This window comes from Lineus longissimus, chromosome 7 (genome assembly GCF_910592395.1).
Source record: "Lineus longissimus chromosome 7, tnLinLong1.2, whole genome shotgun sequence".
Classification (NCBI taxonomy): Eukaryota; Metazoa; Nemertea; class Pilidiophora; order Heteronemertea; family Lineidae; genus Lineus; species Lineus longissimus.
The window spans coordinates 17,351,826-17,412,773 of record NC_088314.1 but is presented as its reverse complement, the minus strand read 5'-3'; the positions used below and the strand labels follow the sequence as shown (position 1 = coordinate 17,412,773).

The following is a 60,948-nucleotide window of genomic DNA, read 5'->3' as shown; positions in this document are numbered from 1 at the left end:
TCTAATACTGAATGGTTAGGGTAGGCTTTCAAGGTATTCTATTGAGTGATCCGCAAAAAGGGCAATCGCAACCGACTATATATACAGTATGTATGCGATTTCAAAAGACACAATAAAATTGAGTAAACTTCGTAGATCTGAAATCTACGAAAATATACTTGATAGATTTGAGATCTACGAAGATATACTTGATAGAATGTAGCATATGTGATATACATGTCCACTGTTCATGTAAATTGGAAGTCATGTAACTGTGTGTATCGTGCGCTGACTCTAAAATGCACTCCTTGAATGTATGGGGACGGATGAGGGTATGGTTCAATAGAGACCCATGGCTTCCTTAGAAGGTGTAGATGTCACAGATACCATTGTTATTATATTTCAATAGTTGTTATTATTTACAGTGTAATTAGTATATACATTTACAATGAAGTTATACAAAAAAAAGAACTGAAACCATTACACAAATGAACGAGCTATTTACAACAAGCATCATAATTAGCACACTCATGTCTGATTTGACGAAAATCGTTATTTTACTTGTAAAAAAACATAATGCCATCGAAACTGTCTTTCAGAATCTTCTTGGATCCTGGAATCATGTTGCTGACATAATGTTCAATTCATGTGATATCACTCTGAGCGCACTATTCATTCAATGGGTTTCTTGTTTTCGCTTATTGGTCAACAGATGTCGGTGTTTTGCCTCGACCAACCAGTGCATTGTGTTGATGGGCTGACTTCCACAACCACCACGATAAACTTTAAAATCTGCCATTCTAATCTTGTCTTCCATCAATGTCAACATAGCGCTGCTCAGCCATGAAACTCGAAGCTTCCGAAAACGTGCACAAAAATCATCAAGCAAGCAGAGCGGGGTGGGGCGAAAAACAGACATTTTTTTAATTATTGAAGTCACTTTTGCGCGCTCAATGTGATATCATATGATATAACTTTATATTATGCTACCAAATGTTCTTGGCCAATAGCGTAACTCGATTCACATCATGTGATTTCAAGTCATCACATCGTATCGGATCCAAAAAAGCAATAACGGATCCAAAAAAATGTCGTAACGGATCCTAAAAGGTTTTAATCCAATCAAAATGAAGTTTACAAATGATCTTGGATGTATATTTCATTAAAAACAAATTGTTTCATTATTTGCCTTTGGATTGATTTCTTTGTCAAGACATTTGGTTGCATAATATAGCAAATAGTGGATGTTTAAGGTCGTCCAATATGGAATTTTGCTGGACTCATAAATGTCGACTCGCAAAGCCTCGTCCGCCATGACATTTCTTCGTCCATCAAAATTCCATATCGGACTCCCAAACATCCACTATTTGTTTATTATCACACCTCATTAGTATGTAAGCCAATCACGTCGCGTCATTCGCGTCACGTGGCCGTTGAATATTAAGTGAATATTGGATTCCTGGCCGTCGAATATGGAAAAATATTCAACGGTTAAAACCATTATTTCAGAAAAATAGTCTTGATGTTATTTAATGTGTATCATGATTTTGTGAGCTAGTACATTTTGCGAACATCTGATGGAGCGCGTACAACGAAAGACAACATGGAAATATCTAACTCATAAAATTTACCATTCTAAAATTTGTGTTAGAATTTGATGTTTTATTTGAGAGACAAAAAACCACCATGTCGAATTATGTTGTTTTGATGATATGCGGATGACATAAAATTGGTATTGTCAAAATGTGTGTAAATTCATTTGCCTTTGTATATACCGCGAGAAAACGCAACCCGGTGTAGAAGTTTAAAATGTCCTAGGATAAAATGTCCGGGAACAAAGGATTCAATTATGCGCTTCAATCTCTGAGCTATTGACTGTCAGGGTCTCTATAGAACCATATTGCAGAATACAATAGGGCCGGACACTTTTTCCAGGGGGGACACTTTTTACTTTTACACCGGCACTGACAAGTGCTTACCCCCATAGCAGAAGTCTCCAGCTAGCTTAGGACGACATGGCGTCTATCAAACCAACACAATAGCCGACAATACTATGCAGTGTAGATTTAGAAATCTTTTATAATGATCCCCGATCCTGCTTTTTCCAATGCTATAAATCTCCACCTTGTTAATTTCGATATCGAAAGTCACAATTTCAACAATATTTCAAATATATATCGTCTACATAAATGTCGTAACTTGTAGGCAGATTGGCTTGATGTCATTACGTTGCTTTACCAACTTTTAACTTCGCTTTTTCTTGTCACCATATATCGCAATCATTGTGGCTCCGTAAGGGAGAATCGTAGGGACATTTGAAGACGTCGCCTATCTGTGACACCTGCGATACGAGGCCAAGCACCCTGGAAGTAGACGAATATACGAGTTCCAATCAATGACATACGATCGACATGATACCATCAAGCTTTGAAAACATTATGCGACAACGCAAAAACACATCCCTGGAGTGAATACTTCAGCTACCAGACAACGCGGCGCGTCAGTATGAGCGGGGCCTACGGAAGCAATACCGCTGGAAGTTCAGTGTGCTCATTCAGGGCTACGACCTGAGCATTCCCGCTTGGTTTCCTGTTCATACACCCGGGTGGTGTATCGCATATTAGGCAGAGAGGCTTGACTTAGTCTGGCACCGACAGTGGGAATCGAACCAGTGACATCATGACTGCTATACAGAGACCCGCGGCTGCCAAATTGTGAACCTAGTGGCAACAGAACGGATCCGGAGTTGTCAACATCAGATTATTGCAACTCTAACCCTTAGTCCGATTAGTTGGCGATGACTGATGAACACAATAGCCTACCTTGCGACGCTGAAGTCTAAATTCTTTGAGCGGAGTTTGGTATAAGACCGTGAACACATTCCCTGAACGGCGTTGATGAAGAAGAGTTGTGATTGCGTGTAGTCTAGTCCAGGGAGCCGTTTCTCTGCTGGCGAATGTACGGCTACATTCTGAAGATATGCCTGCAAAATAAGAGGTACATGTATATGGGCCTACAATGTAAGTCATTCAAGTGTTAATCATTTTTAAAAAGCACAATAGATACAAAATTAGCAGGACTGAGTTCCGATATTGTTCCGATTAAAGTCATCAGTCTTTTCCCCAACCAAAAAAAAGTTTCTCCGGATATGCCAGGCCGATGTTAGGATTATGAGCTTTCCCCTAATTGTCTGGGAACGCTGAAAGACAGATTGACATGTTTTTCTCTGTTTCGGCCTTTTGCAAAGCCGTGGGGTTTCCGTGCAGCTTGCTGAATTCCTATATATAGTTTTTCGAATACATTCTTTTGGGGTTTTCTTTTCGAGAAATGTTGTTGTTTTCGAATCTGCGACAAAAAAAACGCATGCGAAAGTTTCGCTGTTTATGATGAATACGACTTTACCTGATACGCCCACTTCAGGCCTGAAATATCCGCTGTCATTTGCCCAGACATCTCTTCAACAGTTTTGTTTAAAACCTGAAAAGAGGGTTGGAGAAGGGATAGATGGGTTCGAGGTGATGGACGAATTCACCAAATCGGGAATGTACTCTTCCATTGATCTCTGGGACGCTGATTATTCTAAATCGAACTACATGTACATGTATTGCAGTTCTTTCACTATCGCACTGATAATTTGATCAAATTTTGAACAGAAAAACGGCTTTAATTCACGACTCGAACGGTCAAGTTGAAAATGACGTTGCCTGAGAAAGCACCATCTTAATCCTACCTTTAAACCTTTGTATTGAACACTTCTGTACGCTCTCTTCATACAGGACAGTCGGCTATGGAGGGGTTCCACCCTTGACCGCTTGGCGACTGTAAAAGTAAAATGTGAATTTTCATTTTCTTCTTCAGCGTACGCTCTGCACTGAGGATTTATATTTTCCAGGGGCTGTTCTTCTCCAAGGCAATACGGGCGTTAGTTGGGTGCCACCACGGTTAGGTGCCAATTGAGTTTTGGCGCAGTGACTTGGTCTTCAATTCGGTCATCGCAAGCTACTCATATTTCCAACTTGGTGGCGTATTTTGTTTCCCCTGGAAGGTAGACACCAGATACAAGGAACCCCGGTTTTAAGTCTCATTCGTAGGACTATCAGGAGCCTGGGACTTTAGTGCTAACCTTGAAAGCCACGCCGTTGTAAAAGTTCAAAATGTCCTAGGATAGAATGTCCGGGTAACAAAGAAGTCCATTGACCATATTATATAGAACCACATACCGTTATCCGTCAGATAGGACCAGACACCTCTTTCAGGGGGCATTTTTGCTACTACATAAACCAGTTTATTCAGAGATACTTGGTTCTCCTTAACCCTGGCCCTATTGCGCGGTACCCAACAACGGTTGTAACCACGATAGCATTACTTGGGGGCTACTAAATTTGAAAATGTATTCATTTTACGGTACTTGGACGTCCTAATGCAATAACACGTAGCTAAGAATTTCGATAGCATCGAAATGACAATGTAGTCAGGAATCGATAACCTAATCACAGATGTATTGATTTATGATAATCATGCACTAGCTTCGCTCTTCGACGATATATTTGTAACATGTTTGTCATTAAAGCAAAATTCGATTTCAAATTTCCTCAGGGCGCCACTTACTCATTCGCCTGAATTCGAAGTCATGCCCAAATTCGTGACCGACGACAAAGCCCACGCCACCATAGTTGAGATAGCTGAATAAGAAAATAACTTGAAGTTGTCAAAATTATCAGGTTAGAGTATTGGGCACACTGTGTCGATGTGTATAAGCCGGTTCAGGGGCGTCGGTTACACATCGGCCTATCACAGGTAAATTAGGCTGTCAGGGCCATATCTAACAGGAGGGGGAGGCAAAATGTGCAAGATAAAATGTTGTTCTGCCCCTTCGCATAGGATCGGCTATCCTTCCATATGAAAAAATAGTACGACCCTGGCTCAGGCGACCTTATCAAGTGGCTCAGATTTAAAAGTCGACACATTAATTTTCTCAGTTGTGTTATTGCAACAGAAAAGTACATGTATTGGAAAAAATGTGTGATTCAGTTCAGCAAGAATTAGAAGTATACTGAAAAATAATACGTGACTAGCGCCCCAATAGATTTCAATGGAGATGTTTATATTTACTAACGGATGATTTTTCATCAGACATTTCGATACCTGTGTAGAACTTCGATTTGAATTATGCAAGTGGGAGAGTAGGTTCTGTATAAAAAAATTTCTCACCCGGGGGAATCGTGGCTGTAGAATGGGTCCTGTAGCAGGGTGGCAAATATTGCTGAAATGAAAATAAAAGTATATGCTGCTGAAAAATGATACCTTTCTCCGTAATGGTAAATGGGGAACGTACAGTCCTTCCAGAAAGTAAATGTCCACAGGTTTTTTTAATATCACAGAGATAGAATAAATAATTGAATGCGGTTTTCAGCAGAGAATGGTGGATTTAGTTGGTCATGTATCTGTTGTATTTGGACCCAACTGATCCAATCCTGTCTCTTCATTATGTAACAGGCAATTTTTAAAATGTCCAAAAGGTAACTTTTTTATATTATTTTTCTTTCGTTCTTTTTCACAATGTATATGGGTGAACTATGATGCAACAAAGGTTTTTTTGCTTTCATTACTAGAAAATTCCTGCTAAATTATTTCATTTTGAAGATCAGTTTTAGCTCGCTACAGGTGATTGTTTTTTTGAGACAGCTGGTGACCTTTGAGAACATCCCTCATAGTCAGCAATGCAGTCAGTTACGGTCTTTATGGCCAACTCGGCTCATACATGAAGGATTGGGGTCTTTATCAAAAGTTATGGGAGTAATTAACTGAATCTACAAAGTTTGGCCTTATGGGAGTAATTAACTGAATCTACAAAGTTTGGCCTGGTGTCGGACGCAGGAAGCTCATGGAGTAGGTGAGAGTCAGTCTGAGATCAGATTCCGCGATGGCACACACTGATTGCTTAAGCCTTTTTTGAAGTAAATGCGATTAGATGCAAAGCTAATTGTTCGTATCATAAGAGACATAGATAACAAGGGGAGACAAAATATCATGTAAAATCAAGTCGACACGAACAAATGTTGATAATTTGAAAGTGATAATGTGAATTATTGGCTGATAGAGAGAGTTTAGAGAATATTTACTAATGACAGTACACCAGGATTGCAAGGCGGTAGCTGAGGTTACTTGTCCATGTGGAATGGAGTCTGAGAATGAAACAACGTCAAGAAGGTATGACATGACAAAGGAGGAAGAGAAAAGCCAACCGACCACCAAGCTGAAGGAGTTTGAAGCGCCCAGGTACAGTTGCACGGAACCCCCTCCCCCTCCCCACTCATCTCATTCCAACCCGATGTTCATATTTCCCCCATCCAACAAACATTCTCTATAAATGCTATTCCTGAAGTATTCACTTAGTTAACCGCTAGACTAGTACATATTTTGCATTTCTCCCGTCTATTAAATGGTCTACCCCTGACCATTGCCACTTATGTGAACGAGGGACCAAGTAGACATGATTTCACAGAGAAATGTTGGTGGTACACTCTTTAAAATAAAGGTTTTGAGATATCGAAAAAGCTTGAAATGTGTTTCAGCCAACACAAATTCGATATGCACCATGTAGAAGTTTTTCAGCAAAGAACATTATAATACGTGTAATCTTATCAAGGTTTTGACCTGCGTTGTATTTTGCCCTTCTCTAAATTTCAAACGGTCCCTCTCGTCCACATAACGTTCCCTCCATTCTTGTTTGAACCCACCTTTGTGCAACCGGACCCAGGTTTGAAATGGGGATATTTCGTCCATCCTCACGTCGCCCTTACCTATGGCCCCAGTACCAAGGAGGCTCTCAGCGCTGGCGAATATGGCCTCCACGTTCCTGAAAATATGATTTCAAGTATCGATTAAAAAAAGAGCGCTAATGCTCAGCTCTAGACTAAATGTGTACTTAACGTGATTGTATTTTTTCTTTCCTTTTTTTTTGTTCACAGCGCCATGCCATGGAGTATAATAAGATTCCCATAAGTGGCGACTGTGACAGACAGCGTCCGTCACATTGATGAACCTTTCTAATCAACAAGTTTTACTTTCGTTAGGATGTGAAATTGATTTTAATCAACATAAATCAGCAGGTCAGATCAACGAAACATCACATCCCAAGCATAATCATGGGGTTTTGCATAGTTTTTCTGATCCAGTTAGGTTTAATGATAGATCGATGTCTAACAGAAAGAACCTTCGGCAGTATTTTTGGAACATTTTTTTTCAATTAATGGTTACTGCAGGGATAAATATGTGGTAGGTGGTGGTTGTGGTTGTGGGGAGGGGGGGGGGGGGGGCGATCGGTGTGCCGTTGATGACCAATGAATTGAAATACCGCTGGCAATTCTGCCCTGTTCGTAGCCAAGTTTTTACATGCCTAACAAGAGTGCTGATTATTTTGGCAACGAAGGCAAATTGTGCATTCTTTCAACATGGTTATACACAGTTCCCATTTAAACAAAAAATTATTTCATCCGTGCGCATGTCATTCATGCATAGCAAATTGCGCTTGCGTACGACTTTAATTTTTATTTCGAATGGGAACCGTGTAAAATACGTCGATATAGGAAAACTTGTTGCTAAATCGTTAGTACATATAAAACTGGCTGCTGCATCATTAGTGTATTGATAATGCATGAGGTCACGCACGTTACTGCGCATGTTCCTACTTGTCAATTGTCCAATCATCGTACCACGTGTATATAAAGTAATCGAGACCTGAATGGCGAGAAAGTCTCTCCACAGACATCCGGCCGGAGAAGGCGTTCACATTCACGATGTTTTCAAGGTAGGTCCGGTTACGAAAAACCGTAAGCTGAAACAAGAAACAACATAAGATCAGTGGTCTAAAGAGAATCCGAGGCCTGGTTGCGCAAAGCAAATTTTGTCACAAGCGCTGGCGTTAACTTAATTTGGCGTTATCATCCTTCGGTTAAGCCCTTACACGTAACATTAATTTAGTTAACGCCAGCGTTAGTGACAACACTTGTTTTGAACAACCTGGCCCTGGTCCCCAAAGTGTTACTATCGTGCCCATCTGGATATGCAGCAATACGGATAGAATATCACTGATATGGATTGTGCACAATGGATGTTGTGTTTTGACAAAACCCTGCAGATTACTATTTCCGAGCAACACAGCAAATACCTTTTTTGCTTGCTTGTTTCTAATTATAATCAGCAGCAGACTGCCAGAAAACTAGTGAATGGAACTAAAGGGACTCGAGCTCTCGCACGCGTTTATGATGCATTTTGTTTTGGTCTGGCAACAGATAAACCGTGCTAAAATATTACATCTTGATAGCATTTGATTGTGAAACTTGAAGATCCTTCGTTTCGCGAAGACAAAAAATAGTCCTTTTTTTATTACCTTGTCGTAGAATTCATCCAATTTCCTCTCAACTAATATCCAAGGCGGTCCTGCCATTAGAACAAGCTTATTTTCAACCTGTAACAATAAATATGACAACATTACCGCTTAATCACAGCGCAGACGAGCGATTCATATCGCTACGACATGCGATTATAAACGCTGGTATGCGGAACAAAGACGATCTGATCATCGATCATCGCTGATCATCGCTGGGCCTGATTTTCATTTAGTCGCCGGTACATGCGATGACCTACACAAACGAGCGAGTCTTGATCTATGCGATCACGGTCGCAGGTCGCAGTGACAAAAATAGCTCTTTTGCCAAGCGCTGCCACCTGCGACTCGTGAGAGCTTTTACTGTTTCGAAATTTCTTTTCCTTTGTCGAAGGAAAAAGATAATTATTTTTTGAAAAATCGGTTATTCGCGGAAAATCACAGAAATAAATCGTTCTCTGCGAAACTCAGCGGTTGATGTTACTTACCATGCGAGTTGCGTCGTTCCTCATATCTTCTGGTAACCAATCCAACGTGCCCGTGCGCTCCAAAACTGCTCGTCGAACATTCTTCACAATCACGTGTAACTGAAAAATGTCAATTAAAGCAACATACTTTTATCGTCACAATGCTTCTAACTACATGTATATATAGTATTACGGCTTGATATGTTTTGCATCTAAATAAAGAGCAAATATTGCCGAGGCCTGTATAGTGAAGGCCATGATGGCAAATTGCACTATTCATGAAATTATTGCGATATATGCGCTGTACACAAAATTGAATAATGGTTAATAAGGAGTGACGACTCGGATACCAAACCTAAAGAAGTCCACTAAGGCCATATTGAAATGTTCACCTCATGGGTTTTCGTGTGGTTCTCTGAAACCTTAAACACCGCGCTTCAGCCAGATAAGCCATCTTTATTAAGAATAAATTGTGCAGCTGAAGTCCGTAGGTCGCTGATTTAAATTTCTATAACATTTACTTAATTATTCAAGAATTTCAAATTTACTATTGTTTTACTTGGAAAACTTCGAAAGTCAAAATGTAAGGCTTCATTTTGACGTTTACCTTTTTATCATTGGTTGTAGGATATTTGTTGATTCTGTCTAATTCCGCTAGGAGCGCTAGCGAGAAAATTTTGTTGTGACGTAACTCTAGGCAGGCGTCCCACGTTCTCTCCTCCTTGTTCCATTCTGAAGTAAAATAATGCATCTGATTGCAGCATGTAATGATTATAAACGGATCGGTTAAAAGCTCGAAGTGTAGTTCTCAATGAAAAATCATATCTTGATATCGTTTCTTCAATAAATATTACAGAATATCGGAAGAAATTCTACCTCCAAGAAGCGTTTCAGTTTCACGATTAACGAGATAATTTTATAGTTAACAGAAGGAAGAACAAAGTGTATATGGGCACCTCAGAATCTACCTTTCTGCAGCAAAGCTTTGGAATACAATAAAAAAAGACCGTACCGGCAAAGACATGGGCAGATCATCGTGCGATTTTTGCGATTCCTAGAAGGGTTCAATCTCTCCTAATATGTCTTTTACTTACCTCCGCCGCTATAGTCCATGAAAATGTCTTGCAAAGGTTTTGGCATGGCAGACATATACTTCACCAAAAATCGGATAGCCATGTAGTCACGTAATGACCTGAAACCAGAAAAAAAGGGATGAGAGTAAACTATATATAGTGAGAGCAGTCTATTTTTAACTTTTATTAGTAAAAATATGGTGCTAGTCTCACGTAATAATCATGTAACCAATAGAAACCAGGCCCTATTTTTGTAGGATTTGAGAGGTATGATGCCACAGGAATCAGCCATGTGCGGCCGCACGCCCCTCAAACTGAACGAATGCAAAATTTTGTCTGCACGTAGTGTCGATCGTCATGTTCTTTATCATCATTATCATCATTACCGGCGTTGTAACCCTATTGGATTTTTGCCGGAGGTAGGGAGTCCACTATAGGCTACTGTCCACCTATGTGGGATCTTTTACTTGCCCTGGCATAGACACTCAGGTACAAGGGACCACGGCTTTTAGTCTCAATGTATGGATGTTGGTGGTTGTGATTGTCTTATGACAGTTTAGGCCTGTCACAAGGATAACATGAACACTGCGGCAAATTCGCAAAATCTAAGTGCAGGAGAAAGCAGCAAGTGATTGTATTGCGAGGTTTAAATTAGGGTCAAGTATAGGTTTGCAAAGAGGCAGGTCGTAGTAACCAGAAGATGACGTCATCTTGCTCGATATTTGCATGAAGCCACAGCTTACAGCATCCATTCCCAACAAGTGTTAACGTTTTCGCCCGGACTGCACATGCAAATGTAGCGGCCGCGTCTCTTAACCTAAGACATTCAATTGCCATAATAATTTGATTGGATATCGTATATTACAGGTCAGAGTAGTAATTAAAGTACAAAGGACGTATTGTGTTTTGTGCGATGAAAATTAAGTCAATGTTGTTCCCAAATGTCGACGAAATTTCATAGTACCCACTGCGTGTGACAAAATTACTTGAAAACTAACTGGTGGAATTGTAATACTAAATAATTACCTCGATTATGGCAATTTTTAGAACAAAGTGAACTTTAACGATTTTGATTGTTGCATGTACTATGAGGCAGTAACAAAGTGCAAATCTGGTCACTAGAAAACTGCAGGTTTTTTACTCTGCTTTGATTAATAAGTGGGGGTGGATAGTTTTCTTGATCAGTGCCTGATGAGGAAGGTTCCATTCTGGGCCATAAACTCTCTTAAAATAAAGGCTGTTTGAGCTCATGAATAAATATTTTGTGTCACTTGATTTCGATGTGTGATGCTATGATATGATGTCTCCTGATTGAAGCGTCGGGATGACTTAAGCTATAACCTACCGCTTGTTCATCCCGGCGATACCATCCAGATTCCTCAGCCTATCCGAGTCAGCATCGTTATATCTGATAATCGCATCCTCATCTAATTTGAAAATATCTTTGAACAGTCTGGTCCAAGGTATCTGAAATTCAAGGAACATTTAAAACACTTTTGTGTCGAAATGATTTTTCAATTGTGATCGTCGTCTGACAGTATGTCGATGGATAGAAATAAATTAGGGAGTGACTATTTGGCAAGCCCGGCTCACCAAACAGCGCCTTTTTTCTGCCCTAGATGGAGAGCCGAACTCATGCATATTCAACCATCCAGGAGCTCATTATCATTCGTGGCAACACGGTCAGCAACACTGGAGTTACAGTGAAACGCCTTTAGAAATGCACACTAATGCATTTAACATGCTTATCAGTTAAATCACGTTTATGACTTTTTTTGTAAATCCACACCGTCATGTACATGTACATGCTTCTTCATGGATTATTGACCAAAACCCGAGTTTAGTAACAGAAATTGAATCGAGAGCGGGAAGTCGGCCATTGTTAAATATGCGCATATAAATTCGAATATGACGTCACTGCTCTCTGATTGGCCAACATGTTGTAACCTCTCCGGCTCGCCAAAGAGGGTGGTATTTTTGCCATGTTTGGTAAGCCCGGCTTGCCGAACAGGGTGGCTTTTTAGTGCTGTTTGGCAAGCGGCTCTCCAAACTGGACAAAAAAAGATGCCTGTTTGGCGAGCGGCTTGCCAAATAGACCCGGCCAATAAATTATTGAATCTGGAAAGAATCTATTTTTTAGCAATATGTTACCATTATTCCAAAACGAGTTTTTACGCGTTTACTGAACAATCGTTTGTACATCTGTATCATCAAAACAAAATATATCTCCCAACATTCTGGGTTAACAACTGCTTCAGTATGCTAAGCGAAGAAGTTAACCACCATCTGAAGTGTTACAACAAAACTAATTACCACTTTTGTTACGTTTTAATTGCTGATATACATGTTATCATATACTGGTACCTACTTATGCTGTTTCGACCAGTACTGGCACTCAACTATTGGGTATGTCTGCTGTAGCAAAGGCAAAACATGATACGCTACAATGTAAAATAGTTATTTTGTTTGTTTTCAGTCCAGGTAATTTATGACACATAAGTAACCGTTGCTGTTCTTCAGAAATGTAGCAAACAATAAACAAATAAACACTGTGGTGTCGTTTCGCAACACACACACACACAAATGTTTTCGTTAAAATATACCAGAATAATGCCTTCAACTTACAGAACGTGGAAAGCGCAATGCAAATTCTTTCACCGTAATCGTGGTCAGGATGGGGTCCCTCCATTCATCAGTCGACTGCAAAACGTAATCAAAGGTTGTGCACTTTGATAACAACAAAATTGATTAAAGCATATTACGTTGTACATGTGATCTAAATTGCATGGTGTCATTAAATAGTAGTTGTAGTCGTAATATTATCAAGGTTCTTCTTAATGTTAAATCATCGAGAAGGGATGACATGCAGATTCTCCCTTGAATATGCTTGTTCTCATCCTGTTTCGACGTTTTTCCAATTTTGTTTCAAGTCAATTAAATAACTTAGACAGATTTGGGAACAAAAACAACTCTTGGTCGAGCGGTTCCTTGGACGAAAATAGCAAAATCTCACTGATGCCCTTAACGACTCCACTTGTTACTCACCTATATAATACGACCCTACAGTGTATCACCACAGAGTACCACAACTAGAATATGAAAATGTCTGAACTAAACTACAACCTTGCAAACTTTATCATAGACTTCCGTCACCCCATTGACGAACGTTGACGGATCATCTCGTGGGTTGAACGCCTCGGCCAACTTGCGGGAAAACTGCCTCGATCTGTCAGTTGTTGGTTGACATTCGAATGGGTCCAACCCCTCAATCTGCGTGACAAATGTATGGCGATAAACATGATAAAAGTTTAGTAATAGTCTTTGGGAGCCGTGTACTTCAAAGGTCGAGTGATTGATACCAAATGTAGGCACCAGGAAAAACACTGTGCACCAGTTACCTAAAGTATATATAATTGTGTATCTGAAACTGTGCACCTGGTATCAAGATGTGCGCACTGGAATTCAAACTTGCGCGCTAGATCCAACTACTTGAATCCGATAAGGCTGCACGCCATTTCGGTACAAAGGGTGCTCATAAGGTTGTTGAATCAAGGGAAAACGATGGTTGGGTCAGAGACGAAGCTTTGAGCTGAATTGTTTGAAATAAATGTGTCATAAAATCCGGATGTTTTTCCATACATGGAAATTGTCATATTTTGTGCTGTTATCCTCCAACAGTGTATGTCCTCTTATCTCATTAAACGATGAAACCTGCCGAGAAATCATCGACATACCGTCAAATACGCTCTGGTGGTTCCATTGCTGTTTTCAGCTTCGACGTACATTCTGAAGAAAGGGGATATTTGTAGATCTCGGTAGGCGACAAGCATCGAATTGTAGAAGTCCCAACCACCCGGTGACCAGTCTCCTAAATCTGAAGCGGATAAGATGCGATCCATTACAAACTGACAATCCGTTTGCGGAAAAAAAACCCGTAGCTAGCTTTTAGAGTTTCATTGACAAACCTCCATTCCGTGGAAAAAAGCACATTTTGGATTTTAAGGACAATATCTGTATGACGAGTTTCGGCATGAAAACATATAGATGTAGAGTGCCGCAGTTAGAGGACCGCCTGAAATGCTTGATTTTACATGGAATCGTCCAGACGTACGCCCAATCGAAGTTCAAACCACGTCAATTTCATTTAATGGCAATTGCAGCATGATAAAAAATTTTTCGTGACGTCTTTTTGGGAAATTTTTGTTCCAATTTCAAAGCCATCAACGTTTTAAGATCAGCGGTATAACTTGGCAGAGCGGTCGCGAGCATGCGCAGTGACAATTTTTCGGCCATTGTCTCGACGGCCAGATGTATTTTAAATGTCAACTGTTGTTCCGGTGATGTTCCAGTATTGCTATCGAAAGTCACATGGCGATGTTGTCGGTGCCACTACCATGGTACTCTCTGTTAAACAGTCAATCTTAACTACATGTATAAAAACCTTTTATCACACAATGAAAACGTAACTTTTGTCTAATATTTGTTCTTGTTTGTTCGTATCTTTTTACCGATAAGTTAAGGGTTCTAATGGGAACACTATGACTTAGGCATACATCCTTAAAATCCTTGAAAAGTGGCACACTACATATTCTCGCCTAAAAAAATTTTCATATCGATTACGGAATGTTGAGTATTTCGGCTTGAAGTGTTATTATTCGTTCCCGAGTCGAGTTTTTCAACATTATAATGCAGATTCACAGACGTCCTTAACCTAGATGCAGACATATAAAAAAGTGACTGCTCAGACAATATTTTCTTGGAGTAAGGTTACGCTTAAAGTAACTATTTTATGGAACCCAGTGTGCTTCTTTTGTCCGACACGATACGCAAGTCAATATGGATTTCCTTCAATTAGGGTGAACTTTCAGCGCTGCTGCTTCCTGGTTTCCACGTAGAGATATACACGTTGACTCAGTTTTAAATGGGTTTGGTACATACACTCTTAAGATATAAATGTGAGCTTCTGAAATGGTAAAAATGAAAACCCTCAAACGAGTTTTGAGATTGTGAAAAACGTCTAAAAGGGTTTCACACTTAGCTGATCGAAGAACATGTACGGGGTGCTGGCCGAAAAAAACACATAAAGGTTTTCAAAAGCAGAAAAACCTTTTTTTCTAAGAGTGTGCGACATGAATATTTTTGGAATATTTCCGTCCATGATGGTAGTTTTTCGATAGTTTTGTTTCTAGTGTGTCAAAAGTAGTATTCGCGAATCGGAAATCTGATTTTTAGAAAATATGTATTTCCATGCTGTCTTCCCGTGGCTAAGCAATCAATGCTTGAAACCAGGTTATTTTCTTTTGTTTGTAGGTAACCTTGTATTTCTGACAGTTGTCCTAGTTGTCCTAGTACCCCCCCCCCCCCCCCCCCCCCAAAGGTAAGCTAGAAACGCTCGTTTATAATCAATCAAAACAATCACGGAATCGATCAGACGAAAAATGTTATCAGTCAGTTTTTCTTCTTCAGCAACTCCGGAGTTATTTCCAGGTAGAAGTGTGCTTCTATTGCGTTAGGCAGTTTTCGCAAATCCCCGAAACGTCAACGTGAACGCCAATCTCATTGTTCAATCTCCTGATAACGATGTCGAACGATGGATGGTCGTTCACGTTGACGTTTCGTGGGCTCCGCGAAGACTCCCTGTTATATATCGCTATTATATAGCGCTCTAGGTTTTTGCTCCTTTAAAAAAAACGCCAATGCATACGTTTTTCATGCGATTCTCCATTCCCCAAAGCAGACATGATTTCTAGACAAGTTTATTCATAGTACATGTAGTATGACCGCCTCATCACACCACTATTACTGCGTTGGAGTATATAATAGCAACAATCGGATGAAGTATCTGGTCATCATTGGTACCTCTTATTTATCGTCAAATACGTTCAAACTGAACACTTATAAGCAAAGCTACTTACAAAAGTGTATTGCTTATTATAGCAACGAATGGTAGAGTAAGTGTACAGTGTTGTATTTCTTGAAGCATTTTTACGCATCTTTAATAAGTGAACCTACCTATTCGATTTATTGGCTTCCTCCAGCCTCCCAGCTTGCTAAGTAACCGCCGCGTTGCCGCCATCCGCTCAGTATCCGATAAATCATCTTTAAGACAGGAATGATAAAAATCCTTGAGCTTTCTCTCAGCCGATGTTGTGATGTCCCTTCTGATTGGTAACTCCAACAGCTGCCTGGCCTTCTCTTTTCTCCAGTATCCTATTGAGGCGATTATGTCTGGAAGTTCAATGGGAATGTCTGCGTCCTGTCTGTAACCGCCGCACGAAAAGTCATAGAAATTTTCGCACGGCTTCACGGACTCGTTCATGTTTCTCTTTAGCCTTGAGGCAATCCTGAGGCAGTGGGATGTAAGGCAGATTGGATTTTTGTCGGCCTTGGGCATGAGTCTTTCCCCCAAGAGGATACTCAGCACCAGGACTACTATCCCTAGTGTTACTACCACCACAAAGAGAAGGAGAAAAGCCACTTTTAGGCCGATCCGAGGACCTTTACTCATCTTGAATTTCGATAAGGCTCAGACCTTTTCCACACTGTTCATGTTTTAAGCCTGTGCTGGCATAACAGAAAGACTAATGAAGCAAAAAACAGAAACTCACTTTGAAAATATCCATCCAAATGATCTGCCTCATTCGGTCTCAAATGTGAGTGTATCCGTGGTTTCAAGCGCGCTACCGGTCGACAGCTGAGCTCCGCGGCAGTAAACCACAAAATGAGAGCAAGGCTCATTTCCGAATCCTTTCCATTGTGATCTATCACTTGTGGTATAATGTTGTTCATAGACCTAGCCGATGTAAAACGCTCTTAACAACAGCTTCAGAAAGGTAACGAGACGTAAACTAGATGTACTTGATGAAGGAGCATGACATGTGTTCCAGTATAACAAGAAAACTCTTGATACAATGATGCAGTGCTCATTGCACAAGGAATTCAGACCAAGTTCAGGTAAGATGCATGGCAGAGTGTGTACACATTCACCGCAGGTTCAACTTGAACTATTCACTGCTAAACAGCCTAGGTGATAAGGCTCAGCAACATTGCGAAGGGAGTGTTCGAAATGGTTTCTTTAACCTCACTGTTAACAAACGACGACCAGAGATATACCTCCCGATGCGAGTGGGGAACTTCATTCAAACAGGAATACCCCCAGTGGCATTAGAACGTACACTTCTCACCGTAGACAACAAAGAATTGAGCCTTTTGAATGTTCTTCCTGTCGGTACAGCAGAGTCTCCTTATGAAGCTTGATTGTTCGACACTCTATCAAGCGTTAAGGGGATCTATGGGAAGGAGCTTGGTGTTTGCAGAGGTATATTTACAGTTGCGCGTGTCATCATCCCATAGGAGGTTTGCCTTGTCATACTTGTGGATACAGAAGGGAGATCATGAGCACTATTTGTCAGGCTTGGTGACTTGAGATGCCCAATTATGAAGGGGGTTGATCAATCCCATGATCGATCTCAACTTGGTGATAAGTCTAAGGGCTTAACTGAAGGAGATAACGCCAAGATAAGTTAACGCCAGCGTTAGTGACAAAAGTTGTTTTGAACAACCAGGCCCAGCACTATAGTTTTTAAATCACGATATTAAGGGAGTGCCTAATCTGAGAGCCACGAGCCCAAAAGCCCAAGAGCCCAAGAGCCCAAGAGCCCATGAGCCAGGAAGGACTTCCTTGCAAATTTCGTGCACCTCATTTTAATTTTAGGCTTAGGCTCAAAGGGACAGTTATGAGTTAGTCATTCACAAGAGCCTGCTGTGAGCCTATTCAACTTTTTCGCCGGGGGGGGGGGGGCAATAGATCTTTGGAGGGGCTGGGGGCAGTAGCAAGTTTAAAATCAGGCTTTCGCAGGCTAGGCATGCCACTTTCCTCGGTCTACTCTAAAGAAGACAGTAGTTCAAATGCATGGAGAATCTAGCACCTCCTCCTCCATTGTTATGTAGGTGATGAGAACCGAAAGGGATTCAGGAAATCAAGACTTCCTATGCAAATTGTATGGGTGGGAGAGGAGACCAGTCATAATTTCACATCTATTAATTCCAGGCGGTGAAGAGCGATGACATATTACGTTGTGACTCGTGGCTCTTGGGCTCTTGAGCTCTTGGATCTCAGATTAGGCACTCCCCGATATTAAGACGTCGTCATAACGCTTTCAACGGAGAGTGATGGCCACCGTGCTACACATTGGACCCATACAAATATCCCATCATTCTACCTTACATGTACCCATGCTCACTAATAAGCGGTAGTGGTGATGTACAAATGTATAACCAGATAAATTTCATTGATACTACCACCCATTTGTATGTAGAATTTATTTCGTTCTAAAAGAATCGTCCAATACAGTCATTTGTTCTAAAACTGTATCAAATATTCAACTCAATTTTGTAGCTCAATTTAGGGCTTGAATTGGCGCCGCTAAATTTCCCAAAGGAACCTTGGGGATCAAATGAAACTCGCAAGTGTGTGCGAGTCTGTTTGATTATAAGATTATGCCCAAACGTAATAAAGTAAGTTACGTTTTGATATCACCTTTCAATCAGAGTCAATGACGTGCCAGAGATTATTGCGAAAAAGCTTAACCTCGCGTATTCAGAACAGGCGGGCGACGTTAAGTAAAGGACAAACATCGTCGATAGCAATTAATTATTATGAAGATGAAGTTGAAGATGTCGGTTCATTAAACATGACGTTTGCTTTAGCCCATAAGGACCCCGAACCGCTTTTCATAGAAGGACGCAAAGTTTCAAGCCTTTTTAACTCTCCAATGAACAGGTGCGAATCGGGTAGGAGCATATATTTTACAAATTAAAAAAAAATCGTTCAGGAGTATTCTGATCTTCGGTCGAACAGTGGATAGGTGCTGACGTTCGCGTTTCGGGGGATTCGCGAAAACCCCCTAAAACTCCTTAATATTTTGGGGGATTTGCGAAAACTCCCCCAATATGACATTCAGTATCGTGATTTACGAATGCCATGGCCAGGTACAGAAAAACTGAACAGTTGTTGATGGTGGCCCATATTCAGGGTACCCACATGAGGCTTCAGGAAAACAGCATTTATTAAGAGATACATGTATTCAAATTTTGAAAAAGCAACATTTTTTATTAACACTCCATTAAGAACCACCTATTTATCAGATCAATCACCATGTTCTCATCATTACTATGGTTACGTGCATTGCGACGACGCGTAGTTCTGATAATAAATATGACATGAAAATTTCAAATTCAAATATGATATGTATGTGCACGTTCTATTGTAAATTATGTTACAGAATCTAACACATTCCTTGAAGTCATTTGTTTTAATGACATTATGTAGATCAAGAACGGAATATCCCAGATCATAGAGTGGATGTCTTTTCACCACCAGGCAGCGAAGGGTGGGTTTCTTAATTAATATCGTCACTCTGTAGTGCCGTGTGGAACGTTCTGTAAGCAGATCCATTAACTATAAATCGTGTCCGACCAGGAAGATGTGTTAAAGGGACAACTCTGAGCGTTGGGTCTATGCATGATTGTAGGATAACAACCCAGATCGCATCAATGTGCTTGAAGAGGCTGATATATAGATGACAAGCGAAGCCAAGTCCAAGGCAATCACATTTGAATAAGCTCAAATCTAATGCACATGTACGACTTGCATCGCTTGGCTTACACGTTAGTTTATTCTGTTCCTTGTTTTCATATTTCATGAAATAAGCAAGGAGCAATTTCGTGTTTCTATTTTAGTACTAGTCGAGAAATGAGTTATTGTAAAATTGATAGTACACTGTTAGAGTAATCAACCATTACGATTTATCTTCTTCACCTACTATATATAAACTATTTGAAGTGGCTATGTACACATCAGACTGCTGTGTACGCAGGAACAAGTTGGTTGCATGCACAGCAGAGGCGAATTAACATAACCGCGTCATCAATGACGTCAGCTGGAGAAAAATGGCGGTGGCGGTGGCGGTGGCGGTGGAAGAACACCCCGCTTCCCTTCAAGTTGGGGCCAAATTCTCCTCCTTTCCCGCCTTCCAAACAGCTCTATTTCGGTGTAAGGAGCAACACAACGTTGCCTTTTTAATACGGCACTCTAGAACCATCGACAAACAAGAAGAGTCTTAAAAAATAATGGGAAAATTCCACAGCACTTGAAGTACGCGTATGTCAAGTATCACTGCAAGCATGGTGGAAAACACGTAAGCCGAAGTCCCGGTTTTTGGATGGCATGTGTGCCATATGACCAAAACAGTTTTCTCCAGCCAGCGAAGTCTGCTGTGTACTCTAAACAATGCGCGCACCTGTACATTGTATATATGTATGTTTAACGGCGAGTAAAGGGCAATTGAATAATACGTGATGGGTGTTATCAACAATTTGCACCATGTTATTTTTATTTTTATTTCTTGTCCAGCCTTTAACAAGAGAAAGCGTTTCATGAGTCGAAAGGATGATAGTTCTCAATATAACAGTGTGTGATTGGGGGATGATTGAATGATGATGATACGAGATTCACAGTAGGGGTGATGATTGAATGAAGATGATACGGGAGATGCAGGAATTAACACTGCTGACTAGGTCACACGACAAGAACTTTCCCATCGACTGTTTCAGGAAATCCCATTTTCCTGCGTATGTTCGTAACAAGAGTTATTTATTACGTAACTCACAAGGTGGAAAACCTTACCTTCGCAATACTTTTCGAAATACATAAAGTTATGGTCGCCTATGCGTAATTGACACGAAGAAAATTTATGTTTTTCTGGGAGGATATGACGATTTATTCGACTTAAAAAGCAATTTGTTCCACCATAGTTAAGGTACATAGTGTACCAGTGAGAAGCAAGATTGAGGCATTGGTCTAATTTGTTCCCGCGAACTCGCCTCTTTTTTTTTGACCAAGTCGGTAAATACTCGACTGAACGACATCTAAAGGGTTGACGGCTCTTTTGATCACGCTGAAGTTCCACGTTGTTGTTGCGACACTTTTCTAGGCAATTCTTCAGAGTCGTCTTGTCAAATCTGTAATCGTTGTAACCTGTTATTCCGGCACTTTTAATACATCGGAATCGAACGTTTCTTTTAGGACAACCGATAGCTGTAAATAGAGTCCCAAGCTTGACAAATATCTAAATGTTGAGCTCGTTCCCTCGGTGTGTGAGAGTCTGTTGAACCTAACCGAAGCGGGTATCACGGATGTTGCGATATTGCGCAATCAGTCAACCAATCATGAAATACGCAGCTGACATTTTCAGACTCGTAAGCCGCTCCTATATAAGAAAGACCGGACGTCGAATTGACGGGTGATCCTCGAGATCGCATCGATCGCATATCGCATCGAAATTGTTTTTATACGATTATTACACGGCATTTCTAGCCGGCGTCTAAAACTACGCGTGGCCAAGGGGGACAGAAGGTTACTGTTCAAGCAATAACGGAAAAAGGTTTTCGTGTACGTTTAGTTTGCGTCAAATTAGATGTTCTAAGAAATTTTAGTCTTCTGGTATGCAGCCATGTCTGATATAACTAAGGTGTAAGCTTCTTACTGACTTGAGTCTATCAAACTGTTCAAGAGACAAAACTTGCTTCACGTACGAATCGAACCACACTGCCATTTTACAAACGCTTCAAAAACAGTGTGTATAAAAAACAACAACGAACCTCATCGTTTTAGGTGATTTTTTAAGACGAGGATTAAGAATACACTTTGAAAAGGATTCTTCAATTCGTGAAATTAAAAAAGCACAACAATTCCAGGAGTTCGTGGATGAGCGATGTATACTAGCACATTCAGATTCAATGGTGGCCAATTTACGTAGTTCCAACACAGGACTGCCTCATCACATTGAGTATGATATGACTATGATGAGCAGATCAACCAGATGTAAACGCGGCTGGTGTATCTGCCAACGTCCACACCCTTCCTAGTTTCATAACCGGTAGTAAACTGACCAGTTCAACTGACCAATTTACATGATTACGGATGTATACATCCGTGACCTGACTAAAAATATTCAAAGTTGGTAGTATGACCAATCGACTTGGTCAAGGTGACGCTCCAATCGGTACATACCCGCCACCTACCAATTGGCGAGGGGGTTCATTGGTAGCAATATTTCAAAAAATATAGGGGATTACACCCATTTATACTTATAATCGCAGCAAGCAAGATCATGAAATGCAAATCGGTTTCTTTCCCTTCATAGATTTTTGCATCTGATTCGTCGCAAACCTATATAAAGCAACAGCGGTGCACCCTACACGTCTTCCGGTCGCTCTGATATCACCTGCGGAAAAGGCTAGCCGTAATCACAGTAATATTGTGATCGACTCCTAGCGCTCCTCTTGGGTGGCCTTTACGCATCTTTAAACTCACGGGTGATCCCGTGACCTTTGAAATCCCTCGACCCGAAAATTCGAACGCTTCAGGTCATGCGGTGCAGCTTTGCCCGAGTCAACCAAAAATGTCCATTCCAGAAATGTCAATTAAGTCGGCTTGAAATGGAGTACCGTATTTTGTGTTGTCATCACAAGTAATGAATAACTCACAATATGTACCTGTACTGTGAATAATTTGTACGACGAGTACTCGATACATTTAATTTGATTCACAGATGTGGAGGAGAGGATGGGGACGTAAGCATTCACTTCCATTATGACTGGTCGATAACGCAATGTTGGCAGTTTCGAGCCGGACGCGCAGCGCCGAAAGTTCTTCCACTATTCAGCTTCCCGCTACACCGCCACAACCCAGCTGCTTACCTTTGTCTATTTCCAGCAGGTAGTGAGGGGAGAGGAAGAGCACCAGCTCCACGAGATAATAGAAATAGTTTCGCCAATCCATCACTGGTTATCGAATTCTCAACAGGCTCATTTGAAGGATTGAAAGCTTTGAAGCATCTAAATCATTTGATTTGATTTCGTAGACAACGCGCTTGATCATCATCTCCTGCATGTCCCGAAAGATACCAGGGACTGAAACAGCTCAGTCTACTTTCGTTGAAATAGTGCTATTGATTTAGAGAAGAACTTGACTGTCCGGTCACTAGAATGGGCCATTTGGATGACGTGCAAAGTATGTGCGTCCCGACGATGAACGAATCATTCACTGTGCATGAAATAAATCTGTCGTTGAGAAAACGTACACGAAAGTTGTGTTAAATGTGGCATTTACCCCTGTGGCAGCGGGCTGTGCATCTTCATTTGATATTTGAACCGTGTCATAATCTCTTGATAAATGCACTTCAGGATCTCTCTAACAGGGACACCCTAGCTATGATGTTATGATGAGAAATGTGTCTATTATGAAGGCTTTATTTCCACTCTCCATGATAAGCTACGCGTGGTGGGATTTTTTCTGCAAGGCGCCTCCCGGTTCTCATGAGAATTGAACGGTAAATCTTCGAGAAACCTAATCCAACAAAATTCTCAAGAAACTGCAGAAAGTCACTTTGAATTAACCAGTTGATATCGTATGAACAAAATAACCAGACTAGCTCTGTATCACGCCCTGATTTTCCTGTATCATGGCCTGATTATCAGCCACCGATTTGTTTGTATCGAATAAGCTTGGGACCCAAAATTGTGACCTTCTTTTATACCATTGGTATTATACCATCCTGAATGTCAGACCAACACTCGATACGAACGGTCGAGCTTAAGCCCTGACTAAACCTAAAAGCTTCCAGCAAGATTGCCGGCTCTTTTCTAATATTACAACATCCACACCGTTCGATGATATATGTGTACCAATTATTGTCTCAAAACTGCATTTTAAATGAATACAACCTGCTTTCTAGTTACTCAATAAGTCATATTCCATTCATTCCTTACATTAATTGACACTAATTAATATACTTTTCTTTTGTGGTATTTATGCTTTGCTAAACACAGAGGGAGGTTGATCAGGGACATCACGGATTCTTATATACGAATTAAAACAAATCGTAATTCTTCTCCAAATCTTTATCCGTATACGTATAAGGATCATTGATAAGTCGCTGTTCTCAACATCCCTATGTACTTCGCACGTCGTGTCGTAAGTCACCTGATCGAGTTGTGTCCTGGTTAGGTTTTCTCGCCTAGTTTGTTCTTTCTCCGCCTCTGTTTGTGCATATTTTATCCGATTCCAATCCACTACAATATGAAGAAGAATGTCTAATGGACGCGCGCACACCTCATCAAATGCTTGTTTGTATAAGATTGAGAAATACACTGCATGGCAATGACAATTGATTGAGGAAAATTTTAAAGCTAAATCAATAAATCACTTGATCGACCCGATATACCAATTCATAAATAATAAATGGTTTAATCAATAACTCTGATATGATTAGAACTGTGTACTGCTATTACTGTGCGTTCGCGTTCTGGATATATAGGTGGTCGCGTTGGTGTTTCGGGGGATTTGCGAAAACTCCCCTAATATGAACTTCCGTAGCGTGATTGACGAATGCCATGGCCAGTTACAGAACAACTGAACAGTTGTTGATGGTGGTCCATATGCAGGGTACCCACATGAGGCTTCAGGAAAATACCATTTATTAAGAGATATTCAAATTTTAATTCAGCAACATTCATGAACACTCCATGTAAAACCACCTATTTATCATATCAATCACCATGTTCTATTCATACTATGGTTACGTGCATTTCGACCGCGCGTAGTCCTGATAATAAATATGACATGAAAATTTCAATTTCAAATATGAAATATATGTGCACGGTCTACTGTAAACACTGTTACAGAATCTAACACATTCCTTGAAGTCATTTGTTTTAATGACATTATGTAGATCAAGAACGGAATATCCCAGATCATAGAGTGAATGTCTTTTCACCACCAGGCAGCGAAGGGTGGGTTCCTTAATTAATATCGTCACTCTGTAGTTCCTTGTGGAAGGTTCTGTAAGCAGATCCAATAACTATATATCGTGTCCGACCAGGAAGATGTGTTTAAGGGACAACTTTTGGCGTGGGTCTATGCATGATTGTAGGATAGCAAGCCAGATCGCATCAATGTACGGGCACAGGCTGATCAATATAGATGATTTTCGCTTTGGTCAGTAGGGAAGTTTGCCCTTGCGAATTGATAGTAGGCCCGTGGGTACACTCCGTGATCTGGTGCACTTGTTATGGTAGCTTGGTGAGTTTCCATATCTTGTTTGGAGAAGTCACGGTCGGCTTATTATAAACCGCGAGATGCGGAATGCGAAATCGCGAGATGCCAACATCGGTGAAAGTACCATGCGCCACATGATGTATTGCTAATATGGAACCTGAAAAGGTGAGCATTCATTAGACCGAGGCTATAGTAGGGAGCTATCCTTGTTTTGATAAGCTCATTGAAATAGACTCCGCTGTGCGATGTGTAGAATTTAACTTAATTTATAGCCTAGTTTCGATGGTCAGACTATCCCGCGCTATTTTTATGGATGACCAGACGTTCACCAGGTGCATTCCCTGTGTTATCGGTCTATCTTGTGTATGGTGACTGGTGCCACCATGCGTAACGTGAAAATGATCTTGATACATGCAGCATCCTGAACCTCGTGGTATTATACTCACACTATATCTTGATAAGTTGAAAAAACCTTTGTGGTCAAGATGAACGTGCAGTTGCATGTAACCTTTGTATTGTCTTCGACCCTACTCTCATTGAATGGAGAAGTGGCCAGCAGCGTTAGAAATGGTGATTGTCATGGTCGAGGGAAGTAGAAAATCTTGTGGCAGAAAATAATGATTACTAATCTCGCGATTTCGCGATTTCTCATCTCGCGGTTAATGACAAGCAGTCACGGTCCGTTTCGAAGCCGTTTTATCATGAAAAACCAAAATATCACACACCCTATTTGTCACTTAAAATCTTCCTGGTGCGATTAAGACGATGAAATAACTAAAAAAGGTATTCCGGAGTGGCAGTAGAAAATGTCTCTTTTGAACATGTCGGAACAAGTGTCTGGCACTTAGGTATTCTGACAGATTATAGCAAGCTTGATTTGCTGCTAATTGACAAACATAACAATAATCAAACCATAATTAAGCTGCATGCACTTTCATCCGTTTGTAATTTGTTATAAAATATCCATAATCAGGTTGTAATCAATGGTAACATATACCGTAAATTGTTTCTTATGAGGGTGCTCAAAAATTGATGCACACAATGTATGTAAGGTTTAAGCCAAATAGCGCGTTCAACAATATTGGAACGATATACCTTACACAACTTTGCGCTTTTGTGTGCCAAAACAAGCTCATCGATTGGAAAATGAACCGTTTTCTGATCTAAATAAACTAGAAACTGGGCTTCAAAATCACAAAACTATCAAATATCCCATTAAATAACAGTTATATACATTAAATTAGAAAAATTTTAATAGACATAAAATGGAATTTCTAAACATGTAAACATCTAACCCCAAAAAGACGAGACGTTTTGCATTTCTTCATGTTTTTTGTCTCGTTTTTTACCGCGAACGCGAAATTAAACCTGCTATAAAACTAGTTGCAGTCAGTCAAAACTAATAAGATATGAATATCCCATTAGATGACAGCAAATGGAACCATGTGATACCCTTAGATGGTCCATTAAGAACCGACAACATACTAAACTGCTAACGACAAAAATATGTGATGATGTGGAATAGAAAACGCTTTTCGATAATATTTCTCAAACCAGTGCCATCACTTCTCCTCAAAACTGTCGAAAAGCAAAATGCGAAACATATCGCTTTTCGTCAAAATTTTATCTTTGACATTATATCTAAATAGTCTTATAGAGATCAGTGACTTTGGTGTTTGTAACGGCCATGTTCAGTTGATCGAAGAATTGTTCAAAATCCAGTTGTGCGGAATAGGCTTGGGTGTACCACGTTACCCAAGAGAGCTCTGTCCCAACACGCGTCTCTCGGAATGGTCGTTGGCTTTGATGTTGAAGCCATATGTTCCCTAGTTGCCTGACGTTTTACTTAAAAGACTCTGGAGATACACAGTATGGGTGATGATTGAATGATCATGATACGGAAGATGCCGAAATTAACACTTCTGATTAGGTCATACGACAGGAAGTTTCCCATCGACTGTTTCAGGAAATCCCATTTTCCTGTGCATGTTCGTAACATGAGTTATTTATTACGTCACTCACAAGGTGGAAAACCTTACCTTTGCAATACTTTTCGACATACATAAAGTTAAAGTCGTATTCGGGATAATTACAGGAAGTAAATTTATGTTTTTGTGGGAGGATATGACGATTTATTCGACTTAAATGGCAAGAAGGACCACCATGTTTACGGAACTTTTTGTGCCATTGAAGAGCAAGACTGTGGCATTGGTCTAATTTGTTCCCCGGAACTTGTGTGGAAAATCTGGACCATTCTGTGAAATACTCAACTGAACGACATCTAAAGGGGTGACGGCGCTTGCGACATTTTTCTAGGCAATTCTTTAGAGTCGTCTTGGTAATTCGATAATCGTTGTAACCTGCTATTCCGGCACTTTTAATGCATCTGAATCGAACGTTTCTTTTAGGACACCCGATAGCTGTAAATAGAGTCACGAGATTGACAAAATGTCTAAATGTTGAGATCGTTCCCTCTGTGTGTGTGGGTCTGTTGAACCAAACTGAAGCGGGTATCACGGCTGTTGCGATATTACACAATCAGTCAACCAATCATGAAACTTGCAGTTGTTTTTACGCAGCTGACAAATATGGAATATAATGTAAATATGGAAGCCATGATGAAGGCCTTTTTAATTCAGCTAAAAACTGATCCGAGGTGAAAAACAATGATCGAACGACCAAAATTCATCGAAAAATATTTACACTGCACATGAGGTACACATACGATTTTATCAGGTTACAAATACATACTATAATATATTATATTGATGAGAGCGATCTAAGAATTGAGGCAGATGTGTTGATTTGCTGCTAATTGACAAACATAACAATAATCAAACCATAATTAAGCTGCATGCACTTTCATCCGTTTGTAATTGTCATAAAAAATCCATAATCAGGTTGTAATCAATGGTAACATATACATGTACCGTAAATTGTTTCTTATGAGGGTACTTAGAAATTGATGTACACAGTGTATGTAAGGTTTAAGCCAAATAGCGCGTTCAACAATATTGGTACGGTATACCTCACACCACTTTGCGCTTATGATTGAATGATCATGATACGGAAGATGCCGAAATTAACACTTCTGATTAGGTCATACGAAGAAAAGTTTCCCATCGACTGTTTCAGGAAATCCCAAGAGTTATTTATTACGTCACTCACAAGGTGGAAAACCTTACCTTTGCAATACTTTTCGACATACATAAAGTTAAAGTCGTCTTCGCGATAATAACAGGAAGTAAATTTATGTTTTTGTGGGAGGATATGACGATTTGTTCGACTTAAAACGCAAGAAGTGCCACCATTGTTACGGTACTTATTGTACCATTGAGAAGCAAGACTGAGGCATTGGTCTAATTTGTTCCCGCGAACTCGTGTGGAAAATTTGGACCGTTCTGGTAAATACTCAACTGAACGACATTTAAAGGGGTGATGGCGCTTGCGATGCTTATTGTTGCGACACTTTTCCAGGCAATTCTTTAGAGTCGTGTGGGTAATTCGGTAATCGTTGTAACCTGCTATTCCGGCACTTAATACATCTGAATCGAACGTTTCTTTTAGGACACCCGATAGCTGTAAATAGAGTCACAAGCTTGACAAAATGTCTTAATGTTGAGATCGTTCCCTCTGTGTGTGTGACTCTGTTGAACCAAACTGAAGCGGGTATCACGGCCGTTGCGATAGCACACAATCATGAAACTTGAAGTTGTTTTTACGCAGCTGACATTTCCAAACTCGTAGCCCGCTCCTTTATAAAAAAAAACCGGACGTCGAATTGACGGGCGATCCTCGAGAACGCATCAATCGCATATCGCATCGAAATGTTATCATACGATTGATACACGGATTTTCTGTCCGGCGACTCTTAATAGGCGCGCGCGTGGGCGGGGGCAGGATGCTAGTACTCCAGCCATCTCTGTAAAAAAGGTTTTCGAGTACATAAACAGTTTGGGTCAAATGTGATTTTTGAGCCTATCAATCGGTTCAGGGGCCAAAACTTGCTTCAAATCACCATCTGCACGAACAAACCGAACCACACTGCCATTTTCCACACGCTACAAGAATAGTGCGTATACACACAGAATCTCATCGTTTAGGTTGAATTCTTTAGGACAAGGGTTAAAAATACAACCTTTTTATAACGTATGCAATGAAAAAAGCACAAAGGGGCGCACTTGAGGGTCCGATCTTGTCCGCTCCTTTATAAGAAAGACCCGACGTCGAATTGACGGGCGATCCTCGAGATCGCATCGAAATTGTTTTTATAAGATTCAGAGACGGCATTTCTGGCCGGCGTCTACTACGCGCGGCGAGGGGGGCAGAAGGTTACTGCCGCAAGCCATAACGGAAACAAGTTTTTCGTGTACGGAGAGTTTGCGTCGAATTAGATGTTTTAAGAAATTTTAGTCGCCTCTAATGCAACCTAATATTACATGCTGTCTGATATTACTAAGGTGTATATTTAGCTTATTACTGACTTGAGCCTATCAAACTTTTAAAAATCTAATCAAGTTTCTTCTTTTAATGTACAGAACACATGTACTCGGACAATCTTTTGTCGCTGTTCTCTGTTTCGTCCAACTTCGCTATTGTTGTCTTTTAAGGGCAGTCAGCTAAAGGCTTTAGCCTATTTTACTGTCCCTACTGTGCCATGTTGTATTTTTGTATATGTTTTATGTTTATGTACATATTTTGTATGGCATAGTGAATTTAAATAAACAAAAACCGTTCAAGGGCCAAAACTTGCTTTAGATCATCATCTTCACGAACGAATCGAACCACACTGCCACTTTCCAAACGCTTCAAAAACAGTGCGTATAAATAACACCAAAGAACCTCATCGTTTTAGGTGATTTTTTAAGACGAGGATTAAGAAAACACATTGAAAACGTTTTTTAAATTTATGAAATTAAAAAAAGCACAACAAGTCCAGGAGTCCGTGGATGAGCGATGTAATAGCGCATTCTGATTCAATGGCGGCCAATTCAAGAAGTTCCAGTACAATATTGGATTAGCGCATGCAACTGTGGAACTTCGCAGATCAACCAGATGCAAACACTGGTGTATCTGCCAACGTCCACACCCATACTCGTTTCATTACCGGTGTGCAAGGGATAGTAGTCCTAGGGCTGATAGTCCGTGTAACAATAGCCCGCATTGCTTAATGTTTTGGTTAGGGTTAGCGGTACATTAGATCATGCTGCTTAATTGATCAAATACAATGCTACCGGACTATGACTCCAGGGGGACTATATCCGCTGTCACACCGGTAGTAAACTGACCAATTTTCATGGTCCACTTGGCTACGGATGTATACATCCGAGACTTGACTAAAAATATTCAAGGTTGGTCATGTGACCAATCGACTTGGTCAAGGTGACGCTCCAATTTGTGCATACCCGCCACCTCCAATCGGCGAGGAGTTCAACGGCAATATTTCAATTAATACAGGGGATTACACCCATTTATACTTATAATCGACGCGAGCGAGGTCATTAAATCCAATCAGTTTCTTTCCCTTTGGAGATTTTTGCATCTGATTCGTCGCAAACCTAAGCGGTGAAACCTACACGTCTTCCGGTCGCTCTGATATCACCTGCAGAAAAGGCTAGCCGTAATCACAGTAATATTGTAAAATTGTGATCGACTCCCAGCGCTTTTCTGGGGTGGCTGTGACCAATGTTCGAACCCACGGATGATCCCGTGACCTTTAAAATCCCTTGACCCCAAAATGAGAGCGCCTCCCGTCATGCGGTGCTGCTTTGCCCGAGTCAATCAAAAATGTCCATATGTAGAAATGTCAATCAAGTCGGCTTGAAATGGAGTACCGAATTTTGTGTTGTCATCACAAGTAATGAATAACTCACAATACATGTACATGTACTGTGGATAATCCGTAAGACGAGTACTCAATACATTTAATTTGAATCACAGATGTGGAGGAGAGGATGGGGACGTTAGCATTCACTTCCATTATGACTGGTCGATAACGCGATGTTGACAGTTTCGTGCCGGACGCGTAGCGCCTAAAGCTCTTCCATTATTCAGCTTCCCGCTACAGCGCCACAACCCAGCTGCTTACCTTTGTCTATTTCCAGCAGGTAGTGAGGGGAGAGGAAGAGCACCAGCTCCACGAGATAATAGAAATAGTTTCGCCAATCCATCACTGGTTATCGAATTCTCAACAGGCTCATTTGAAGGATTGAAAGCATTGAAGCATCTGAATCATTTGATTTGATTTCGTAGACAACGCGCTTGATCATCATCTCCCACATGTCCCGAAAGATACCAGGGACTGGAACAGCTTAGTCTACTTTCGTTGAAAGAGTGCTATTGGTTTAGAGAAGAACTTGACTGTACGGTCGTTAGAATGGGTCATTTGGATGGCGAGTAAAGTATGCGCGTCCCGTCGAAGAACTGTGCATGAAATAAATCTGTTGTTGAGAAAACGTACACGAACGTTGTATCAAAGGTGGCATTTACCCCTGTGGCAGCGGGGTGTGCATCTTCATTTGATATTTGAACCGTGTCATGATTTCTTGATGAATGTACTGCAGAATCTCTCTAACAGGGACACCCTAGCTATGATGTTATGATGAGAAATGTGTCTTTATTATGAAGGCTTTATTTCCACTCTCCATGATAAGCTACGCGTGGTGGGATTTTTTTCCGCAAGGCGCCTCCCGGTTCTCATGAAAATTGTACGGTAAATCTTCGAGAATACTAATCCAACAAAATTCTCAAGAAACTGCAGAAAGTCACTATGAATTACCCAGTTGATATCGTATGAGCCAAATAACCCGACTAGTTCAGTATCACGCCCTGATTGCATTAGCCACTGATTTGTTTGTATCGAATGAGCTTGGGACCCAAAATTACCTTCTTTTATATTATATCTTTTATTTCATCCTGAACGTCAGACCAGCGCTCGGTACAAACGACCTACCTTATAAGTCCTGACTAAACCTGATAACTTCCAGTGGGAGTGTCTGCTCTTTTCTAATTATTATTATTACCAACACCCACGCCGTTTGATATGTGTACCACATTTTGTCTCAAAACTGCATTTCTGCAAATGAATACAACCTGCTTGCTAGTTATTCAATAAGTCATATACATGTAATTCCATTCATTCCTTTACTTGAATTGACAGTACACAACAGGCAAAAATTCAAATGAAAATCTATATAGAATCGATGGAAAATTTGCTATATAGATTTTCAACGCACATTTTTGCCCGTGTAATAATTGTTCTTTTGTGGTATATTTATTTTCCTAAACACGGGGCGGTTGATATCAGGGCCATCACGGATTCTTATAAATACACGGATAGAAATGTACACATAATTCGTCCTCTTTCACAGTTTTAAACGGATTCTTGATAGGTCGCTGTTCTCGATTAATCTTCCTATGTACTTTGCACGTCGTGTCGTAAGTCACCTGATGGAGTTGTGTCCTGGTTAGGTTTTCTCGCCTAGTTTGTTCTTTCTCCGCCTCGGTTTGTACGTATTTTATGACCGATTCCAATCCACTACAATATGAAGAAGTTTGTAAAAAGGACGCGCGCACACCTAATCAAATGCTTGTTTGTTTATTCACTAGAATATAGAGACATACATTGCATGTCAATGACAATTTATTGAGGAAAATGTTAAAGTTAAATCAATAAATCACTTGATCGACCCGATATACCAATTCATAATATATCAATCAATAACTCTGATAATATGTTTAGAACTGTGTACTGTTACTACTGTGCTTACGCGTTCTGAATGTACTGTTGTGTTTTGACGCACATATCGAGTATTTCAGAAAAAATCTTCCTGTACCTATGCCTCAGAAGTGAACAAATAAAAAGTGTCCAAAATTTGTACACACTTCTTATATCATGTTATGCATGTTATACATGCCTCGTGTAAATTTCTTTACTGTGGCTGTTGGAATAATTGAACAGTAATAATATTTTATTACGCCTCGAAAATCGCAGTATCGGTGATTTACCATTTTCTTAAAAAATGTGACTCAAATATATTGTCTGGATTAAAAGCACCGAGATCAGAAATAATTGACAAACACATCCAAATTTAACCTCGAGAATATTGTTGTATTATGAATGTTTTGGGTCACCCTTTGTAGGACCCCCGTGACCCGCCTATGGTGACCCCGGAGAATTGGTCGATTTTCAAAAGGGTGATGGCGAGACCACCACACTGGTCTGTGTAACTTAGTGATCTTAGCAAATAAAGCAATCTAAAAGGGAATAATGCTCGTTTCATTTCAAGAACCAGGAGGCAACACGACAATATCAGCCCACATCTGTTTGCTTGTTTTGTAACAGATCTGGCTAGTAACGTGATCAGATACATGATTGGCTGCCAGTGATGTGACGTCATGAATTTGTCTGAGCGCTAAGGTTCAACAGATTAGTCACGCGTAAATACTTTAACTCGGAAAATGTCCCATTTTTTATATTTATTATAATTGTTTATTTCCCATTTATGTTTGATGTCGACCATACAAGTAAGAATGAAAGGCATACATTTCGTAAAATACGATTCTTCATTGACTGGAGTACTGAACACCATAATTTATGGATATTTGCGAATAATGACGTCATTAGAGCGATAACCAATCATATTTTAGTCATGACAACGGTTCATACACACCGACAATGTCACCAATGACGTCTCATTTAGCAATCGCCTTCAAAAGTGAGGCAAAGTATACAATGTGTGGTGATCCAGAAGTATTAGGGTAGCAGGAAGGGTTGGGCGTTTGTGGTTTCTGAGTCTGAGGGGGTTGGTGTCTGTTGACTGTGCTTTAAGAGAGACTAGGCATGGCGCCAGTCTCTCTTAAAGCACAGTCAACAGGCATTTGGTCTCAGTATTTGGGTTTTGATTGCCAGGACTGTACCCCTGTAAAAGTCAGAGGAGGAGAAGTTTGGAATGATGAAAGCATTGAAGAAGAAGAAATGTTATTATATATTGAGGAAAGCAAAATTTATTATGAGACTAGAAGGCAGTGTCCTGACTTGATTATTTTGAAAATGGCAGTCTGAACACATTAAAAGGTGGAACATGGCATTTTATCGACTCTGAAGTGTTCCGCAGTTAAAGGGAGACTATAGGCAGCAGCTAGGTAGGCAAGATAAAGTCATACAAATTTGCCAATAGGGGTCAGTCATATCTCTAGGCATGGCGCCAGTCTCTCTTAAAGCACAGTCAACAGGCATTTGGTCTTAGTTTTTGGGTACAGAATCAAGGCAGAATCAAGGCAGCTCAGAGAGCAATGATTGAACGATGCTGTGGACAAGTCCAAGGATACTGCATCAGTCACGACCAACTTCTCATCAGAAAGCGTCACCACCAGCATATTCAATCTTCAGTTCCAACCTGTACCAGTCCAATGCACGCCTGTCATGGTCAGCAGTGGTCAGCTTAGCGCGATATGGAACATTCTTCCGAAACTCAAGCGAGGGAAGTCTGCTCATTAGCCTATCTCGCGCACTGCTCCTTCTTGTCAAACATCGTAGTGAAATCGTGGTACAGTGGGGCGTCCTCGAGGATTGCAGCTGGTCGGACAGACGTGAGGTGGAATGTGGGCGGCTGCACTTCTTCGTTGATGTGCGATGGCAGATAGCACAGTTGTTGCGTTGCATGACAGCTGAAAGTGAATGTGATATCATAGAACTGAGGCGTTTGCAATGAGACTATAGGTGAAGTAGAAGCAAGGAGTGAAATGGGCCATCTTCCAGTGACTAATATACAGAGTAAGGGCACTGGGTGTTGTTAGATTCAGCATTGAATGTATTCCTCGTACAAGCTTGAATAGTGTGGACATACAGTGAGAGGTGAGAGACCCCTATTGACTACTTCTTGTAACTTTATCTTGGATATTATATTAGTATTGAACTTCTAGCCATGGATTATGAAGAAATTGAAGTTGTAGGCATGGAATATGAAAAATTATTCAACGTTGAAAGACATTATTCCATGAGGTTTTGCCGTGATCGCAAAGGACGCGACGCGATTGGTTCACATGCTAATGAGGTATGATAATGATAATTACCTCTATAATGCTACTTGGATAGCGACTGTGTCGTTGATTGCAACAGTGGTCTATGTTAATGTGTGCCTGTAATGTCAATGAAGTATGATGAGGTGATGACGATAGTGCAATTGACTAGGTGGCGCATTTTAGAATCAGCAGTGAGCACTGTGTGTAACATGGTGGAGGCAGCGGAGATAATAACTGTGTCGAAAGTATTGTTATAGGGCCTTCCCTAGGCCCATGGGGTTAAATTTACAATCCACGATTGAAAAGACGTAGTTTGATCGCATTCAACTATAAATCCATTGAACAGTTGTGTTCCTTGGCTTTAGTCAACCGATGACCTTTTGTTGGGCCATGATCGGGGATTGTAAACTGTAAATGTATTATGGACTGGGAGACGGGGGAAACACAAGTGAAATAGACCAAAACAAGTGATTTTGGGGCTTTGGTTTAGACGCATGCCCCAAATGCGCCATGCGGGATTATGCGGGATTATACGGTTCATGTGAACTTGTTGACATCTACATGATCTAGTGCCGTTATTGGTCATGGTACATGGTAGGCCTAATCATCATGGCAATATGTTTCAGGAAAAGCTCGGAGTAAAATGAACTGCCGATGAATAATGATGTTGTTCATGTTTACCATGTTTACTATACATAGCCATAGGGTATGCACTGGCCAGTGCACTTTCTGCACGTCGTCATGGTCATGTACGTGATACCTTGCATATTTTGTTTTTTGAATGCGCATGCTTTTTGGGCAAAATCACTTGTACCAACACTAATGAATAATGTCTTCTTATCCCTATGACTCCATACACAGTGAGGGCATTGTCCCATTCTCATCAAATGGTAACTTATTGTACCGTATTAGGGTGGAAGTTGGGGAGCAGATACCTACCGCCGCACGCCTGTCATAATCAGCAGTGATGAGCTTAGCGCGATATGGAACATTCTTCAGAAACTCAAGCGAGGGAAGTCTGCTCATTAGCATATCTCGCGCACTGCTCCTTATTGTCAAACATCGTAGTGAAATCGTAATGGAAAACGTCTGGCTTTGCGCCAGACGTTGAGACTAATAAGTGAAGAACTAGTAGGTAAAGAACTTCTACTTGCGCGAGACTGCTCTGATAAAATTATCATTGCAGAGACTACGGTGACGTACACATATATTTTTTACAATCAAAAATGCCCTCAAAAGACGACATGGAATGATTATTTTATTGATATTTCCTACTATATACCTTCCAATTATCACTTTATACAAATAGATCGGCGTTAGGTCGCATGCTTTTCTTTCCTGGTGACACTATAAAGCAAAATAGTTGCAACCCCGTAAATGCGCTATAAGTCCAATAATAAGTGACGGTGACCCGTTATAAATGTTTCGCCAGCTTCGCTTTTTTGCCGCTACGCGGCGCGTTGGGCCCTTGCGTCAAGTTGCTGAATATAGCATGCTGGCTCATGACGAAATTTTGGAAAACACGTTAATTTGGATATTAAAAATTCTGGCACGCCTCATGAGCTTCCTAACCATGTAAAACATACACTTTAGCCACTGTGCTGAAATTCGCATGTGATATTTACAGTAGTTAATTATAGAAGAGCCAAATTTTAGATACTTTCTGTGCGTCCATCTCTCAGATAAACAGATTTGAAAGACAGGCAGGTTTTTTTTCTGAGTTACCCAACACATGTATATTTTTTTTATTGATATCATTCCATGAAATATTATTCTGATATCATTCCCCGGACAACTTTTCAATTGACACCAGTCTCTGACATCATTCCATGAACTTCATTCTGACATCATTTCACGGACATCATTCAACGAACATCATTCCATTGACATCACTCTAGATCTCCGGCATCATTCCATGAACATCATTCTGACATCATTTCACGGACATCATTCCATTGACATCACTCTTTGACATCATTCGACTGCAAAATATCGACATGACATCTACGGAATGAGGTCAGGTACGTTAATGGCATAGAATTAACAAATATATTTAAAGGTTTTTAAATGTAGCCTATTTGAGCGTAAATGTCATGAAGTAATTTTTAGAAAAACAAAACTTGTTTTAATTGATTTTCGAAATTTGGTTTTTTTCCGTATTCTGGTGCTTTTCGCTGCCAGTAGGATGTTCACTCAATCCCCCAATGAGAGGCCCAGTTGCCATTCGCTGCCTCTTAAACGACCGGAAGAGACCAACCGGAAGAGGCTAAATTTACGCCAGTATCACTAAGCAGCCGTTACAAATGGCGTGGTGAGGAGACTGATGTTCACTTTCTGTTTTCTGACATTTTCCTGCAACGCGATTCTGAAGTCCGGTGATGTGACCCTGTTCAATCATATCAGGCAATTTTGCAGGATATCAACCTGAAAATCGAAAATTTCAGCACTCAATATAGAATGTCAAATTGACATCCGCAGGCCGGCAATTTTGCAGGATCAACCTGAAAAATCGAATATTTTAGCATTCACTAGAATGTCAAGTTGACATCCGCAGGCAATCTTGCGGGATATCTACTTGAAAAATCAGAGATTTCGCTAATGTGAATAGACCTACTTACAACCAAAATATTGGATTTGATTACACATGTTAACATATTTGACGCCGATATTGCACGCTGCTTATGATGTTGACTTTAAATTTTAATTACTGTCATGCACATCACGAAATTGTGAGTATTTGTAAGGATCAAATCCTGCTCCAAGAACTTATAATCAAATATATACATTTGTAATTCAATATATATCGGGCGGCCAAGATTTCCGCCACATTGACTTATATGATGAAAAGAAAAGAAAAACTTTTTTGCCAAGAAAATGGAATTAAAGTAAAAGTACACTCGTACTGAGGGGTCATACTAAACAGCGACCACCAGCGTCCATCACGTTTAAAAGCATAATTAAAGTCATCAAAAAATCTAATGGTCATAAACGAAATAAGCAGGACATGTTCCAAATTTCGTGATCGGTTCATGACATTTATGTGCTAGATTAGCGAGTTGTTGTCTAAAATGTACCAGCGTCCACCACCCAGTCAGCGGCCGTGTTGGATTTGACCTGGAGGAAATGATTGATAGGGCTTCCCAATACAACAGGAGCCCTGTGATTTTAGACAACATCTCCCTTATCTTACACCCAAATGTCATAAAATATTCAGGAAATGTGTTTTATGGTGTACTTATTATGGCTATGGTTTATGGCTACTAAATTTTATTTTGATGACTTTATACCTGATATTAAACCTGGTGGGCGCTGGTGGACGCTGTTTAGGATGGCCGTACTGAGAACCGAAATTGCTGTATCTTATTAGGGTTTCTCTTATTTCACCTCCGAAAATACATCCACGATTTTACATACATGTTCTGTACATAATTGCACGCCCTAATCGTGATAATGGTGTTGCAAACTTTGCCTCGCGGACATGGCACATGCATCACATAAAAAATGCAGGAATAAATTGGATAGTCACATATAATCAGAAACCGGACTGCAAGACGTGTTGTTTCACCATCAACCGATCGATTCCATTTGTCAAAAGCGAACAGTGTGTGTATGAGGTTAGACAGAAATCTATCATCACCCCAATGATCGAAGTATCAAACGACTAATTCCTGAAGTATCGTTGAGGATCGAGCCGGATTCATCAGAGGTAAATGTCCACATCATTTTGGGCCGGTGTAACATCTGTGGTTGTTCCCCATGTGTCAGTGTTTCCAAACAATAGGCAGCTAGAGAGACCACGACTTTTCAATAGGGGGGATACACAGAAAAACTTGTCAATCTATTTTTGAGCGTTCCCAAACAATGAGGGGAAACACTCAAAAACAGAAACACTCAAAAACATTACACCGGTGTGCCAAAATTATTTAGCCGGTTTTTGACGTTATTTTTTTCTTTCGAAATTATAATTTTGGTAACAAACACAATTTCGAGGTGAGAGAATAACAAATCAAGTAAAATATTTAGTTTTTGTTCATATTTAATTTTCCTCACTTAACCAGGCAATTGTATAAAATGAACAGTCAAAATGACAGTGGTTGCGATGGATGAAATATATTGCAACTGTTCAACCCCATGCTTGATGACCAACGGCTAATTTTCTGCTCTGGGATTTTAACAGTTATTAAGGGAGACCCAGGCTGATAACAATAGTAGGTCCGATATCAACTACATTGTAATTTTGAGGTTGTCATCCGCTGCCACACTAACCTCGATTTGGGTGTGTGTATTGGGGTGAGTGTGCGTGTGGGGTGCGGGTGGTTGGGCACCCAACTCCAACATCTATAATAATATTGCCAAAGCCATGATTATTATTGCTGATTAACGTTTTTATTGCCATACTCTGCATCCTATCTCTCCCTACAGAAACTTCGTTACTCGGAGAAACAGAATGATGAACTTCAGTGATGATGATAACCAGCTCCGGGCATCACCAACCACGCTTACAGACATAATAACAGACAATAGCCTTTCCGGAAATGAATCTTATCCACATTTGTTATTGGCCCTTCGAATTAGTGGCAAGTACGCTCTTATAGTTCTGTCGACCATTGGAATTTTCGGAAATGTCGTATCGTTTGTCATAACGACCAAGAGAGAGTATCGACACACCAGTACATGCACGTATATGTCTGCACTGGCAGCGTTGGACACGGTGTTTCTGCTTGGGTATTGGGCCTATGTCCCGTTTTTCTTCGGCTTGACGATCCCGCATTATGAAGAGGTAATTAGGTAAGAGGGGCATTTTGTTGCAGTAACCACGTGGTGTCACGGGTCCTGATAAATGCAAATGTATCATCAAACATGTCCATATGTTGTCAACACACATTAGAGTGGATGTTATCGCTACCAGATCGCCATCTTCAGCTTATTTGAGGCCTGGCGACCACTAACCAGGCTTGTGTTTTAAGCAAACAATGGGGATGATGGAAGGGACGGGAGAACAGAGGGGTTTACCACTGCAATAGACATCGAAGATAAAGTGGCAAGATAAAACAAGCAATTCTTTTGTACGAATAGTCCAAGGCCTAAATTTCGGAACAATGCACACACTTTCATTAAAACTTTGAATTGAATACTTCCTCGCAGGCAGCCAAATATACTTGTGATGTCTTTTTGCACTGACATTCAAGTATGGGTAGCTTGCAGAGATATTTCACCACACCTCGTGAAATTCATACTATTGCGAGCGCATTCGGCGAGTTGAGATTATAACGGCGTCCAGCCAGGCTCGGCCCTATTCGGAAAATGCAGAGCGGGAATCGCTTTTCAGATAGAAGGGCATGCAACAGGCTCAAATGCTCTTAACCAAACCCTCCGAGTGTCGAACATCACACTGTCACTGTATTTGACTCCTCTTTCCCAAATGTCCTGTACACACGAACGTGATCTTCAGTCTCGAACGCAAAAGCAGTGTTCTCTGTTACTGGTTGGGCAGGCCGAGAAACGCCATGGCGGGGAATTTTTAAGCCACTTTTTACCTACAAATGTTGTATTTTCTGAAAACTTTCTCTTCGTTTTTTTGCAAAAGGTTTCGTCAAAATGCGTACGGCATTCTTTGAAACTAGGATCATTTTTAGAAATGTCAAAGAAGTTACACTTGTTCGCTATGTTTGTTCCCAGTCTGTTCTTTCACACCACGGACCGCAGAGGTTGTGCGAGATTTCGGAGGAAGAACAGCCCTGCGATTACATGTGTTCAACTCATTTAATTAGAGAAGCTCTAAACAAGGAGTAGAATATAGCCTTACAATTATAGAGCGTAGTCTATAGGTTCTCTCATCTATACTTTGTTCCAGACATAGATTAAAAATAGACAAGCCATCTTTTCATACACTTTGTTTTTTATCACAGGATATGACACTTCCTAAATGCGGTCCGGGATATGACGATGGTGCGGTTTCCGCATAACTGACCAATCAGCTAATAGAGCCAGCAAATGGCGTTGCACACCTGATTATGCATGATTTACGTCATTGGCTGGTACGTTCTGTCCGGGACCAAAGTTCTGAACTGTCGTATGTTTCGCTATTTCTGCCTAGAACAGGCTCGGTTATAGGCATCACCTTTGAGGAGCGAAGCTTTACCCTTCATTGGAGATCGACAAACTGCGCTCCGAGGAGCCGCCGTGTTGATTGCCCCGCGCACTAAATGCAATCTAATTGGTGACTGGGCATTCAATAGGGCAGCTCTGCAATAGCTAATTGATTGTTTACCTTTTCTCCTCCAGAGCTGTGACCTTTTCATTTTACTGTAGTGCAACATCGTCAAGGCTGTCTCTGGCCGCAATGACTGTAGATCGCGCATACGTTGTGATGTTTCCGATGAAGGCCAAAACACTGTGCACAGTATCAAAGGCGCGGAAGGTCGTGATTTCTTTAATAACTATTCCTATAATCATCAACATCAACATTTTCTTTACATACGAAGTTCAGCTACTCGGTGAAGGTTTCTTTAGTATCTATCTCAGCGTTCACCAGTACCCATGGGTGGAAGTCATGATTTTGGTTTATCAGTCAGCAGTAACCACTGTCATTCCTTTCTCAGTTGTTCTCATATCAAACGTTCTGATTCTACAGAGCCTTAGGCAAGCGGCAAAAGAACGGCGCATACTTCGTAGTGCTGAACAATCCGAAGAGGCGGACGGCAAAAACCTGACGCGAATGTTAATGTTGGTTTCGCTTGCTTTTATCATATTGTGTGCGCCACATGCTTTATCTGAAATTGTGTTTAAAATACCAATGGTTAAAGAAATTTATCGGAATGGTCAGCCTTATTGGACGCTTCGAGAAGGCTTTATATTCATTCTGACATCCTTTTTCACCCAAGCAAACCACGCAGTCAACTTCTTTCTTTATGTCCTCGGTGGGGGCAAGAAGTTTAGAACAGAAGCGAAGAAGGTGTTCAGCGAGCCAAGTAGGTGTTTTGGCAGGTGAGGCTCCCGAGATGGTTACCTTTGTTAGTAAGCCCTGGCTTATCCTGACTGATTTATTGATTGGAATAACAAATGGACTGATGGATGAGCAATCATTTCGGGGAATGAAAGCCGCCAATGTTGCGGAGTTCTTCTTTACAACGAAGCCTGACGTCCTGATGCGGCAAACTTTACACCAGTAAACAGCGAAGACAACAAAAAGTATGAAAAGGATTTTTTTTAGACATGAAATGGATTTGATATTTGTTTGTATTATAGAACTTAAGAGTTGCAATCATTTTCCAAAACGGAACGCCGAGTCAGACCCTACGTTGAAGAGCCGTAGTGATCATAATGGTCCTGGAATGAGACCGGCGAGGGAGATCTTGGTGCCACGGCCTGGAAATAAATGGGGCAAAAATCCGTATGCAGCAAATTTTTCGAGTCGTTCACCATTTAAGGTAGTTATGGGTAAAAATAGGTCGGCGCCTGGCGGGTGATATGAGACGAAAGGATTAAGTGGGCGACTTTTCAAAAATCAATTAATTGGAATTTATTTGAGGGTCAGGGATGTCTAGTTAATATAGCCATCACAAAAGATATATTTTGAGAACGTGTCTTCCCACTTCATGTTAAACTTCAATCATCTTGTTCCCTATTTAAGATCCCCAGATCCGACTGCACACGTTAGATTTGAACTTCATTGTGACTAGCAAGGCAGCGCTGATTTTTAGAAAGCCTCGGAATTGAGGAATACGAGATAACCCACAACCTGGATTTGACACAGGATTTTGATTCTGTTCGCAACGGGAAGGAATTTTTTCACTAGTTCCTGTCCCTGTCCACTAACAATATGTGCGTCAAACTCGAGTACATAATTTCTCTATCTAAAACCAGAAAAAACGCAAATACATTGCAGTTATTGTACAGTTCTGATCAGATTTATTGATTAAGGCGTTGACAATATGATGATATTCATGAATGGTTGTCATGTCGATATAATGGTGTATTGATTGATTGATTTCAGTCTTTAAAATTGTCACAACAAATTGTCATTTACCTGTATGAATTGAATGTTGTAGTGATGAAGCAACTACGTATTTAGTTGTGCTCGCGTCTATTTTACCGCTAAAATCTTCTATATTTTGTGTTGCATTAAAATCGGACAAAATATACACAAACAGGAGCGGAGAATAACAATCTACGCGAAAAAAACTGACAAAAGCACAAAAATTCGGGTGACTTTATTACACGACGTGAAAGGTCCATATTGTATGCTTAGCACTCTCCGATTTTTCCTAGTCTTGATATTGGCTGAGGTAATTTTAAAATTTTAATTCATTACTTGCATTAAATATCCATCTGAATCGCAATTTAGTTTTAATTTTAGTTCAAATCCTTCATCAGACAAATGACGCGCAGGGGATCTGGTACCGAGGTGAGCATCTCTATAACATTTTGTAAAGAATATCCTTTCCTCCGCAGTTCTTCTTCTGAGTTTCATCTTGTTCATTTGAAGCCATATAAATCTATTTCATTTCGATCAGGTCCTTAATCCCGTTTCAGTCCCCAAGTCTGCAGGCTGGAGATCGAATTGCCTTCGAATTCCCTGTATAAGGCGACGAATGCGCCTCGATCAGGTCTGTTAAATTGTTAAAACGCTAAATATCAGCGGCCTGACCGGGGACCTGTGGGGCTACTTTGGTAATTCACATGGATTAGTATCCTCGTCATCATAGGAAATTTGATAAATCGTATGGCTTATGTATGGCCTAATATCATCAGACCCCACGGTTGGCACTACCGGGCCTAATTCTTGAGAGATCGCGTTTTGCGGGCTTTTCTAGCCGTGATAGCCCTGAAACTGCCTTTTTGATATGACTTTTCGACTTCAGACCTCGTTGATAGTACTCTTAGAAATGTATTCCAAAAATGTCAGCTTTATCGGAGAAAATTTTACCTTTGATGACACATTTCTTTCTAAAGGGACACTAAAGGCAACAGCCAGGTAGGCAAGTTAAAGTTGCACGAAGTTGCCAATAGGAGTCTCTTCAATCCCATAATACACAAAACTATTCACACTTGTATATATGAGGAATACACTCTAGTCTCGGCTTTTTATGGTGGGTTCATTATCTCCACGGCCTACCGCCTACACAGCCAGTAATGTGATGTGAGACCGCCTCCACCATATGAATGGCTGAACGTCTGTCATTCACATTTGGATCGTGTGACTGCTAGCATGGGACGCGGTCCTTGTGAAATTGATTGAGCCACAGGGAAAGTTATGGTTCATTACATCCAATCTTTTAATGTTCAATGTATGACCGAAATTGATATAGTTTGTAATATTGAAAGTTTTACTTCACACTGCTATTACGATAAATAAAATTAATGCTATAATGCAGGGTGTCGCAAAAGAAATGCGCAAATTTTACATTCTGACTATGAACCATAAACTGCCTGGGTGTCTAAATTTTCTTTAAAATTGCAGCGTTTGGTGCATTTTTCTCTAAACATAAGAAATGACTACAGTCTCAATTCAGAATTGAACTTTTCACATCGAGGTAAACAAGAAATGAGATAGATAGATAGATAGATCCAGGGGGATGATTTGGGAACCTGTTTACACGTTTCAACACAGGCCATCTTTTTCTAAACACGTCAAATGTCGCTAAGGACAAAAGCCAACCGCTACTTTTATGCACCAACGTGAACCGTATTACCCATAGATTGCTAAGATGTGCAGTACGTCACTCGGTAATGTACACAGTAAGCACATGCAGCGACGAAATGTTGTATAACGGCCGAAAACAACAATGGTTTTTCCTCTTGCCAATGTGACTGACGTCATGACGTATTAGTCGACGTCATGGATCTGCTTAGATATTCAGGCTTCTGTCTGGGTCAAAATTAGTTGCCCACCATAAATCGGCTTCATGGCGCTTATTTACCCATCAAATACTTATCTAAAAACTTCCACAAAATCAAATTCAGATTTGGGAAACCTGCATTCAGTAATATTTTTCTGCATTTCATTGCAGCAAAACATGGTAGTTCTGTTGAAATACCACTGAATGCAGGTTTAAAAATCAGAGATTATTTTGGGGAAGTTTTTAGAGATTTGTTGGGTAAATAAGTGCCACGAAGGTGATTTATGGTGGACAACTAATGTTGACACAGACAGTACAAAGACACAGTCCGTGTTCTCTCGCATCCTGCAGAGCACTAGGCCTTATCCACTTCATCATCTAGCATGGCCATGAACTCAATTCCATCTGCATGTTCTTCGTCAAGTTGTGGAAGTGGTCCAGCCTCGACCTGGCCTTGGCGTAAAGCTGCCTCGAATCCATTTTCGATAACCTGGGGACTCACGGCACCACAGGCATTGCTCACAATGTTGACAACGTCATTCAGCTGGATTCGGTCACACTGTCCTTCCGCATTCGTATTGCGCTTTTTCTACAATGTCCACTCTTTTCTGGCGTGAGATTTAAAGGATTTCATTACCGATACGTCTAGAGGTTGCACCAGAGATGTACATCCTGCAGGTATGAAATTTAAAAGTCCTCCTAATTCTGTGACTCTCATACCGAAGTCTTCCGTTTGATGTACTCGGTAACGGTCAACCAGCAGAAGGAACTGTTCTACTCCATGCCTCTCCAGGTAGGGCTCGAAGACATTTTCCATCCAGTGTCCTAAGGTCTCCTCCCTCACCCATCCAGTCGCAGAGAAGGGCCACGATGGCGTTAGGTGGTAGATCTTGGCGTCCTTCCAGGAGGGCTAGCTGACGAACAAATCCACGACGGGGAAACGTGATGTGGGCTGTCGTCATGTTGCCGTCGGCTGTGACACAGAGAGTAACAGTACAGCCAAGTTTCACATTGGATCTTGACGTCCGGACGTCTACTGAAGATGACCCCGTTTCATTACAAGTGTGCATAGGACGAAAGTCTAATAGCATGAAGGTTTCATCCATATTGAATATGAACATCATGGCGATCTCGAAATGTTCTATATTCCCGGTGACATCGTTCCTAAATTCCTCTACTCGATTTGCGGCGTCTTGAGGCAGGGTAGTTGAGTTTTTATTAACTTTGCGTAATGAAACATGTTTCCTGTCCATGAAACCGTCCACCCATCCATCTGACGCACGGAAATCGTGGAGTGTGGGTCTAGTGCCAATAATTTCATCTCGCCGTGCATCAGCGAGGTTTCTCCACCAAGCTTGGAAAATGTCTAAACCTTTTTCCTTCAGGTCCTGTACGGCGACGGGGAAGCGTAGCTCACGTTGCTGCCGGAACCATTCGTGCAGCTGCTCCTCGACTTCTGGCCAGGCACCCGTATTCTTTGGCTTCACTCTTCTGCTTTCACCCTGATGTTCTTGCTCCATTCGTTCTAAACTTGCTAAGTCCCACTTACTAAAGGTGTGGATGGATATGTGATAGTGATTAGCAAATTCTGTCATGTTAGCCACAATTCCATTCATTACGGCAGTTTCAAGTTGTCGCAGGTACCTGATCTTTTCCGAAACGGAGTAGCTTCGTCTTCTTATTGGGATGGGTTCATCCATTGCGATTTCGCACGAATGGCAGCACGTACAGTACGGACACTTGGCCCAGTTTATAACGTCCCCGATTATACAACATAGGGCCTCGGCGTAGGCATGATGCCTGGGGAAGTTCAATCAGACATAGCCTCACAATACACGGTGTTGCAAGTATGGAAAACGGTAACGGATGGTTCAACATTTTCACAAGTGTACAGAGATTAATCTTTTCTCTGACACCCTCCCTCCTGAAGAAACGGGTACTCTGAAAAATGTGGATTTCTAACTCAACATTTTCCTAGTGTAATCTTTGTACTCGTGTGTTAATGTTGAAAATGTTGAACCATCCCTAAATTTTGTGTGATTAAAATCAACCAATTATCAACTGATTTATTAAAAGTCACTCGTTTCCATAACAAACAATTCAAAAAACCACCCCGGACCCAATTTTGGAAATACCATTGACACTGGAACTTCGGAACTGCTCATAGGTCAGATCTATTTCATTGGAGCGATTCAACAAACTGCCTGAGTGTTTAGCATAACCGCGAAATCGACCACAGCACACTTCGGCATTGCTCCGCCATCTGATTGGCCATTTTATCACAAAAGCGGTGAGTAACCATGCTCTACGTAGTTTGTGAAGGGGAATGGCCTGCATATTGCAAACCCACCATAAAAAGCCGAGACTAGAGTATTTAGTGCCCAATCACGCTATCCATATCGCCCTTTCTAACGACAGCACAGGCAAGTTCATGCGATACAAAACAAATCAGTGGCCGATGAAAGAACAAAATTGGCCTGATCAGTGTGATCAGGACATGACACAGAAAAATCAGGGCGTGATTCAGAACAAGCCGGTGTGCAAGGAATAGTAGTCCTAGGGCTGATAGTCCGTGTAACAATAGCCCGCATTGCTAAATGTTTTGGTTAGGGTTAGCGGTACAATAGATCATGCTGCTTAGTTGATCAAATACAATGCTTCCGGACTATGACTCCAGGGGGACTATATCCGCTGTCACACCGGGTTATTTTGTTCATACGGTATCAACTGAATTTATATAGTGACTTGCTAAGATATTTCTACAGTTTGTCCTTGAATGCACGAAACTGGTGCCCTCTCGGAACTTTTTTTGGATTAGTATCCTCGACGATTTACCGTACAATTCTTATGAGAACCGGGAGACGCCCTGTTGAACAAAATCCCAACAGGCGAAGCTTATTATTGAGAGCGGAAGAGAAATCTTTGATAATAAAGGCACCTTTCTAATCAACATAGAATAGCTAGGATGTCCATATTAGAGAGGTTCTGTAGCACATTCATCATGACACGGTTAAATGAAGATGCACACAGGGTAAACGCCATCTTTTATACAACTTTCCGGTACGTATTCTCAACAACAGATTTTTTTGTGCAAAAGTGGACGATTCGTTCTTCACCGGGACGTGCATCCTTATGACCCTTTCTAATGAGCGTATATGTAGAAACTTTTATAAACATTTACATAGTGCTCATTCAATGAAAGTATAGGCGTAAGCTGTGGATCCAGACCCCTGGTATCTTTCGGGAGATGATCAATCACGTTATTTACGAAATGAAAAAAATGCTTCACTGATTTAAGTCCTTCAAATGATCCTGTTGAGAATTCGATAACCAGTGATGGATTGGCGAAATTATTTCTATTATCTCCTGGAGCTGGTGCTATTCCTCTCCCCTCACTGCCTTCTGGAAATAGACAAAGGTAAGCAGCTGGGTTGTGGCGGATTATATAGCGGGTAGCTGAATCATACACAAGTACTTCAGGCCTTCCGCGTCGCGCTCGAAACTATAACATCGCGTTGCTCGTCCAGTCATAATGGAAGTGAATGCTTACGTCCCCGTCCTCTCCTCCACATCTGTGATTCAAATTAAATGTATTGAGTACTCGTCGTATGGATTATTCACAGTACAGGTACATATTGTGAGTTATTCATTACTTGTGATGACAACACAAAATACGGTCCTCCATTTCAAGCCGACTTGATTGACATTTCTGCAATGGATATTTTTGATTGACTCGGGCAAAGCAGCACCGCATGACGGGAGGTGCTCTCATTTTGGGTCAAGGGATTTCAAAGGTCACGGGATCATCCGTGGGTTCGAACATGGGTCAAGGCCACCCAAGAGAAGCGCTAGGAGTCAATCACAAGATTATTGTGATTACAGCTAGCCCTTTCCGCAGGTGATATCTGAGCGACCGGGAGACGTGCAGGTGGCACCACTGTTGCTTAAATTTGCGACGAATCAGATGCAAAAATCTCCGAAGGGAAAGAAACCGTTTTGCATGTATATCACTACTATAATGGATGTAAAGCTGAAATAGTTTTGTCACACATCTCCTCCGTCAGTTCAGATCGGATGACCTCGAAACTTTTCCTGAAAGTCGTGGTTGATATGGAGATGGTCCTCGCCGGGTTAAATGGGTAAACTTTGCAGCGATCTCGGAGAAATAGCATTTTTTGTTCTTTCTATATATGGGCATACTCATTAACATAAGGGGCCATTTCAGCAGGTCTGATTTGCATATTGGGCCATCTATTAAATCAAAAGTGCGGGATTATACAAAAATAAGCCGGGAAAGCATTGGGGCCACTATATGTTTAAAGCATTCATCCATCTCCGCAATTTTCCCCCTTTATTTTGGTCGTACTCTTTCACCTTACGTTGTTAATCGCTCTTAATTTTTCGAAGTACCGTATGGGAATTCATCACGTGACACACGTCACATAATATCAAAACCGCCTCACCCGACCCAAGCACTGGGCGCAAAGTAGCGCACAGCTCCCTATATAAATAACCGGGGCAAATATAAAATATAATATAAAATCCCTATTAACATTTCTTTACTGCAATAAAAACAGGCTAACCACTGCAGATGAACAAGTAAGTGAACGAGTGGAGTCCGTGCGGAGGGTCTCGAAAAAACCCTAGGCGAACTACTTCCTCCGTCTGGTGCTGCCACCCACTATGCTCGCGGCATTTGTTGTCCTAAGTTCGTAACTTCACACCATTGCCTCTTCACCATTCGCGAAATAGTTCGTCAAAATAGTGGAGTTCGATTTTTCCGGTCACAACCCCTCAGACTAATCAACCCACATCACCCAGATTGTCCCAATCATCAAAATCAACATCACAACATCACAACCCCCAGACATATAATTTCATTTCACCCAAATTGCCCCAACCCCACAGTAAGCCAACACCCTAAAACAACCCGCGCCACGGGTATTATGCTTAAGTATAAGTATGTGACAGGTGCCCTGTATTGAAATATTGCAACCCACGAGCCTAGGCAAATTGGTCAGTGGCGCGGGTATGCACAAATTGGAGCGTCACGTTGACCTAGTCGATTGGTCACATGACCAACCTTAAATATATTTAGTCAAGTCACGGATGTATAAATCCGTAGTCAAGTGGACCACGTCAACTGGTCTGTTCAACTGGTCTGTTTACTACATGTTATGAAATTTGTAAGGGTGTCGACGTTGGCAGATACACTAGCGTTAACATGTTATTTGGTTGATCTGCCACGTTTCACACAATTGCATGTACTAATCAAATTAAGCAATGTGTCTCGTACTCCGGCGCATAACGTGATGAGGCAGTCCTAGACAGTAACTGCTTGAATTGGCCACCATTGAATCCGAATATGTTAAGATCGCGCATAAACGGACTCCTAGCCATGATGGAGACATTGGGCTTTTTTATTGCATGAATAAAAAAAAGGTGGTCAAAGTGTTATCCTTGTCCTAAAAGAATGAGTTTTTTTGGTGTTTTTATACGCACTATTTTTGAAGAGTGTGGAAAATGGCAGTGTGGTTCGTTGTGTTCGTCTGGATGGTGATTTAAAGCAAGTTTTGGCCCCTGAAGAGATTGTCAGGCTCAGAAATCACATTTGATCCAAACTCTATATGTACGCATAAAGCTTTTTTTCAGAGATGGCTAGAGTCGTAGCATTTTGCCCCCCCCCCCCCCGGCGCCAATCATTAGTCGCCGGCTAGAAATCGTTTAATAACATTTCGATGCGATATGCGATCGATGCGATCTGGAGGATCGCCCGTCAATTCGACGTCCGGTCTTTCTTAAGGAGCGGACTACGAGTTTTGAAATGTCAGCTGCGTGAAAAAGCAACTGCATGTGTCATGGATGGTTGACTGAATGCGCAATACCGCAATCTGTCTTAATGGTCAATTCACAGCCGTGATAGCCGCTTTAGTTAGGTTCCACAGAACACCCTCACAGAGGAAACGATCTCAACATTTCGACGCTCATTCTGAATGTAATTGGGACTCTATTTACAGCTCTTGGGTGTCCTAAAAGAGACATTCGATTCCGATGTGTTAAAGGTGCCGGAATATCAGGTTACAACGATTACAGAATTCGTGATGAGAGTTTAAAGCACTGCCTACAAATGTGTCGCAACAACATACTTTATCGTCATCGACATCACCGGCGCTATAAGTGCCGTTCCGTTGAGTTTTATGTTAATTTGCGAGACCAGCGCAGACGAGTTGGCGGGAACAAATTAGACCAATGCCTCAGTCTGGCTGTTGACTGGTACAAGCTCGATGTTGGTGTTGCTTGCTTCTTTAGTGGAATGAATCGTAAAATCCTCCCACAAAAACATAAATTTTCTTCCTGTCAATATGACGAAGACGACTATAATTTTATTTATGTCGAAAAATATTGCAAAGGTAAGGTTTTCCACCTTGTGAGTCACGTCATAAATAATTCTTGTTACGAACATGCGCAGAAGAATGAGATTTCCTGAAACAAGCGATAGGAAACTTCCTGTCGTATGACCTAATCAGAAGTGTTAATTTCGGTATCTTCCGTATCATTATTATTCAATCTTACCCCATATTGTTTGTCATGTCATTATATATTATTTGTTTATTGTCACCTATTTATTTATACAAATAGCCAGCCTTAAGGCTTATGAGACAGTTGTTTGGGCATACGAGTTGTGAGATGTTGTGAGATGTTGTGAGATGTCATTATATGGATGTCAGTTGTGGGACCTCTCATCCTCTTTTATAAGCAGGATAGGTACTACATGGAGGAAATGTGTACGTGGGATTCTTGGAATTTCCCCTAGGACTCACAATAATTTAACACCAATCATAATTAATGATTTGGATATCTTAACTAAGGCTGAACACCGTATAATTAAAGGCCGGGTCTATTTGGCAAGCCGCTCGCCGAACAGGCATCTTTTTTTGTCCTGTTTGGAGAACCGCTTGCCAAACAGCACTAAAAAGCCACCCTGTTCGGCAAGCCGGGCTTGCCAAACAGGACAAAAATACTACCCTCTTTGGCGAGCCGGAGAGGTTACAACATGTTGGCCAATCAGAGAGCAGTGACGTCATATTCGAATTTATATGCGCATATTTAACAATGGCCGACTTCCCGCTCTAGATTCAATTTCTGTTACTAAACTCGGGTTTTGGTCAATAATCCATGAAGAAGCATGTATATGTACATGACTGTATGGATTTACAAAAAAAGTCATAAACATGATTTAACTGATAAGCATGTTAAATGCATTAGTGTGCATTTAAGGCGTTTCACTGTAACTCCAGTGTTGCTGACCGTGTTGCCACGAATGATAATGAGCTCCTGGATGGTTGAATATGCATGAGTTCGGCTCTCCATCTGGGGCAGAAAAAAGGCGCTGTTTGGTGAGCCGGGCTTGCCAAATAGTCACTTCCACAATTAAATGTTTAAAGTCTATTACTTCATCTGCCAATCCATTACTTCGAATCTGCATGAAACTTTCTTTATATGGTAGTAGATCTCCTCTCGGGAAAGCTGTTAATTTTCTATGTCACAAATACAATGTAGATTGGTTTAACCTCGCTAATTTTGAAATGCCAGCACCGGTGTGACAGCGGATATAGTCCCCCTGGAGTCATAGTCCGGTAGCATTGTATTTGACCAATTAAGCAGCATGATCTATTGTACCGCTAACCCTAACCAAAACATTTAGCAATGCGGGCTATTGTTACACGGACTATCAGCCCTAGGACTACTATCCCTTGCACACCGGCCTTTGATGATATCGACTTAGATCGTAGGGGACAACAAATAACTGATCTTTTATCTATGAGGGACTACGGGGATGAATTATTATCTCGGGAGGAAATATCTACTATCATAGGCATGTTATGTATTGATGAGCTCTTATATAACACCTTGAGTAATATCCTTTTCATTTTTATAACAATCATGTGTGTTCTTTGTCTCATTAAATCCATTGGAGTGTAACTTTTTGTCGCACTCGCACCAATTGCACGAATGCACTATTGTTGTTTTTTTGTATTTAAAATTGTATACTGTTATACGAAATAAACATTAATAATAATATCGTGTATCTCGTATCATCATCATTCAATCATCCCCCAATCACATACTGTTATATTGAGAACTATCATCCTTTCGAAAACACGTTCTCTTGTAAAAGGCTGGATAAGAAATAAAAATAAAAATAACATGGTGCAACTTGTTGATAACACCCGTCACGTATTTTTGCCCCTTAACTCGCTGTTTTACAACTTCAGGCCTCGCCAAATACACAGTCTATTGTCTTTAAGAAACAGATTCAACATGAAGGAGATTGATTATTGATGTATAGAAAACCCTGTAAATCATCACGACAGACAGCACTTGAACGACCATCGATTTTACAATACCTCATTTCACAACTAACCCTAATATTAAAAGTAGGGTCGCGCGCGGGAACTTGGGGAGTATAGAATGTCTAAAAACTAACTCAAATCAAACTGTTCTTCTAAGATGAGAAAAAAGCGAATGAGAAGCATTTTAGTTGCGGACATTCTTGAATAGGTTTCACACACGCATTGGCCGCGCGTAGTATTGGCGTATATCCGGTCCGTAGTATTGAAATCCGGTCAATATTAGAGAGTATTCGCACCAGTACATTTAGGCCTAACGACTACATTTAGTCATCCGTAACCGTGAAACGGTCAACGTTTAATTTATCGTGATTTCGCTGGTAGATTCGGTTAGCCTTTACGGATAGTTAATAGACAAGGTTTATGTAAGTTTCCCTTGTAGAAGGCAGGTACCTTCAATTTGTCAATGGCATTCGACAGGTTAGGTAATTATTTTCTGAACTTTGAACGGGTCATGTCCGAGGAGACCTACAAGTGGTAAAGTGAACAGTCGACGCTCAATAGACTTTCAACATGGACCTTTACAAATGGCAGTCGAGGAAGAGGATGAACATCTTCTATACATTCTTTTTCACGATAGACCACAGGAACGCGAGATTACATACGACCCTCAATGGCCGAGGTTTAATTTGGATGAGCTTACTGATGACCAGTCATGGTTCAACTTTCGGTTCAGGAAGGAAGAACTCTATCGTCTGTATCGCTTGTCGGGACTTCCTGATGTGATTACTGTAACAAACAGGTGCACGTGCAGCGGACTCGATGCATTGTGTATGGTTTTAAGGCGATTTTCGTATCCGAACAGACTGAGCGATTTGGAAAGGTTTTTTGGACGACCTGCATCTACCATGTCAATGGTGATTAATGAGACTATAAGCCTTCTGTACAACACTCATGCTCATCGTTTGAGGACTCTCGACAACCCATGGCTGGGTCCCGCACAACTTCAAATCTATGTAGACCAGATACACGCGAAGGGTGCCCCGCTGCTGAACTGCAAAGGTTTCGTAGATGGCACGGTTCGTCCTATATGCAGGCCAACACGCCATCAACGCGTGTGTTATAATGGGCATAAGCGTATACATGCGATTAAATTTCAGTCAGTAGTCATACCAAACGGGTTGATTACGCATCTGTATGGTCCACTGGAAGGGCGTCGACATGATTGCGCTTTGCTTCGTATGAGTGGACTGATGGAGCAAATGGAGGCTAGAGATCTCACTGATAGGAATGGCCTGCCATTTGCAATATACGGTGATCCGGCTTATCCCATTCGAAGGTATCTGTCGAGTCCATTCAGAGGAGCAAACCAGTGTGCCGCAGAAGAAGAATTCAACAGGAGAATGTCCTCTGTCCGTCAATGCGTGGAATGGGAGTTCGGAAATTTGGTGCGAAACTACGCGTTTTTGGACTTTAGGAAAAATTTAAAAGTACTGTTGTCTCCAGTAGCCAAGTATTACTTGGTAGGTGCTATTCTGGTCAACTGTCGTACATGTGTCTATGGCAATCAGACGAGTCAGTACTTTCAACTGGACCCTCCAACTTTAGAGAACTATTTAGCCTGAACTTTGCGTTGTAAATGTAGAGAAAATATTTGAATTGTGCAAATTACAGACGAAAAGTCCAAATTTATTCTGCGAGTAATTATTTATTTGTCAAATCTTACATCGTTGCGAGCAGCATCTAATTTTTGTTTTTGGCCAACGCCATCATCATTTCCATCATTTGCTGATCCCTCTGGATCCTCGCCTCTCTTTCCTTCTTTTCTACTTCGAAACGCTCTTTTTCAAAGGAAAGTTTATCTTTTAGATACGTCACGTACTCTGCAGAATCAGTTCGACGCTTCTTCGTTGCCGGCTTGGTGGTGCAATTCGCAGCTGCAAAAAGAATAGTGTACCCGCCGTTTAATGCAGAGTCGGGTTATGTTACATGTAATACAATGTACGTATTGTCAATCAGTAGCTGCCATTAAAGCGAGTTTCATACTTTCGTGAATAAGAACAAGTTATTCTTACCTTTCTTTCCATGATGTTCGAGATTTTCATCAGCTCCGTCCAACTCACGATCAAAACCATCCGCGTGTTCTTCCGGATCGTCTCTTACTTTCAGCGTCTCCATAGCAGCCTGGCGTATTTGTCGTCCCTGGGCTTCCTTGAGATCGGGTTTTTCTTCCTGCTTTTTGGCCGCCCTTTCCTTGCTAAGGCTGGCCAACTCAGTAAGCAGCTGGGCTCGCTCGTCGTATTCCTCATCTGTCCCAGACCTAAAAAGTGACACAAAAGTTGATGAGTAACATTGCAGGTCCTGATCAAAGGTCAGCGTGACGCATTTTCAGCCGAGAAAGAAACTGGGAGTATAAATTATAAAATAGTGTTTTAATTGGTGCTAAAGCAATGGAAAAACACATAGTACATGTATATACTTGGACCAATTTTTCCATCAAGAAAATGATATCTCCCTGGTAACTTAAAATCACCAAGGGCCTAATGACACAGAGTGTATGGGGCCGCTCTTAGCCACATTTGTGTTACACTGCAATGATTCAGTGTTTAAGATATACTTACGCTCTAAGAGATTTCAACTCGTCCTTCGTATGAGCCTCTTGGAGAGTTTTCACCCTATCCTTGCATGCCCGGAGAGTGACAAAGCTGTCGCGCTTCACCTCCGTCAAAGCTGTGTTCACATGTTGGTGGACTTCATCCCACGCTGGCTTAGTTGTTGGTTGTACCGCAACCAGTTCTCTGAGAAGAAGAATGTCAAGTGCTGGGAAAAATCGAGTAGGCGCGTTTTTTTTGTTTGTTGACTTGCTGGTACTTGCACCTTCGGTCGCCATGCTAAAAGAGAATCATGAAAGTTTTATGCAGGCCTTTTTTAAAATCATAAAATTCCAATTAAAGAATACGAAATTATTTCCGAAACAAAGGATTAATAACAAATAGCTACTTCTGGCACTGAGATCTACCACCAGAGAAAATCAAGCTACCCGTAGTGTATTTTACCAAACATGCTAAACGCCATTCACCTTGCGGATATCCAGCTTGTTATGCGTGAAATGCAGACGGCTAGCCAAAAGGCCTCTTATAAGGGCCTGTGTACACGTAACGACCGCACAGAAGTCGATGACTTAACAGTGCTGATTTTGTAATCAGTTAAATTGCGAAATGCCTCTTTTGACTGCCTTGGACATCAATGAAAAAAGGCACTTATGGACGGCTATAAACAAGATATTTAAAAGTGAAATAAACATGGATACAAATGCCAGAAACGAAATGTTTCACAAAAATTGCAAAGATATTTGTTCATTTATGATTTTAAAAGAAAAACTATCATTGTGGGAAGATTTTTTTTGGATAATCATGCTGTTTTGTCAAACCGTTTTTCACTCACGTATTGTAACTAGCTACGGATAATAATCTCTCCAAACCGTATGTGTAAACGTCATAAGACCGCAATATTTGATGACCTAAATGTAGTCGTTTGGCTAACCGTGCGGGTGCGAATACTCTCTATTGGCGCGGTACACACTCCACTCAAAATACATGTTAAAGTGTGACAATACCATTGACGCACATGCCAAATCAAGTTGACATTCTTTTGATAATCATGACATATATATACTCTAGTTTCTCACTTCTAACGTCCAACCAGATCTTGGCATAGTGAATATTTCTAGGCCCGTAATGGGGGAAATTTTAGGCCTTCTGTTCAAGTCACTATTGCCATTGGCGCTGCTGGTCAATCATGAAAGAAACTTACTCCAGTCGTTGACCTTATACCACAATGTATACGTACAAACAATGCCTTAGTGTAGTGGACGTTAGGAGTGCGAAACTCGAGTATATGAGTCCTTGTACACGTTGTATATATAGCCTACAACGTGTACAAGGACTCAGCGTGGGAAGAAATTGGACTAATAGCATTCCGCGAAGTTACTATTCATAGCTCACAAGGTCATTTGCATAAGATATTGATGACGTTTTAGTCACGTGACAGTCGGACATCGACACTTATTTCTACGCATTTGAGCTTATTTCAAAGTCAATTATCTTTGACCCTGCATTGTTTTTAGCATGAATGATACCATAGAGTCAGAAAGAGAAATATTCAGAACAATTATGTAGTATTTCCGACATGTGCCAGATTGAATCTAACTGCCCCAGTTAGAAAGCCTGAATCCATTACGAAACCGTATGTTTGTCCGACATTGCCTGTAATTCAGCGATGGTGATATAGAGGGCAGCAGCTGCAGTGACGTCATCTTTGCGGAATGCTATTCAATCGGTGATCAAGAATCAACATCTATAAACGAACGTCTCAGATCGGCAGACCTTCATGATAGTATAATGAGTTACTTTCATCTGAAAACTTGACTTTTTTATATTCTTGTTTTGTTTTGGTGTTAAGAGTTAGCTTCTGCGACTCATCCTTGTGTGGCCCGTGCCAATGTAGCAGTTTGAAATGTGCCGAAGGGTAGAATGTCCGGGAAACTAATGATTCTTTATGCCTCTATAGATGCCATGGGCGTAAAGAGCTCAGTGATAAAATATCTGAGCTATTGACGGCCATTGCCTCTTTAAAGACATATAAACATAGCATAATACGTCAGAATGCTTACATGTAGTGCCGGACACTCTTGTTCCAACATGACTTGTTTCATCGTGTTGTCGTACCAGGAAGATTTCAAGTGACAAATAGGGCGTATGATACTTTGGTTTTTCCTGATAAATGGCTGCTAAAAATAAAAGGACCGTGACTTCTCAAAACATGATTTGGAAACTCACCAAGCTGCAATATCAAGTGCACCAGATCACGGAGTGTACCCATTGGCCTACCTGAAATTCCCTGAAGACCAAAGCGAAAATCATCTATTGATCAGCTCAGTGTGACGGTACCTATGCCAGCACATGGATGCGATCCGGGTTGATATCCTTCAATCATGCACAGACCCAACGCTCAGAGTTGTCCCTTTAACACATCTTCCTGGTCGGACACGATTAGTTATTGGATCTGCTTACAGAATCTTCCACAAGGAACTACAGAGTGACGATATTAATTAAGAAACCCACCCTTCGCTGCCTGGTGGTGAAAAGACGTCCACTCTATGATCTGGGATATTCCGTTCTTGATCTACATAATGTCATTAAAACAAATGACTTCAAGGAATGTGTTAGATTCTGTAACATAATTTACAATAGAACGTGCACATACATATCATATTTGAATTTGAAATTTTCATGTCATATTTATTATCAGAACTACGCGTCGTCGCAATGCACGTAACCATAGTAATGATGAGAACATGGTGATTGATCTGATAAATAGGTGGTTCTTAATGGAGTGTTCATGAAAAAATGTTGCTAAATTAAAATTTGAATATCTCTTAAATGCTATTTTCCTGAAGCCTCATGTGGGTACCCTGAATAGGGGCCACCATCAATAACTTCAGTTGTTCTGTAACTGGCCATGGCATTCGTCAATCACGTGACGCCATTAATGAGGAAACCCACCCTTCGCTGCCTGGTGGTGAAAAGACATCCACTCTATGATCTGGGATATTCCGTTCCTGATCTACGTAATGTCATTAAAGCACATGAGTGTGTTAGCTTCCGTAACATAATTTACAGTACAACGTGCACACACATTTCATATTTCATATGCGTCGAAATGCACGTAACCATTTTATTGTAATGAATATACAGGGTGGCCTAGAATTATTTTCCCTCACACAATGGATACACAATAGAATTCTATTGTGCAAGGGAAACCTTTCTAGGCCACCCTGTAGAATGTTGTGATTGAGCTGATAAAAAAGGTGCATGGTTCTTAATTTGTACATTGAGTGTTAATGAAAAGAGTTGCTGGTATGAAAGTTGAATATTTCTTTTAAAATGTTCTTTCCCTGAAGCCTCATGAGGGTACCCTGAATCCAGACCACCATCAATGACTGTTCATTCGTCTGTAATTGGCAATGACATACGTACACGCTAAAAGCTAGGGAGTTTTCGCAAATCCCCCGAAACATTAGGAGTTTTAGGGATACCACGAGGTTCAGGAGGCTGCTTGTATCATGATTATTTTCACGTTACGCCTGGCGGCACAGTCACCATACACAAGATTGACCGATAACACAGAGCATGCACCTGGTGAACGTCTGGTCATCTCTAAAAATAGCGCGGGGTAGTCTGACAATCGAAACTAGGCTATAAATTAGGTTAAATTCCACACATCGCACAGCGGAGTCTATTTCAATGGGCCAACCAAAACAAGGATAGCTCCCTGCTATAGCCTCGGTCTCATGAATGTTCGCCTTTTCAGGTTCCATATTTGCAATACATCCTGTGGCGCATGGTACTTTCACCGAGGTTGGCATCTCGCGATTTCGCATTCCGCATCTCGCGGTTTATAATAAGCCCGTCATGTTTATTAATTGCTACTAACGACTTAACGTCACCTGTTCTGAACACTCACACGTCATTGCATTGGCTCTGATTGAAAGGTGGTGTGAAAACGTTTCTTAATATTGCGTTTAAATATAATCTTTCAATCAAGACAGCCTCTCACACACCGGCAAGTTTCAATTGATCCCACAGCTGTCGCGGGAAATTAGTGGAGCCAATGAGTTGAAGCCCTGAATTTAGCTACAAAACTGAGTTGAATACTTGATACATTTTTAGAACAAATGACTATATTGGACGATTCTGTTAGAACGAAATAAATTCATCATCCAAATGTGTAGTATCCATGTGATGTATCTGGTGCAGCGAAATTGATAGGAAATTAGACAGTAGCACCAATCAATTTTAATAAGACCTAGGAGAATCAGAACTCTTACAGAATCAATATTCCAATGATATCTACAGCGTTGGCCTTTCTTCTTAAGATAATTATTTTGACCAGCAGTGTTCCAATCAGATTCATCTTGACGCTCAAGCCTTGGATCCACTCCGACGACCCAGACTCCGTTACGGGGAGGGGAGGTAACGGACCAATTAACCAATTAACCAATGGTTCAGAAATATTTGATTTGGATTCATGCTTAATAAACAAATATTCCGAGCGAAAAAAACGCACCTTTAACGACGTCATTTGGACATTGAGTACTTGTTTCACCGACCTATTACAATTTTAAAATATTAATTATAAAGTCAGCCCACAGACACATGTAAATAAGTGCAAACCTCCACTGACAACACACGTAAAAAATGGAAGGAATATTTATACGATCTCGCTTACTACATTTGCAACATACGGTGAGTATTTCATAACGTGACTTAAAATGCAGTTATAGCTGGCATACTGTCCGCTGCGGTTATGGACAATGTCATGACTGTCCGCCATGTTTATATATATATATATATATATAATTGTTTATTCCTCCTATTACAGAAGACAAAAGAACAGATTAATATTTACAAGTACTGAAGAAATCTAACATTAACATTTGGGAACAGTGAATACTAGTGTACAGCATACAGCATACGATACAATGTAGGCCGATACCCTCGGCCAATCGGTGTACTTACTTAGGTCACAAACCAGCATTCGGCGGAGATACGTAGGAGATCGATTCTCTTCTAAATCGAAGTTCACTAACTGTTTGCCGAGGATGGTTTCGGCCAAGGCTTCGTTATCGAGGTTCCAGAGGT

General features: G+C 40.9%; 1 protein-coding gene across 4 annotated transcripts; it reads right to left on the bottom strand.

The window, feature by feature from the left end:
• Positions 1–348: 348 nt before the first annotated feature.
• On the bottom strand, positions 349–16,705 carry LOC135491509 (endothelin-converting enzyme 1-like). 4 transcript variants are annotated; one of them, XM_064777431.1, is made up of 17 exons: positions 15,921–16,705; positions 13,643–13,782; positions 13,032–13,178; positions 12,534–12,608; positions 11,254–11,375; positions 9,930–10,027; positions 9,443–9,567; positions 8,857–8,955; positions 8,372–8,449; positions 7,671–7,816; positions 6,720–6,838; positions 5,191–5,242; positions 4,588–4,661; positions 3,710–3,798; positions 3,382–3,456; positions 2,802–2,962; positions 349–2,342 (listed from the first exon to the last, which is right to left on the bottom strand). In XM_064777431.1, exons 1-17 carry the CDS (start codon positions 16,414–16,416, stop codon positions 2,243–2,245), a joined length of 2,196 nt encoding a protein of 731 aa, XP_064633501.1. In that variant the 5' UTR covers positions 16,417–16,705; the 3' UTR covers positions 349–2,242. The 4 variants fall into 4 exon arrangements, with proteins under 4 accessions (XP_064633501.1, XP_064633503.1, XP_064633502.1 ...); XM_064777433.1 differs by having other exon boundaries at positions 6,783–6,838; positions 15,921–16,704; XM_064777432.1 differs by having other exon boundaries at positions 7,695–7,816; positions 15,921–16,704.
• Between the last annotated feature and the right edge of the window lie 44,243 nt (positions 16,706–60,948).

Bases quoted from the DNA above. Each gene is read 5' to 3' on its own strand.
- LOC135491509 (XM_064777431.1), bottom strand. From the start codon at position 16,416: ATGAGTAAAGGTCCTCGGATCGGCCTAAAAGTGGCTTTTCTCCTTCTC. The intron at 10,028-11,253 runs GTAGGTTATAGC...TTCTGGTTTCAG, and splicing joins ATCGCCGGGATGAACAAGCG to GTCATTACGTGACTACATGG. The intron at 3,457-3,709 runs GTAGGATTAAGA...CCCTCTTTTCAG, and splicing joins TTCAATACAAAGGTTTAAAG to GTTTTAAACAAAACTGTTGA.